Source organism: Lolium perenne, chromosome 1, assembly GCF_019359855.2.
Source record: "Lolium perenne isolate Kyuss_39 chromosome 1, Kyuss_2.0, whole genome shotgun sequence".
NCBI lineage: Eukaryota > Viridiplantae > Streptophyta > Magnoliopsida > Poales > Poaceae > Lolium > Lolium perenne.
In genome coordinates, this window is record NC_067244.2 from 242,274,083 (window position 1) to 242,344,749 (window position 70,667).

At 46.6% G+C, this 70,667-nt stretch overlaps 6 protein-coding genes across 7 annotated transcripts in view; 3 read left to right on the forward strand and 3 right to left on the reverse strand.

Moving 5' to 3' along the window:
• Positions 1 to 20,689: 20,689 nt before the first annotated feature.
• On the reverse strand, positions 20,690 to 26,404 carry LOC127327425 (protein HEAT INTOLERANT 4). The gene is made up of 15 exons (XM_071824886.1): positions 26,005 to 26,404; positions 25,738 to 25,916; positions 25,143 to 25,181; positions 24,986 to 25,039; positions 24,830 to 24,893; positions 24,240 to 24,310; positions 23,323 to 23,447; positions 23,153 to 23,212; positions 22,964 to 23,022; positions 22,046 to 22,116; positions 21,695 to 21,733; positions 21,556 to 21,618; positions 21,383 to 21,430; positions 21,173 to 21,301; positions 20,690 to 21,087 (listed from the first exon to the last, which is right to left on the reverse strand). The coding sequence occupies exons 1-15, from the start codon at positions 26,402 to 26,404 to the stop codon at positions 21,040 to 21,042; spliced, it is 1,449 nt and encodes a 482-aa protein (XP_071680987.1). The 3' UTR covers positions 20,690 to 21,039.
• Positions 26,405 to 27,122: 718 nt separating this feature from the next.
• On the reverse strand, positions 27,123 to 30,438 carry LOC127327424 (uncharacterized). The gene is made up of 2 exons (XM_071824887.1): positions 29,109 to 30,438; positions 27,123 to 29,041 (listed from the first exon to the last, which is right to left on the reverse strand). The coding sequence occupies exons 1-2, from the start codon at positions 30,436 to 30,438 to the stop codon at positions 27,123 to 27,125; spliced, it is 3,249 nt and encodes a 1,082-aa protein (XP_071680988.1).
• Positions 30,439 to 33,734: 3,296 nt separating this feature from the next.
• On the forward strand, positions 33,735 to 34,610 carry LOC127327426 (membrane protein PM19L-like). The gene has a single exon (XM_051354199.2). The coding sequence runs from the start codon at positions 33,875 to 33,877 to the stop codon at positions 34,418 to 34,420; it is 546 nt and encodes a 181-aa protein (XP_051210159.1). The 5' UTR covers positions 33,735 to 33,874; the 3' UTR covers positions 34,421 to 34,610.
• Positions 34,611 to 48,259: 13,649 nt separating this feature from the next.
• Positions 48,260 to 49,226, forward strand: LOC127327428 (membrane protein PM19L-like). The gene has a single exon (XM_051354201.2). It carries the CDS (start codon positions 48,379 to 48,381, stop codon positions 48,916 to 48,918), a length of 540 nt encoding a protein of 179 aa, XP_051210161.1. The 5' UTR covers positions 48,260 to 48,378; the 3' UTR covers positions 48,919 to 49,226.
• Positions 49,227 to 53,615: 4,389 nt separating this feature from the next.
• On the forward strand, positions 53,616 to 54,506 carry LOC127327427 (membrane protein PM19L-like). The gene has a single exon (XM_051354200.1). The coding sequence runs from the start codon at positions 53,741 to 53,743 to the stop codon at positions 54,278 to 54,280; it is 540 nt and encodes a 179-aa protein (XP_051210160.1). The 5' UTR covers positions 53,616 to 53,740; the 3' UTR covers positions 54,281 to 54,506.
• Positions 54,507 to 66,358: 11,852 nt separating this feature from the next.
• Positions 66,359 to 70,667, reverse strand: part of LOC127327430 (phosphoethanolamine N-methyltransferase 1) — a 5,680-nt gene continuing 1,371 nt past the window's right edge. Inside the window, exons 1-11 of one of the 2 annotated variants that reach the window (XM_051354203.2) lie at positions 69,189 to 69,340; positions 68,935 to 69,072; positions 68,697 to 68,837; positions 68,347 to 68,490; positions 68,030 to 68,140; positions 67,810 to 67,951; positions 67,396 to 67,676; positions 67,139 to 67,300; positions 66,989 to 67,042; positions 66,775 to 66,849; positions 66,359 to 66,686 (exon numbers count right to left, since the gene is read on the reverse strand). In XM_051354203.2, coding sequence (XP_051210163.1) covers positions 66,591 to 66,686; positions 66,775 to 66,849; positions 66,989 to 67,042; positions 67,139 to 67,300; positions 67,396 to 67,676; positions 67,810 to 67,951; positions 68,030 to 68,140; positions 68,347 to 68,490; positions 68,697 to 68,837; positions 68,935 to 69,072; positions 69,189 to 69,257 — 1,413 coding nt within the window. In that variant the 5' untranslated portion in view covers positions 69,258 to 69,340 and the 3' untranslated portion in view covers positions 66,359 to 66,590. Of the gene's footprint in view, positions 66,687 to 66,774; positions 66,850 to 66,988; positions 67,043 to 67,138; positions 67,301 to 67,395; positions 67,677 to 67,809; positions 67,952 to 68,029; positions 68,141 to 68,346; positions 68,491 to 68,696; positions 68,838 to 68,934; positions 69,073 to 69,188; positions 69,341 to 70,667 lie in introns of those variants that run through there. The other variant, XM_051354202.2, reaches the window with a different exon arrangement.

The window sequence follows — 70,667 nt, forward strand, 5'->3', positions numbered from 1 at the left end:
ACCAGCTACCAGGAGCTCAAGTCTCGGCTGATTCAGGCGGGGCTTGACCACGCCAAGGCCCTCAAAGCCGCTGAAGTGACCGCAGCGGCCAAGTTGGACGAGGCTCGGAGAATGCTTGCAATGCCACTGTGGTGTTGCGGGCAGAGCTGGAGGAGATGGCCAAGGCCCGGAAGGGTGCCGAGGAGAAGGCTGCGCGGCTGGAGGAGGAGCATAAGGAGTGCGATCAGTTGATCCTGCAGACCGACACACTCGCCCACCGTAAGTTCTTTTCTTTTACACTTTGACTACTGCATACGAGCCTTTTTTCCTTCGACCCCATTCTCTTTCCGTTATCTTTCCATCCGGTCTCTTTTCTTCCGGAGTCTTTTCTCTCCGGTCTCTTTTTCTTCCGGATTCTTTTCTCTCCGGTCTCTTTTTCTTCCGGATTCTTGTCCTTAACCTTTTTCTTTCTTTGCTTAGGCCTCTTTCCGGACTCGCAGAGGTACGCTGTCAAGAAGGTCGATGCGCAACGCAAGGACAAAGGCCAAGCGGATCTTACCGTGCCATGGACGCCCAAGGACCATCTGGTCGCGCTTAACGCGCGGGTGTCCCATATGCGCTGCATAGACCGCAATCTTTCGGACATCCCTGATGTAGCTACCCAGCTATACAGGACTTTATGGCCTGGCGAGGAGGTGCCGGACACCTTCTCCCTCATCAGCGATCGCCTCAAGGGTGCCGGCAAGAGGATCCGCGAATGGCAGTGCTCTGCTGCCCGCGCTGGAGCGGACTCCGCCCTCCGCGTCGCCTGCTCTTGGTACCCGGAGCTCGATTTGGACGCCCTTACCGGCGTGCGTGAAGACGCAGAAACGGATCTGGACCCGATCCTCTCCGCCAAGCGGCAGGATCGCGCGTACCGCATCGCGGAGTACGCCGACATGCGCACCTTCATCCCTCCCCCTCCTGGCGTCAAGGACTATCTCGACGAGGAGGAGGATGAAGCCGAAGAAGAGCTCCTGGATGATGCTGATGCCGGCGCTGCTCCTCCGGAAGCCTGGCTGCGTAATTACTCTCTTTGAAGTGTTTGCTCGCTATATGTGTTGGTCCTGCTTATCTTTGAAACACTGTTCGTTAAATACGGCCCCGGTAGGCCGGGGCTTATGATGTAAAACGTAAGTGTGCCCGTGGTTGTGGTACAACATTTCCTGCCGGTAAGTTATACCGGTAGCTAAGTATTTATGAGTTTGCCTTAGCATATTTTGCTTTTGGTTTTGATTTTATCCTGCACTGCAAAGAGTTCCAAATTGTTCCCGCATCCAATTTGATGCATACTTGGTTCTTTTGCCTTGGCTCGCCTGCCTTCTCTGGGCGTTCTTTGGCGTATGAGCACAAGGTTCTTTCACCAAACAAGCATCTTCTTGAACTTAGAAATAACTTTGAAATTTTGCAAAAAACCGGTTTAACCGGGGTTAGTTAAATTTTCCGGATTGTTCTTTCCTGCTCTCCCTTTTCGCAGTTCATGTGCTTATCCCCTACCGGTTTATCTTGCTTGCCATGAAGCCGGTTTGCGGACAGCAGCAGAGTCGAAGACTCCGGTAGGATTTAGCACACTACTAAACCGGAAAGAAAAAACATTCAATAAGCAACCGGTAAACTGAAAAAATAGACAAGTTACATGCAACTTAGGTTGGGGTAGTCCCCGAGATTCATTCAAGGTTCTGGCATCTTTTATTCATTGCATATAAGGTACAAAAAGGAACTTCTTACATCACCACTTCAAGAGTAGAAAGGACGCAATGAGCTACGTTCCATGGACGCTTGCTCTCCTCTCCGGACCTGTCCGCCTTTCCTTTCTTCCACTCCTGTGCATCGATCAAGTAGTATGCATCATTGTGAAGCACCTTGCTTACAATGAAGGGACCTTCCCATGGTGGCAAGAGCTTATGCCGGCCTTCGGCGCTGCACTGTGCGAAGTCCAAGATCTCCTTCCCGGAAAACGCGTGGGGTAACGTTCCGGTTATGATAGCGTCTTAGGTTTTGCTGGTAAATGGCTGTTCTTGCCAAAGCCAGCTCTCTTGCTTCCTCCAGCAAGTCGACATCATTTTCTCTGGCCTCTTTGACCTCTTGCTCAGTATAGAGCTGTACCCTTGGTGAATCATGAATGATATCGGTTGGTATCACCGCTTCGCTCCATAAACCATGAAGAAAGGAGTGTATCCGGTAGACCGGTTTGGAGTTGTTCTTATACTCCACAGTACTGATGGTAGCTCATCGAGCCAACATCCCGGTGACTTTTCCACCGCATCAATGAGTCTAGGCTTGATACCGGAAAGCACCAAGGCATTCATTCTTTCCACCTGGCCATTGCCTTGTGGGTGTGCCACTGAGCACAAATCCAACCGGATGTTGTTGTCTTCACAGAACCTTTTGAACTCACCTTGAGCAAAGTTGGTTCCATTATCAGTGATGATGCTGTGCGGGTACCCATACCGCAAAATGACATCTTTTAGGAATTTCACCGCTGTATGCCCATCACACTTTGCGATAGGTTTTACTTCTAGCCATTTGGTGAACTTATCCACCATCACCAAGATGTGAGTCATGTCGCTTCTTGCGCTTTTGAATGGGCCAACCATGTCAAGGCACCAAACGGCGAATGGCCATGTTAACGGTATTGTCTTTAAACCGGATCTTTGGGGTATGATTTTGCTTGGCGTACCTACGGCAGCTGTTGCATTTTCTTACCAAATCCTCAGCGTTCTCCAAAGCAGTGGGCCAATAGAACCCATGCCGGAAAACCTTTGCTACTAGCGCCCTTGATGAAGCGTGATGCCCACATTCTCCTTGGTGAATTTCCTCAAGCATTTCTTTCCCTTCCTCCGGTTCCACACATCTTTGAAGGACACCGGTAACGCTTCTCTTGTACACCTCACCGTTGATGAATGTGTAAGCTTTGGACCTTCTTTGTATCCTCCTTGATTCATTTTCGTCAGCCGGCAAGGTGCCGCTGACCAGGAATTCCTTAATAGGTTTAACCCATGACGGTATCTCTTGAACCAAAAACACCGGTGCATCTATCTCCATGCTATCCACCAGCATCATTTCTTCCGGTATGGGTACAGCAGTCCCCGAGCCTACCGGAGCAGTCCCCGAGCTTGCCGGAGCAGTCCCCGGGTTCCCTTCATCGATATCCATGGGTACTACGTGTGACTCCGGTACAAAAATTGATTCTGACTCCGGGCTCGGTTTGATTGATGGCACTCTTAGGTGAGCCAAAGCTATTCGGGAGGAATTTCTTGCCTAGATGAGCCCAGCTTGGACAAAGCATCCGCGGCTTCATTTTCTGCGCGTGGCACATGGTGGAACTCACACCCTTCGAAGAATCCGGCAATCTTTTGCACGTGAAACCGGTACAAGGCCATGTTGGCATCTTTTGCATCCCAATCTCCGGAACACTGCTGTACCACAAGGTCTGAATCTCCATAGCAAATGATCCGGTGTGCACCGATTTCTTTTGCGACCTTAAGCCCATGGATCAAAGCCTCATATTCAGCGACATTGTTTGATGCCCTGAAATGCATTTGCAAAACATACCGGAGGTGATCTCCTTTTGGTGAAGTAAGCACCACACCGGCACCTAGACCCTCCTTGAGCTTGGATCCATCAAAGTGAATCTTCCAGTACTCTATCCTTTGATCTGGCGGTTTGTATTGCATCTCCGCCCAATCAACAAGGAAATCAGCCAAAGCCTGTGATTTTATGGCATCTCTTCTTTCATACACCGGCACGTACGGTGATATCTGGATTGCCCATTTTGCAATCCGGCCGCTGGCGTCTTTGTTGCACATGATGTCGGAGATTGGTGCTTCGCTTACCACTTTCATGGGGTGCTCCTCAAAGTAGTGCTTGAGCATGGTGGCAGCCATGTACACGCCATAAGTCATTTTAAAGTGAGGGTAGTTTTGTTTTGAGAGGGAGAGCACCTCGCTCAGGTAGTATACCGGCCTCTGGACGGTTTTTTCTTCCTCTTCTCTTTCAACTACAACCACTACACTCACAACCCGGTTTGTTGCTGCTATGTATAACAGCATAGGCTCCCTTTCTAGAGGTGAAGCCAGTATAGGTGCTGTGGCTAGCATTGTTTTTAGCTCTCTAAACGCTGCATCTGCCTGAGGGGTCCAGACGAACGCGTCGGATTTTTTCATGAGAGCATAGAGTGGCAGAGCTTTTTCTCCCAACCTGCTTACAAACCGGCTTAGCGATGCCAAGCTTCCGGTAAACTTCTGCACATCTTTTAACTCTCGAGGGATAGACATTCTTTCTATTGCTCGGATCTTTACCGGATTAACCTCTATGCCCCGGCTTGACACCAGGAAACCGAGCAACTTGCCGGCAGGGACACCAAAGGTGCATTTCGTCGGATTGAGTTTCATCCGGAACCGTCTTAGGTTATCGAATGTTTGCCGGATGTCGTCGATTAAGGTGTTCTTTACCTTAGTTTTTATCACAATGTCATCCACATAGACTTGCACATTCTTTCCGATTTGATCAAACAAGCATTTTTGCATACAGCGCTGGTACGTTGCACCAGCGTTGCGCAAACCAAAAGGCATTGTGACATAGCAATAAGCCCCGTGCGGGGTAATGAACGCAGTTTTTATTTGATCTTCCTTTTTCAAGGGAATCTGGTGGAAACCGGAATAGGCATCCAGGAAGGACAACAACTCACACCCTGCAGTTGAATCAATCACTTGATCGATTCGTGGCAAAGGAAAAGGATCTCTTGGGCAAGCCTTGTTCAGGTTGGTGTAGTCGATGCACATGCGCCACACCTTCGGAGCTTTTGCCTCCAGGTTTTCATCTTTCTTCTTTTCAACCATTACCGGATTGGCCAGCCACTCTGTGTGCGTGACTTCCACAATGAATCCGGCAACAAGTAGCTTGGTTACCTCTTCTCCTATGATCTTTCTTCTGTCTTCAGCGAACCGGCGCAGTGGTTGCCGCACCGGCTTGGCATCTTTCCGGACGTTTAGAGAGTGCTCAGCCAGCTCCCTCGGAACACCTACCAAATCATCAGTTGACCAGGCAAAGATATTCCGATTCTCACGGAGGAAGCTGACGAGCGCGCTTTCCTATGCTTGGTCAAGGCCGGCACCGATGTGAACGGTGCGCTGGGGTAAGCCGGATCCAAAGCACGATGTCCTTTGTTTCATTTGTTGGCTTGAATGCCGGCGAACCCACGTTTTCACTCATTGCCGCTAAGCTCATTTGTGAGGACTGAGCCAGCGCAACAGCTGTTTGCATTCTTTTCTTTTCCTCCGCGATCACCAGCGATTCCGCTAGGTTCGATCCGGCAGATGCAGTTTCCAGTGAGATCTTATAGTTTCCCACCACAGTCAGTGGTCCACGAGGTGCCGGCATCTTCATCTTGAGGTAAGCCGTATGAGTTGTGCCCATGAAAGCAGCCAACGCCGGTCTCCCCAGCAGTGCATGGTAGGGACTGTCTAGATCCACCACCTCAAATTCCAGATTTTCCACCCGGCAATTGTCACGTCCTCCAAATGCCACGTCCACCCGAACTTTTCCTATCGGGGCACAGGACAAGCCAGGAACGATCCCGTGGAACGTTGTGCGTGTTGGCTGAAGCATGTTTTCTGTTATGCCCAGCGTATGCATGGTGTGCTTGTACATGATGTTGATGCTATCGCCATTGTCTATCGGCACCTTGCTGAACTTCACTCGAGTTTGCGGCCCTTTCATGATTGGGTCCACAACAAGAGCATATCCACCCGGATTCGGCATGATCTTAGGGTGATCCTTGGATGACCAGGTAATTTCCTGATTGGACCACATCATGTACTTGGGAACCGGCATCACAGCATTGACCTCCATGGAGCGCCGGTGTACACTTTGCCGGTCTGTTGGCTCAGTGACAAAGACAACACAGCACAGATGCGGATCTTCGTAAACATTCCGGCCTAATGGTGCCGGTTGAGGTGGCTGGTTATCATTTTGCTCCACCCGGTTAACTTGCTGGTACTGCTGCCGGTTTGGCTGTACTGGTAAGGCGTTTGCCCCGGTAAGTGGTGGTGGTGGCGGTAGCTGTTGCTGCTGCTGCGGCATGTCTTGTGGTGGCCGCGCATCTTTCACTGTTCCTTTCGCATCAAGTACTTGGTCCAGGTACAATCCTTCGTCGATGGTTTGACGGTGTGCCGGATTCGGTGTGTGCCACCGGCAAGGTTGGTCCATGGCAGCTTCCATGGTGTATTTTGCGGGTTCTTGCCGCTTTCTTTTCCGGACCTGTGGTTTCTTTTCCACCCATCGCTTCTTAGGACCCGCCCATGGCTGCGATCCGGTTTTTGCCTCTGTCGGCTGGCCTCAAAGTTTTCTGCACAGCAGCAACTTGCTGCGGACCGTACCTTCGATCCGGAAAATCTTCTCTTCTTTTGTTATTCCGGTTGTCCCGGTGTTGTTCGTGGCGCAGCTGTTCCGGCTCCGGTTGCACTGCCGGCTGCGTTGGGTCTCCCAACGCATAGCTGTCAGCCACACGTATCATCTCTGCCAACGTTGTCGGCATGTTGCGCTGCAACTTTTGCCACAACGGTGAACCTCTTCTGCATCCTTCGCTAAACCAAGCAATGGCTTGTGCCTCGATTACCCCTTCACAGGAGTTCCTTGTGGTGTTCCACCGGGCCAGATAATCCCGGTCTGTTTCATTCGGGCGCTGTACGCACAGAGCAAGTTGCTGCGGCCTGTTTGGCCTCTGATAAGTGCTGCTGAAATTGCTCACAAAGGCCTCCTCAAAATCCAGCCAGCCATTTATGCTTCCTGCCGGCAAGTTGTTTAGCCAAATTCTTGCCGGTCCAACCAAAAACGATGGTATGATCCTCACGGCCCAACGCCGGTTTCCTCCTCCTGCTACGGTTCCTCCACCGCCTGCAACGTATACCGCGGTCACGTAATCCGCGAGCCAATCTTCCGGCTTTGTGGTGCCGTCGTACGTCTTTGTGTCACGGGGCAACATAAAGTTGCGAACTGGTGGTTTTTCCTTCATGATCCTTGGGCCAAAGCACTTCGGACCTGGAGGACCTTCCTCCTCGATCATTTCTGATAAGTACACTCTATCCAGACGGTGCCTCGCATCCCGTTCCGGTAAGTATCTCTCTCCCAGGCGTTCTCCCAATGGGTTCCGGTATGCTGCCGGTCTTGCAGAATCGGCTTCATCGTAACATTCCGGTACCGCGGCCCTCGCCTGCCGGTACCTTGGGGGATCTATCTCCTCCTCATCGTACGCTGCCCTTGCAGCTTGGTAGTTTTGCCCGGTCTCATATCTACCGGCATGATTGTTTCCGGCATAGCCTCTGGCGTAGCCTCGCTCTGCCCCTTGGCTTTTTCTACCGGCATCATGTTGCCCGGCTTGTTGCTTTCCGGCAAGAACCGGATCGTACACAGTCATCTGCTGCGCATTCACATCTTTTTCTCTCCTTCTATCCGGATGGGGGGACGAAGCCTGCCCATGGGACTTGCTACCGGCATTCTTTGTTGAACGCGCGGATTTTGAGGCCGCGGCCTTGTTCAGCTTAGCCAGCTGCTCAGCATTTTGCTGCTCTATGGTTTCCAGCAGCTCTCTAACACGCTCTTGCTGCTTTACCAGAGCCTCTCCGGAAAGCGACTCGCATAGCTCTACTGCAGCCTTAGCAGCTTTTATAGTTTTATCCGGGCTGCTATACTTAGGCTTTTCCACGATGCTAACAGATGCAGAGGCGCTCTTACCGGTAAGAATCTCTTTGCGCAAATCTTGATCTAGGTTGCGAGCCTTTAGCCGGTTTTCCGGCATCCTGGCAGCATGCGCGTTAACAGAAGCAAAGCCATGGGCAGCGTTATACTCACGTACGGTTAGGTTCAGCTCGCGCTGCGCCCTGACGATGTCCTTGCCGCTCTCCAGCATCTTCTGGCGCTGCGCCTCCAGCTCCGCCTGAGCCGCTGCCGGATCGATGTTCTGCGCGATGGGGGTGGCGAGGACGTTCATCACCGCCTGGAGCGGTGTTTCCGGCGGCGTGGATGATGCTCCCGCTGCGCCTGTGCCGCGCTCCAGCGGTGGCTTAGCCGCACGGGTCGAAACCGCGCGACCGGCACCTTCAGCCGCAACCTCCTTTCCTGCACCAGCCACACCGGTCATCATTACCTCGACGCTGCCGGCGGCGCGGCCAGCACAGAGCCATCTTGGCGGATCCGGTGCCACCAGCACCGGCGAGAGGCGCTGGCGCACGGGGACGGTGCCGAAGTAGATGCGGTGGCTGCCGAACTCGATGATGCGGCCGTTCTTGGGGAAAATGCCGCCGTTGGCGAAGCAGCCCGCGTTGTCGTTGATGAAGTCCATGGCGTAGAAGCGCTGCACCAACGCGGACACCGTACGCTCGCCGGAGATCTCGAGGACGCCCACCCGAATGTGAACTCCATCATGCGCCACTTCATGCCCCACGGTGGGCGCCAACTGTCGTCGTGGTGAACGAGCAGATGCCATAGGATGGCTTAGATTGGGGCCGAATGGACGCAAGAGGATTCGGGGGAGGGTTTGCGATCAGGTGGGAAGAGATTCCGGATGGTTTCCTCAAGAACTTGGCCAAGGCCAGAGGTTGAAGAAGAAAGACACAAGGAAAAACTCCCTCTAGATCACCATGTTCATAGATTTACACAGGTTACAGGCTCTGCCTTCATACATACACGCGTCTCGTAACTTCTCGCAAGGAAGGCTGCCCCCTCTCCCTATATAGGGGAGAGGGTGGCTTACAGTGCAAGAAACCCTAATGGCATCTTTGACTGGACAAACTACTTTACAGAGTTACTGTACAAAGCTACTTTAATCATAGATGACACCGGGGCCTTCTTTTATCATAGAAGCTGACGTACTCTGGCTTCTTTCTCCGTCACCTCTCTCTTTGGCGCCAGGGCTCTGAATAAAGTTACTTTGCTTGGCTCATCCTTGTCTTCTTGCTCTGAAGAGAATCTTTGACCAGTCCTGCCGACGGGCTCTCCTTTCCGGTATCTTACGTACCGGGTTAAGCATACCCCTTTGGGGATACCGGCTTAGCTTTGCTTTCCCGGATCCTACTAGGCTTCCGGTAAAACCGGTATCTTGATGGCTCAAACCACCCGGTTTGGCATGCCTTTGGCATACTGGGGGTTATCCCCCCAACAACTATGCCATTTGTGTCCACCATACCTACCTACTACATGGTATTTTCCGCCATTCCAAAGTAAATTGCTTGAGTGCTACCTTCAAAATTCCATTCTTCACCTTTGCAATATATAGCTCATGGGACAAATAGCTTAAAAACTATTGTGGTATTGAATATGTAATTATGCACTTTATCTCTTATTAAGTTGCTTGTTGTGCGATAACCATGTTCACTGGGGACGCCATCAACTATTCATTGTTGAATTTCATGTGAGTTGCTATGCATGTCCGTCTTGTCTGAAGTAAGAGAGATCTACCACCTTATGGTTAAGCATGCATATGTTAGAGAAGAACATTGGGCCGCTAACTAAAGCCATGATCCATGGTGGAAGTTTCAGTTTTGGACACATATCCTCAATCTCAAATGAGAAAATTATTAATTGTTGTTACATGCTTATGCATAAAAGAGGAGTCCATTATCTGTTGTCTATGTTGTCCCGGTATGGATGTCTAAGTTGAAGAATAATCAATAGTGAGAAATCCAATGCGAGCTTTCTCCTTAGACCTTTGTACAGGCGGCATAGAGGTACCCCTTTGTGACACTTGGTAAAAACAGTGCATTGTGATGATCCGGTAGTCCAAGCTAATTAGGACAAGGTGCGGGCACTATTGGTACACTATGCATGAGGCTTGCAACTTATAAGATATAATTTACATGATGCATATGCTTTATTACTACCGTTGACAAAATTGTTTCATGTTTTCAAAATCAAAGCTCTAGCACAAATATAGCAATCGATGCTTTTCCTCTATGAGGACCATTCTTTTACTTTCAATGTTGAGTCAGTTCACCTATTTCTCTCCATCTCAAGAAGCAAACACTTGTGTGAACTATGCATTGATTCCTACATATTTGCTTATTGCACTTATTATATTACTCTATGTTGACAATATCCATGAGATATACATGTTACAAGTTGAAAGCAACCGCTGAAACTTAATCTTCTTTTGTGTTGCTTCAATGCTTTTACTATGAATTGTTGCTTTATGAGTTAACTCTTATGCAAGACTTATTGATGCTTGTCTTGAAGTGCTATTCATGAAAAGTCTTTGCTTTATGATTCACTTGTTTACTCATGTCATATACATTGTTTTGATCGCTGCATTCACTACATATGCTTTACAAATAGTATGATCAAGATTATGATGGCATGTCACTCCAGAAATTATCTGTGTTATCGTTTTACCTGCTCGGGACGAGCAGAACTAAGCTTGGGGATGCTGATACGTCTCCGACGTATCGATAATTTCTTATGTTCCATGCCACATTATTGATGTTATCTACATGTTTTATGCACACTTTATGTCCTATTCGTGCATTTTCTGGAACTAACCTATTAACAAGATGCCGAAGTGCCGATTCTTTGTTTCTGCTGTTTTTGGTTTCAGAAATCCTAGTAACGAAATATTCTCGGAATTGGACGAAATCAACGCCCAGGGTCCTATTTTTCCACGAAGCTTCCAGAAGTCCGAAGGAGAGACGAAGTGGGGCCACGAGGCGCCCAAACCCTAGGGCGGCGCGGCCTGCCCCTTGGCCGCGCCGACCTGTGGTGTGGGGCCCTCGTGTGGCCCCCTGACCTGCCCTTCCGCCTACTTAAAGCCTCCGTGATGAAACCCCCAGTACCGAGAGCCACGATACGAGAAAACATACTGAGACGCCGCCGCCGCCGATCCCATCTCGGGGGATCCAGGAGATCGCCTCCGGCACCCTGCCGGAGAGGGGAATCATCTCCCGGAGGACTCTACACCGCCATGGTCGCCTCCGGAGTGATGAGTGAGTAGTCTACCCCTGGACTATGGGTCCATAGCAGTAGCTAGATGGTTGTCTTCTCCCCATTGTGCTATCATTGTTGGATCTTGTGAGCTGCCTAACATGATCAAGATCATCTATCTGTAATTCTATATGTTGCGTTTGTTGGGATCCGATGAATAGAGAATACTTGTTATGTTGATTATCAAAGTTATATCTACGTGTTGTTTATGATCTTGCATGCTTTCCGTTACTAGTAGATGCTCTGGCCAAGTAGATGCTTGTAACTCCAAGAGGGAGTACTTATGCTCGATAGTGGGTTCATGCCTGCATTGACACCGGGACGGATGTGAGAAAGTTCTAAGGTTGTGTTGTGCTGTTGCCACTAGGGATAAAACATTGATGCTATGTCTAAGGATGTAGTTGTTGATTACATTACGCACCATACTTAATGCAATTGTCTGTTGCTTTGCAACTTAATACTGGAGGGGGTTCGGATGATAACCTGAAGGTGGACTTTTTAGGCATAGATGCAGTTGGATGGCGGTCTATGTACTTTGTCGTAATGCCCAATTAAATCTCACTATAATCATCATGATATGTATGTGCATGGTCATGCTCTCTTTATTTGTCAATTGCCCAACTGTAATTTGTTCACCCAACATGCTGTTCGTCTTATGGGAGAGACACCTCTAGTGAACTGTGGACCCCGGTCCAATTCTCTTTACTGAAATACAATCTACTGCAATACTTGTTCTACTGTTTTCTGCAAACAATCATCTTCCACACAATACGGTTAACCCTTTGTTACAGCAAGCCGGTGAGATTGACAACCTCACTGTTTCGTTGGGGCAAAGTACTTTGGTTGTGTTGTGCAGGTTCCACGTTGGCGCCGGAATCTCTGGTGTTGCGCCGCACTACATCCCGCCGCCATCAACCTTCAACGTGCTTCTTGGCTCCTACTGGTTCGATAAACCTTGGTTTCTTACTGAGGGAAAACCTGCTGCTATACGACATCATACCTTCCTCTTGGGGTTCCCAACGAACGTGTGAGTTACACGCCATCAGGAAGCTCAATCTTTTGCATAGTTTTCATCTTCCTATTTTATTTCTTGGTGTTTCTCTACATGAGGTTCTTGACATTGTTGTCAGCTTTCCAAAAAATCCAATTTTATCAAAAAAAAATTATATGCATCTTCTACTGCGTTTTTGGTTTTTGAGGTTTTACATGTTCTTCGTATTGGGAAGCTCTCGTGCTAATTCGTGTTGTTTCTATGACGAGCTATATCCTTGTTGTTGGTTTAAAAACAAGCCAAAATTTCATCGAAATGGGAGTCCGAATGCAAAAGATATTTGCAATTTTAGTGTCAGGTGTTTTACGATTTGGAGGCCCGGTTTCCAGTCCGGAATTTTCCTGGTTTATACTAGGATCTATACCAGGTAATTTCTAGGTGGATTCCAGACGAGTCCACTAGCCCTTTTCCTGATCTGGTTTCTAGCCCTGTTTTTTTTTCGGTTTGCCACCGGACTTTGCAAAAACTGCATCACGGCTAGATTTCTCTTGCCCTATAAAAGTGTGGTGACCCGGCATACCACTGCATGGTGTAGTATGCAAGTCTGATATAACACCAATGAAACACCGCTCCACTAGCATTATATCGCTCAGAGTGGTATAACAGAAACATATGCGGGTCCAAGGTATGTCTATAGAATTACAACAATGACTCTGTTACATAAGATCATCACAGCCTCCTACTTTACAATGAGGTAAAACTGCAGATAACTCCAGAAGAACGACTCGTAGTCTAATCCTCTCACGAACTCTATTTGTAGAGTCTTTAACTAGCTATAGAGGCTATGAATAGATTCTAGCTAAATAGGAGCTAGGTTTAGGAAACTAGTTCCTTTCTATTGCTAAGCTAGGTTTTATCCCCGTTGGATGGGGTGTTGACTCTTCTGACAGGTTCCTGTCCCTTGAAGTAGTTGTTGATTCCTCGGTCTTCGAGTTGTACTGTAGATCCTCCTTCGATGCCTCCATATCTAAGCAGGGGATTTAAGAGTGGGATGAGTACGAGCGTACTCAACAAGTTCATTATAGGAAAGAGGTGTTTAATGCACTAGCTACGGCATTAGACCAGAAAGTCTAATACCAATGCAAGTTTTCATAACCATTTCTTCAAAAGGTTGCTTTTATTCAGAAGAACTATGTCCGTCAGCCTTCACCGGTTTACTAGAACTTCATGGAGTTCCTTTCCGGCAGCGTTCGCAGTTCCATATCCCGGAACAGGGAGTGACAGGTCACGGTTCTTTACACTCTGCAGAGGTGTGTTGCTTTACCCATAAGAGATCTTAACCTTGGTGCCAACCGAGCTTAAGTTCTCGTCCACACTTCCTTTGGTGTGAGGCCCGGTATAAGGTCTAGCCAATCATGTTCCTCCGCTACCTCGAACACCCACCCTTTGTTGCATGCCCCGACCCTGGGTCCACGCCGGTCCCATTATTCCCGTAGATTTCAGGGTGGACCCCGACCACGACGACAGTGCTGGGCTCTACCATACACTCCTACGCCGGTAGCTGCAACCCATCATAGACCGCAATACCGTGGGGAACTTATGGCTTCCCCAGCCTACCGCTTGCTCTTCAGGCGACAAGTGTCTACGGACAATGCCGTGGGGAACTTATGGCTTCCCCAGCCTACCGCTTGCCACCGACAGATACAAGTGTCTACGGTAAAGCGCATCCGTTGATGAACGAGAGGTGGAAACACTTTTGACTATTCCGTCCCACTCCGGATCTTATGGTTAACACGGTTATTACGGCACAAGAATCACTGGACGACATTTGTTGTTTAATCCTAGATGGATATAAACCCTTGCAATGGAACCTCCACCATATCAACACATTCCATGGTTCCATTGCCCACCACATAGTCATATTCATAGTTATGAAAGTAGTGGTTTTGGTTTTTATGCAATAGTGATAATCATAGTACTTTGCAAGTAATTTGATAAAGATACTCAAATGACATGAGCAAGTGATGAACTTGCCTTTCTTGACTGCAAGATTATGCAGACAAGGTCTTCGATACGCAATAACTCCAAATTCTGAAATAGCATCATCGTCCGGTAAGGACGGTGTTTAAAAGATTGGCAAGGATGCAATAATGCATAAGTATGAGATGCAATCGTTCTAAGCGTGATCTAACCCCGATGATTTAGGATTAGTGAGTGGTAATGATTAGTGTAGGGTGTGTTACACTTTTAGAGTGATTCACAAACAAGGTTCTTATTCAGGTTTGTGTTGTTTTAGAATCATAAACAAGTGGTAGAATGCATAGTAATAATCATACACACCCAGGAATAATAGTGGTATAATAAGTAAAGAGCAGTTGTCAATTTTAAGTCCTATAATGCATGGTTGATGATTACTTATTATATAATTCAAAAGAATAACCTTTGAAGAACATGTTCTTTAACAAGTATGATAATTAGGTTCGTGGGGTTCTATGGTTTACTATGGTTCCAATTGGTTTCTGGAGTAAGTATTAGATGGATCACAACATAGTTGGATTCATCAGCAACTAGGCTTGATTGGTTTTACTTAAGCATAAGCAACTTAAGAAATTTATTATACATGGTTGCTATCCTGGTGGTTTGATTTTGCTGGTGATAGCTAGCTAGAATTTATAGGTCCTGTTAGGTAGGGTTGATGATGATTCTCTGTTTACTTCAAAAGAATAACTTTTGAAGAACATACTTCTTAAGTAATAAGAAGTATAATAATTAAGGTTGAGGTTGTCTTGTATTAGCTATTAGATCTCTAAATAGAGAATGGTTGGTTCCTAAATAGGATGGTTCATAAGTATCTCACACTAGTAGGGTTTAGTGGAACAGGATTATGTAATGTGAACTAGTAGGTATGGTTGCTATTAGGGTTCATCACAGTGGTGTGATGCTAAATAGGGATAAACAAGGATGATGGTTTTGACAGTAGAAGCTAGGGTTTAAGCTTGGTTGATCCTACTTGATCAACTAGGTTTAGTGATATGCATACATGGAACACTAAATTGCTAGTGATAGGGTTCTACATTTTATGTGGACATAGGTATGTCTTTTAGTTGCTAATTATGGCTCTATGATTTGAAATAAAGTACCAGGATCACATGTGCTAACCTTGGGTTTAGGTTAGAAGCAAATTAGGGTTTTAGGATTACACATGAAATGATGAGTTCCTAGTTTTCTTCTTTATGGAACTAGGGTTGCAAATTTACTATTTAGTTCAGAACTTAATAACTTCATTAATAAATTCGAAGTTATTAATAACTGTGAAATAATAATATTGGAGTTGGTATTTTATTCATTTTCAATACTTAATAATTAGGGTAATTATTAATTAGGGTTTAAATCCTCCTATTAAGGATTTCATAGATTATAAGCAAAGTAAAATTAGTTTTATTATTTTCCTAATTTGCTTACTGGTTTTTATTAATTTGTAAAGTTTTACTATTTATTGAAGTTTAATTGAATTTAGAATTAATAAATAAGGCTTAATTAACAAGTCTTAAATAATTGAATTTTTATTAAAAATAAAAATTCCATTTTATATTTTTATTGGATAGAGTTTATCTTTATAAGAATTTTGATATCTTATTTATATTTTTCAGAGTTATAACGAATTTTCTATAAATCTGCAAAGTTTCAGTTATTAATGAAATTTTGGAATTTAAAACGAATTGGCTAAAGACACCCGGTCTAAGCTATCCCTAGCCACTGACTGGTGGGGCTGTGTCCACGCTGGCTGCCACGTGATGCCGACGTGGCAACCATGTGCCTCACCGGCGGCCAGTCGTGGACGGCGCCGGCGTTGGAAGGCTCCCGCAAGACTGTGCGCATGCTCAATCAAAAGAGAACAGCGAGGTGAATCTAGTGGTGGTCGCGCTGCTCTTTATTGGTCACCGGAGCGTGCTCGCCGGCGAGGTACTGCAGCGGCGGAAACAGTTCAACAGCGAGGCAACACTACAGCAAGTAATCGAGCAAGGCGTGCATGCTAGGAAACTCAGCTGCTCACCAGGATCACGACGCGCGTGTCAGCGAGGCGTGCGGTGGTCAGGTTCGTCGGATTTCATGGCGCCGGTCGTCGGGAAGCTGAGGTTGCTGACGGCGCTAGGAGACACTCGGAGTCGATTCCTCCCGAACAGAGAGCATGTCGACCATGGCGGTGCTGTTGGTGGTCACGGCAAGGTCTGGGAACGCCTCAATCGACGGCGGTGGTCGACGTCTGAGCGGCTAGGGTTTCGGAAATTGGGGAAAATCGAGCAGAGGAGGAAGAAAGTCGAGGCTAGGGTTCGTCCAGGGGCTTTATACGGCTCGGGGGCGAGCCTCGTCACGTCGTCGATCGCGGAGGGGTCGCCAGCGAGAGAGGAAGGCGAGCACGGCGTCGCGCTGTCCTCCATGCGCGAGCAAGGGGATGAGGACGAGCTCCTCCCAGATCTTTTTAGGCGAAGGGGTAAGTGGGCTGGGCCAGGCCGTGGTTTGGGCCGTGCTGATGGACTGCTGGTGGGCTGCTCGGCCAGGTAAGGTCCATTTCTCTTTTCTTTTATTTCATTTTCTGTTTTGTATATTTTCTATTTTCAATTTCTCTTTTCAATTCTGTTTTATAATTCAGATTTGAATGCTTTTCTGTTTTGCAGGTATTTGATAATTTGAATTTCATTAGGACTAAATAAAGGATCATTGTAATACTGAATTGTTTTTGAATGAACACTTAATATATGTGAACCTTTATTGCAAATTTTAATCAAGCATGATTTATGCTCCCATTTTAATTTCCATTTATCTTGCGAATCAACTCTGTTTGGAAATATTGGAGTTGATACTTTCAACTTAAAGTATTTCAGAGGTTGTATTAGGACTTGGCTTCCATTTAGGGAATTGGTTACTTGCACATGATTTTATGTGAGCTCAAATGTATTAGGGTTATATAGTTTCTATCATAACCCCCCTTATTAAGGTTAATACTATCATTATATTTGAAAGCATCTAAGTAGGTATTGTTTCCTTCAAGGTTTATCTTGTTACAAAGATAATTGTTTGATCACTACACATATGGTGTAATTATAGGACTTAGCATTAGGTGGCTCTTATGTTTTATAATTGAAGCATAGGATTTAATTCATGAACCATTAGGATTCAAATGCTATTTACCTAATGCCACATGGGTTGGATCCCAAATATGGTTTAGGTTTTATAATTGTAATTACCCAAATGATGCACCAACTAAGGTTTAGATATAACTCTAGGTGGTAGAAATGAGATGACACATTAGAGTATTTGCTAGGGTTTAATCTCCCCTAACCATGATAAGATGGTTACTTGCTTCATATCTTATGTGCTTCTCTAATTACCAAGGATTTGAGAATTGGTTTTATCTTCTACCAATTAATTTTTATTATTATCCTCAATTATTGTTAAGGTACTAAAGTAGTTATATTTCTTTTTATAGTTAACTTTGGTTATAATGATGAATGGTTTCTCACCATACAAAGTATAGACTTTAACTCTAAGCTTTTCTTATGTGCTTATATCTTCTACTTCAAGTTCTTAGGGTTTATGATCACTACACAATTTATAATGATCAAGGTTTGGCTTCCTAAGTTATCTCTCAAGAATTAGGTTTCTCACTCCTCAAGAACTTGGATTATAATCTAGGGTTCTTACTCAAGGAATGCTGATGTGATTAGCTAAATATATAGTTTTCCTAAGAATTCTACCTTGCTATCTTCTGTAGCTTGTTCTTCAGGAATTCTGATAAACCTGCATCTTGTGGCATGCCTCCACCTCCTAGCTGCTTCATCTTGATCCTAACTATTTTATGGAGTGGCTCAATGTGTTGGTGGCCTTGCATCATGGTGCAAGATGATGGATGAATGAAGTGTGAGGCTCCTTTTATAGGCTTGGGCATGGTCTAGTATCATGACACATAGGTGGATGACTCTTGCTTTGATTTGATGAGTAAGGTGCTTGGGTGTCATGCTCTCATCCATATAAATCCTTTAAGCATGAGGTGTCATAGCTTAGGATGCAAGCTATGTAGATATTTTCATCCTATGTGGCATGGTATTATCCTCTCATGTGAATTGTTTTTGGATGGCCAAGTGGCTTTTGTTACTAAATGTCTTATGAATGATCTTATGCTTATGGTTGATTCACTATCTCATATGTGATTAAATTATAATTGGGATCAAAATGTCAAGAATAAGAATTATACCCCAATTTTGAATGATGATTTTGATTTCACCAAGGCATGATCATATAAGTTTCAGAGTACTTATATTTTATTTTATTCAAATTGATTGAACTATAATTCGTAATGTAAACGAATTTAGTTTTGTGATATTCCACATATTTAATAAGTTATGGTTGCAATAAGAATGTGTGGCTTTTATGCACTTAGGTCCTTGTGTTTTGCTATATCTGGTTTTTAGTTTTAAAGTGAATTTAATTGTACCTCAAGGTAGTTGCTTAACTTTTAAGTGTTAATAATTTAGAGTTTGCTTCTTATCTCTTTGTTGGTTATATACCTCTCCCATCTCTAGGGTTTAATGATGAGCTTTTGTTGGTGTTAAAGTTCAAGAGTTTAGTTCAAGAATTACCATGAGGTTCATGGTAGAAATATTTATTTGTTAAGGACATGGAAAAGATAAGTGAAGAATGGTTTCTCCATTATATTGTTACTTGGTTTGTAATTGAACAGATGTTCTTATGTTATGGCAAGGATTACCATATTATGATCTGTTATAAGATCAAGCAATGGATCATTGATTAATATGTTATTGTGTTGGTTTTAATTCCATTTGATCTAACCCCTTAGATCAAATCATCTTTTCCCAAAACAAGGTTTTAACAAAGTCACATTGAGGTTTATAGAACTTGACTTGATGAGCTATTTCAATTCCACCAAGGTCAAGTGAAACTTGATTCCATCGTGATGCTTTTACTTTAAAGCGCGAAAATTCCCCAGATTTTCTATGCATGAATGCAATGCACACATTTGTTTCCTCTATTTTTGTAACCCCAATACCTGGGATATTACAAAAAGGGGTCTTCTTCCCTAATGGTTTTTAGGTTCTTGAGAACGGATTTTCCATCAATATTGACCTCTAAAAGTATGAGTTCTCTCCATTCCTCTAATATTTCTTGCATCTTTTTTAGGGGTTTGAGAGAGGAGATCCAGATTTATAACCCCTCCAATCAATTCCCCCTCGTAGTTAGGAGAACCCTTTAGATCTAGATCTTGAGTCATTAATTAACTTTGTCATTTGTTCTTTCCCTCCAACTCATCCATGGTATTTGTTGCTTTGGTTGGATTCGAGCATCGTTGGTGTTCTTCCTTTGCATACTTGCATAGTATTTCGCTCTCAATTACGATTAGTTTGCGTGAGAGACAATGAGCTTGTTACTCTTGTATGGACGCATTTATGAAGGTATTAGAACACAAAAACCATATTTTTATGGTCTAACCAGCATGGTCAGGTCTTGGGTTTTCACCCTGGAGAAGGTCCGATCTCTATACAATGCATGCCTTCAAGAAGAAAATGACTATGGAGTCACCATTGGCAGGTACAACCACCAAAGCTTAGACCTAGAGCTTTCATCCCAAAACCTAAGAGATGGAGCTCAAAAAACACCACGAAGAATGAAGTCTTCTAGGGTCACCGCTAGGGTTGCAATGTTAGACGGGATGCGCAACATATTTTCTCATCCCTAGCCAGCCCCTTCGCGTGTGCTCCTCAATATCTGCAACGAGGGAACCTGCACAAAATCTGTTTTGCGGGACTATGTGTGGCCCTCGTCTACAAAATCTGTTTTTGCGAGACTTTTTGATAACACTGTTGCAAAACATGCTAGAGTCTATCTGGTCTTCTTCAAACATGGCTGCCATAATCTCCCCTCACCTACATCTCAGTAATCACGACAATAAATATGCCAAGGCTGACCCAAGGTGGATGGAGACCGCCGCCACGAGCCAAAGGAAAATGAATCTTCACATCAGACCTCACTTCCCCATAGGGGCACAGGCGAAGAGCCCATCAAGCTGCCTACCACATAGGTAGATATGGCACATGAAGATTCAAAAACGCATGCACACCTCATGGGTGATTTGTTGTGTGCTTCCCTGATTGGAGTAGCTCGCGAGGGATCATAGGGTCTTCCAACTAGCTCCAAGAATCCGTGACCACGGCCGGGATCACATGCCTCTCGATCCAATCCAGCACCACTGGAGGAGGGAGCACATGACGGCGGCAGTAGAGCACACTAGGACCATCGAGAGATCAACTTTAATGGGGGTACCACACCGTGGCGGTAGGGTAGAGGGGACTTTTGGGTGGCGGCATGGGGGCCCTCCATAGTCGCCCGAGTCAAGCCGAGAGGTTGGGTCCAGCTGTATCTTCTATAGTCTTTTCTAGCAAAAATTATGCAAGTTTGACATGAGTGTCTGATTCTAACACCTTAAGCAAACATTATATTTATGAAAAAAACTGTGTATCATAACTGAAGAAGAGTGGCAAGATTCTAATATTAGACATGCCAAGGCGTGATTAAGAATCTGTGCACCTTGGGTTAGGCAAAGTTCTCAGTGGAGCATAAAACAAACTCAAAGCTCTGAGTATATCATACCAGGTCATAGATTCACATGTTAGAAACCGGCAACAGAGCGTAGCAGAATCAAATAGATATATTGAGATGATATTGCCAAATTTAGGTATCCAAAAAGCTATACACGATGAAGATATTATTAACTCTCACGAGGTTCGCCTTCTCAAAGTCATATCTATCCCCTGATATTTACGATTTGCACAACAAAAAGAATGCAGTAGAGATACTCTTGAAGACTTTGTAGGAGTCTGATCGAGGTGTAACTATTGGAATAACACACTTTGTATGGATGTTTCTACAACTACAAGGGACCACATTTGAATATGTTGATCAAGATGTCTCCCCTGGCATTCCAAAAGTTTACTGGCTCTTCCAAGTCAGAAAGGAAGCTTAATTCACAATGCTCGCATTGGTCTTCACATCCATTTATGTGCCTTCCCATAATACCTGTTGATGTAACTTTTCTGCAGGAACACAGCAGATACATACATTAAACCAAAGCTAGATTTTATGGTCCATTCTGAAATACCGAGTAGCGTTATTGCAAACCTTTTGTATACTTAAATCAGGAGCGTCCAGGGCATTTACAGGATAAAATTTGTAGAATTGGATGTTTTCAAATGCATTTTTCAGCTTAGGGTCCATATTATCAATAGCTTCCTTTCTGGCTTCTTTAGCCTGCATAAGTTTTTGCAGCAGCATAGTATTAGAACGCACTAAATTCTCTAGGGAAAATACATATTATCTTGGTTGACGAACCTGTCTCAGCTCTGTCTTTCGTTCTTTAACCTTCTCCTTCAGGAATTTCTGTTGATGAAATGAGGCAAAGGTAGGAAGAAAACTCAGAGGTAATGGTCAATTAATTGATCATCGGGTGGTGTGCTAAGTATCCTTTATAATAGACCAAGCAGAAAAATCACTGGAATGTGCACCTTAAAATTTTCTCTCTCATCCTCTGGCAACACCTCACCTTCAACTAGGTCATCAATAAAATCCTGCATTGCAACACGAAGATTGAACACAGATGCTCTTCCAAGGGTAGACTCAGAGAAAAAAAAACTCTATACACACCTTATAATTATCCATTTCCCAGTCAAAGGATTGCACTATCTGCAACAGCCAACAGGCAGCACAAAGATTTATAACAACAATTAACAGCTACTTGAAATCGAAATCCTACAAATTTCATTTCTAAAAGTGGAACTGGGGTGATATTTCATTATCTCTCAATTAAGGTTTGGTAACAATAGGAGGGAATAACGTTTCATCGCCTACAAAAGATTTCATACTCTCTTGTGAGATTTTTTTTCTAATCGTAATTATGCTTTCTCTAATTAATAGTGAACAATTTGCTTTACGTAAAATAAAAAAGTAGCAACCAGGCAATACTTCTACCAAATGGACCTACTAAAAGAAGCTTACCGGGTGTTCTAGAGGATATATGATATCGACAGTTGTATCATGGTCATCTTCAGGAGAAAGTGGCATATAATCTGCAATATTATTACCAGATGCTCATAAGCAAATTCCATCAAACACTTCAGATAGAATATATCTAACTCAAAGCATAAAATCTACTAGTATACTATTGTGAGGATGTGTGCTTTTTAATGGTTTGGGTGAATGTAATGTCTTCATGTTATTTGTGTGATCAATGACCTTGGGCTGTGGCATGTTTTTGACTCTGTAAGACTATTGCAGAACGTTCATGCTTGCATCACAAATGTGGATTTGACTTTTACCAATGCACTATGCAATACACAATTCAAAAAGAAATACCTTACAAAAAAAACACCGTAGGGGGCTCCCCAACGGTTTTACGGTAAAAAAATTATGCCATTTATAATTTTTAAATGAAATGTGGACATCCAACAATAGCAAATCAACCAACTAAAAGTCTGTTGGAGGTCCAAAGGCCATTAGACTTGTCAGTCGCATGTAGATTGAGTGCCACTCAGTATGATCAACAATCAATTAGGAAAGGGCAACTGGTTCCACGGCTTTACAGGCGTTAAGGCGTCTTCGAGTGGTTTGGGGGCGCTTTGACGCCTAAGCGACGACTAGGGGGGCGCTTTAGACGTCTAAAGTGGTCCATTCTCCAGTCGGCGGGGCGGGGGATTGACAATCCCACATCATAACTGCAGCCTACAAGTAGTCACAGTCTACCAGAATATCGTACGCAAATTCAGACAGTGTAGTTTACATATTAGACTGGACCAAGGCACAGATAGGTGACGAAACATATCCTCTGAAAGGGGATCCAAACAGAATGACAACTATTCTCTTAGACACGCAACTATACAGATCGACCCTATGAAAAATAATCACAAGGAAGCTTACATGGCATGCAGTAGTCGAACTTCTTGACTCGCTCAGTTTTCAGGTGCTTCAGAGCAGACCTGTAAAATATACAAAATTGGGATGATATATCCAGTCACAGAAAAGGTACAGGTTCAAGATGATACATAAATGTATGCCTCCAAGCACACATTTTCAGTGAGGAATGAAAATGGCATCAACAAAACTGACCTTCGCTGGGTGCAACAAAGAGTGAATATTTTGGTTTCCAAACTCTCAATCCTGCTGAGCCTATAGAACAAGCAAGACTAAAGTGAACAAAAATGCAATACTGCGACGATGAGAAAATAAATGTAGGAATACAACCAAAACTTAAATAAAGAAATGTAGCATGGAAATACCGGTCCTCTAGTGGAACATAGGGCACCCAGTTCATCTTCATTGCCTTCATTGGTACTATTTCTTCATTTTCCCTTTGGACAGATATTATACCAACTTTATCTGATGGTGGGTAAGGACAATCAACCTGCACCAGAAACATGATTGCAAAAGCTAAATCGGATCCACCATCAGCAAATAACAGAAACTTTCTAGTCTCAGTCGATGAAACAACCATAAGCTACAAATATGACAAGAAAATTTTCCCACAGCAAGCTTACTTTCAGCAGAAGAGGAAAAATCATTTGACGCTGTTGGTTAGAGTCAATAACTCATACCAATGAAACATTGTCGAGTAAAATAATGTGCCACAAACATTGAGAGTTACTCCTTTAGGGATTATAGAAGACAAAAAGGGACCCAGGCCAGATAAACGGTATACCAGGAACGAAAGGTCGGAAGCTTTGAGACTGGCATTATTATAGAGGTACAAACTATTGAATGTTCATAGCAGAATCAAGACTACCAAAGGTTTTACTTCACAGTGCCATTGTCACAACAGTAACATCACTGCCAAGAACAAGGGAGTTCCTCGCAAAAAACGATATGCAATTGCAAAGTTGGTTCTTATAATTCCTAATTGATTTTTTAAAAAAAAATCTACATAAGCATTTCCAATTTTGTACTGCAAGTCAAATTATCTTTACCTACAAATGATGAAACCGGTGTGCATTTTCTGTAATGCGAGGTATAAACAGAATTAGTTCGCTAGTGTAATCGTGAGAAAGTGCAACTGAAGATATAGTGTATGAAGGAACATTCTATGTAATGCATTTTTTTTATCAATGCAGTGGAGAACTTAAGATAAGATAGAAAACATTTCTTTGCGAGGGAGATAAGATGTCAAATGTTTAAACCAAGAGAATGGATGAGAACCAACCGCAACTACAATAGGAACAAATACCATCTTTTCGCTCTGTTGTTCACTTTTAGCAACATTCAATAGCTGAGCTGCAGACCAAAAGAAATGAGATAATCATACAAATTGCATGAAGTAACCATTCAACATGCTGGTACAAATTAAACATACAACAAAGGTACTGCATCATATAACCAGTTTTAGTATTCCATATATCTATGATGTGCATGGTGACAACATACTAGCCTCGGACCTCAAAATTTCTCATCACATTGAAGCAACAAAACTAATTTTAATGTTGAAAATGCGCAAAATGATTATTTACTTGCATGCTGCGTAGAGGGAATATTTCAGCATCAGTAAGCTATGCAAAAGTACATTTACAGCATCATCAGTACTAAAATTTTCTAAATCACAAACTTATTCTTCGTATATCAGTGTTATACTGTAAATTACTTCACAGCAAAATTTACCCCAGATGAATCAAACAAGAAACGGTAATCTAAACAACACCAGTTTACTGTCGGTTAGAAAAATTCCATGAAAGTTAACACGTAGATATGCATCAGATATTGAATAGTAACTTCAGTGTCAAGAGGGAGCATACTTACGTTCAGTGCTTCCAAATAAGTAAACCGTCTTGCCATAAAGCTCTCCCCCTTCTTCTAGAGCTTTCTGCTCAACAACAATAAACCATGTATGATACAGTAGAGAAGCATAGTATTCAAAGAGAAGCCTAGCAGATTATCTGTCAGATATGAGCGCACCTCTATATTTTGGAAGTTCCAGTTGAACTCCTCTATCTTATCAATGTGTTCCCACTGCAGGACCAGATAATGGACAGTTATGACAAGTAAGCAGAAATAAATAGCTGTAGGCATGTTTAAAAAAAAAGTGCATCAGTAGATGGTGATGTGCGCAAACCTCGGTCCCGATGGGGAAGGCTGACAGCCAAAGGTCCTCCTGGACACAGCAATGCACCATTAGTCATAATGCACGCACGGAAGCAATGCAGCGGACGACTGACAATGCATATACTCGTGAATAATCAAACACCTTAAATCATGTGAATTCTGACTCTTTATTAAAAATAAAACCATCAACACATTGACTTGCAAGTGTTATGTGTTGATAATCGTCATGCCCCCAATGCAGTCATAATCCAAATTATTCCACCCAATGCAGGCCTCGAAGAAAGATATCATCATGCGCACAATGCAGATATTACCAATCATCGAGACCAATCAAGCTACAGATCCTAGCAAACGGAACGGAAGCACGCATCCTTGAGAGGAGGTATCTGTCACGACCCGATCGACGAGAGATTGAATCGCAACAGGAAATACAGAATTGGAATTGGATGGAAAGAGCAAGCAGGGGGTGAGATGAACAGAGATAGAGGATGAGAGCTCAGCACCACATATTCATTCATTCGATAGTTGTTTCGTTACAGCAGCTGGTATTTAACTCCTTCGCACACACACTTGTCCTGGCTCATATGGCCCAACACCACACCCACGGCCCTTGGCCCACCTAGCTTGCTCTCGTATGACACAACTGAACTGTCGATGATCTCAGTCAGGTTCAGGTGTGACATTTTCTCCCTCTTGAGTTGAAGCTCCCTCCCAGATGCGAGCAGATGGATAGCGAAGTCGCAGCACCTCCGCGTCCTCCCAGGTAGCTTGTTGTGCCGAGTGTCTAGACCATTGGATCAACAGTTGTACCACTGGCTCAGTGCCCTTCTTCTTGAGACGGCGATCCAAAACTGCAATTGGTTCTAACTCACCTGTAGTCAAGTCTGGAGGACGAGGCAGTTCAGCAAACACTGGAGAGTAACTTGGTGTGAATGGCTTGAGCTGGGAGACATGGAAGACTGGATGTACTCGAGCCTCTGGTGGCAGTGTCAGTTTGTAGGCGAGCGAACCAACCTTTTTTTCCACCGCAAAGGGACCGAAGAACTTGTAAGCCAATTTTCGACACGGTCGATTAGCAACTGTAGACTGAGCATATGGTTGCAATTTGAGTAACACCTTCTCGCCCACCTCAAAGGAACGCTCTGTGCGATTCCTATCAGCCTTTTTCTTGAAGCGATCCTGGGCACGAGTTATCTGAGCGCGAAGCAGGTCAGTGTGAGTTACCCAGTCGAAATCTTCAGGGTTCAGCGCAGTGACGCCCCAGTGCACCATCATTCCCAAATTGGGCTCATGTCCATACAATGCTTTGAAGGGAGAACATGACAAAGAGGAATGGTGACTTGAATTATACCAGAATTCTGCAGCCGGCAGCCAACGACGCCATTGACGAGGACTATCTTGAACAGCAGAGCGCAAGTACATTTCCAAGCACTGATTTACTCGCTCTGTCTGACCATCCGTTTGCGGATGGTAAGCTGTAGAATATAGCAGTTTGGTACCAGCAGTAGACAACAGCTCTCTCCAAATAGCACTGGTGAAAATGGAGTCCCGGTCAGATATAATCGTCATTGGTATTCCATGCAGTTTAATGACATTGTCCCATAAGGCTGTTGCTACTTGCACTGCTGTGTAGGGATGTTTCAGAGGCACAAAGTGTGCTACTTTGGTTAGACGGTCTACCACCACCATAATAGAATTGTATCCATCTGATTTGGGCAGGCCATCCACAAAATCCATTGAAATGTCATGCCAAGGTCCAGTTGGCACAGGCAGAGGCTGCAAGGTACCAGCAGGTCGAATATTCTCGTGTTTAGACTGTTGACCTGGCATTGGCGTACGAAATCTTCCACAGCTGCTTTTAAGCCAGTCCAAGCAAAAAGCTTCTTCACACGCTGGAAGGTATTCATAATGCCTGTGGCCTCCCACGGCACTGTTATGCAAGGCACTGATCAATTTTGTTTGTAGTGCACTGTTAGCACCAATCCAGATTCTACCATTGACTCGAATGACTCCCTGATGCAAGGCATAACCCTCCTCGTCCGGGCTTATCACCCTCCTCGTCCGGGCTTATCACTGCTAAACGAGTTAACAGTTGTTGAGCTTCGGAATCAGTCTCATAAGAATTTGCTACTTCTTGCATCCACTTAGGCTGACAGATGGACATTGTGTTGGCAGTGAGCAAATGGCCCACCCGAGACAGTGCATCAGCTGCACCATTATCGGCACCTCTTTTATATTGGAACTTAAACTGCATACCCACCAGTTTGGACATGGCTCTGCGCTGAAGATCCGTTTCTAGTTGTTGATCCTCCAAATTACAGAGGCTCTTATGATCAGTAACAATAGTGAATGGGCCACGCTGCAAGTAAGCACGCCATTTGTCAACTGCCATCATGACTGCCAAGAATTCCTTTTCATAAGTGGATAGTTGCTGATTCTTGACCCCGAGAGCTTTGCTGAAATAAGCAATGGGATGAGCGTCTTGGACCAAGACTGCTCCAATGCCTGTATCGCAAGCGTCCGTTTCAATAGAAAATGGACGATCAAAATTTGGTAATGCCAAGACTGGTGTATTCACCATAGCATGCTTAAGCTGGTCAAACGCTTGTTGTGCTTGTTCAGACCACTGAAATCCTTTTTTTGTGAGTAGCTGAGTCAGTGGTTTTGCAATAATTCCATACCTTGCAACGAATTTCCGATAATACCCTGTAAGGCCCAAAAACCCCCTAAGCTCAGTAGCACTGATAGGTACTGGCCAGTCTTTCATAGCTTGCGTCTTTGAGCTGTCAGTGGCCACCCCTGCTGCAGAGATGACATGGCCCAAATACTCGATTTGATGCTGAGAAAATGAGCACTTGGAGAGTTTGGCATACAACTGGTTCTTCCTCAATAGTTCAAACACCAGTCGAAGATGTTGTTCATGTTCTTGCAATGAAGAACTGTAAACGAGAATATCATCAAGAAAGACAATGACAAACTTACGAGTGTACTCTCCAAAGATCTGATTCATGAGACACTGAAATGTTGCTGGCGCGTTGGTTAAGCCAAAAGGCATCACACTGAAGTGAAAGTGCCCATGATGCGTTTTAAATGCAGTTTTTTCTTCATCCTCCTCGCGCATTCTGATTTGATGATATCCAGCGCGTAAATCCAACTTCGAAAAGAAAGTTGCCCCTGCCAATTCATCAAGTAGTTCATCGACGATAGGCAGTGGAAATTTATTCTTGATAGTGATCAAGTTCTGTCTGCGGAAGTCAATGCAAAACCGCCAACTTCCATCCTTCTTTTTAACCAAAAGAACTGGGGCTGCATATGGACTCATGCTATGGGTAATAACTCCAGTGCGCAACATCTCCTGCACTTGTCTCTCGATCTCATCTTTTTGCATTGGTGAATAACGGTAGGGTTTAACATTGGGTGGGGAAGCTCCTTCTTCCAATGTTACTGCATGATCATACTGACGGTGGGGAGGCAACCCTTCAGGCTCGGCAAAGACATCATTGAAATCTGTCAAAATAGCTTGAATTTGACTTGGTAAAGTTTCTGAATCTGCAGCAATCTCAGCCCAATTCTCAAGCACTGCCATGGACCAAATTTCATTATCTGCATGTAACTGCTGCAAGGTTTCAAAGTCCAATTGCTCTGCACTGGAAATCTGCACTGGTAACAAGCCTTGTAAGACCACTGTTTTGCCCTCATGGTCAAAAGTAATTTTGTTGTCATTCCAGTGACATGTCATTGGACTAAAGGAGTCGAGCCAGTCTTTTCCTAGTACTCCATCATACGCCCCTAATGCCAACACACGCAAGTCAGTTTTGAATACAGCTCCCTGACATTTCCACTCCAAGGCAGGGACCATTGTATCACTGGCAATGTATTGCCCATTCGCTACCTTAACAGCCACTGGCGCTATTGGTACAGCTTTATAGTCCAAAGATCACAAGAAAGTTCTTGTTTATAAAACTATGAGAACTACCTGAGTCCAAGAGTAGCAGCATCGTTTTGTTTCCAACCCGCACTGGTAAACGAAAAGCAGACACTGGAGTGTCAGAACTAGATAAGGCATGCGTTGAAAGCATACAACACATAGCTGGTGCTGGAGGATCTACTGGTTCATCAAGAAATTCTAGGGCCTCAACAGCTGCATCATCCAAGAGTTCACCAAATTCTCCCACTTGGATTGTTAACAGTTGTGCTCCTTGACGTTTGCACTGATGTCCTCTAGTATAAGGTTCCCCACACTTGAAACATTGATTGTTTGCGCGCCGAAAATCACGAAGCTGCCTTTCTCGGGCATACTCATCAGGTGCAAGGCGTGGGCGAGGTGGAACAGGAGCTGCAGCTGGTGGCGGACGACCTGCTGGAGGTGGTCGATGCCTTGGTCGCACTGCTTCTAACTCCTCTTCCTGAATTCGGGCAAACACTGTGGCTCGAGTAATGCTAGTTGGTGCCTGGATGCGGACTGCAGCTCGTAACTCATCTTTCAGACCCAAGACAAACTGTGTCACAAAAAATTTTGTGCTCAGGGAAGGATCGAGTGCCAACAAGTGGTACATATACACCTCAAACTGCACCCGATATTCTGTGACCGAACCAGTCTGTCGTAACTGCAGCAATTTATGCATCTGATCCTCAAATTCATTTGGTCCGAATTCTTTGACCACAGCCTGAGAGAAACGAGCCCAACTGACTTGAGGATACTGCTGGCGGTAGGCTTGCAACCACAGCGCGGCATGTCCATCAACATACATTGCCGCCGTAGTCACCCAATTCTGAGGACGAACTCGGTACATGTCGAAATATGCCTCACAGCGATCGAGCCACAGATTAGGGAGCATACCATCAAAACGGGGAAAGTCGTGCTTCGGCGGCTTGACGAACCCGTTGTCGCCCTCGTTCTCCCGCTGCGGGCGCTGCTCGACAATCTGTCGAACAGGTTGCGGGCGCATGAGCGGAGCCTCCTGAGTTGGCGGAAGCAGAGGAGCTCCGTCGTTGGCGAGGCGCGGGTACCCCGGCACACCGAGTCCCGACGCCACGAACGCGGCCGCCGCGGCGCGGTGGTCCACCGTAGGTGCTGGAGGTGCCGCAGATGCGACCACCGTGGACACCACTTGGCGCGCTTCGTCTACATCAGCCTGTGTAAGGTCGAGCTGCTTGCGCATGACTTGTAGATCATGCGCGACGGTGGCGTTGAAGGCAACCTGCTCGTCGTAGCGCTTGCTGGTGAGCGCGGCGCCATCATCAAGTCGCTTGAGGATTTGATCCAGCAACGCCTTCGTCTCCACTCCGCTCGCCTCCAAAGCCATCAGCACTTGCTGCGTCTGCACGGAATTCTTCGCGGGCGCCGTTGCTGCTCTCGCCAAACGGATCGAACCGAGCTTGGGATTTTGCGGGATTCACCGAAGTGATTCCCACCCTTCGCTTGGATTTACGGATCAACGCCGAGCGGAAACGAGCGCAAACAGCGGAGAAGAAAAATTCGTGGTGGATTTGCTGGCTCTGGATACCAAATTGTCACGACCCGATCGACGAGCGATTGAATCGCAACAGGAAATACAGAATTGGAATTGGATGGGAAGAGCAAGCAGGGGGTGAGATGAACAGAGATAGAGGATGAGAGCTCAGCACCACATATTCATTCATTCGATAGTTGTTTCGTTACAGCAGCTGGTATTTAACTCCTTCGCACACACACTTGTCCTGGCTTATATGGCCCAACACCACACCCACGGCCCTTGGCCCACCTAGCTTGCTCTCGTATGACACAACTGAACTGTCGATGATCTCAGTCAGGTTCAGGTGTGACAGTATCGGGGGCTCCTCACCAGATTCCGCTTCTCGCGGGAATACTCCGCCTCGGGCCTGGGCGTCGCCCTGGCGCGCTTCCCCGGCCTCAATGTCGCCGCCGCCGCCGCCGCCGTGTTGGTCGAGCCGTCGGCCACCGCAGCCGTGCGTTTCTTGCTCCTGGGACGCGCCATTGATCGCGAATGCTACAGGGGGCTCGGATTTTGTTTTTTACTTTGGCCTTTGGGTCTGGACTGGAGTCGGGCGCTCTTAAATTTGCGCGCGTGGCGTAGAATTCACGCGGTCCGCGGCGATGTGGGCAAAACCGACGCGAATCTGTATCGGATCCTGAAACCCTGAACTTCCCATTTTTCTGTTCTTCCTTTTGCCCAAACCTGGCCAACGGCCCGGCTCTGGCCCAGCCCCCGCAGGGACGAAAAACAGCCCGTTTTGTCTGTTTTTCTTTCGTTTTCCGTTTCTAACTTGAAACTGTCGGGAAAAATTGGAGAAAACTCGAAAAAATTCAGAAAAATGTAATATGAGGCAATATTTGATATAGAATAAAAAAATATATTTATTAGATGCTACCTCGTTAAAAAATCTTACATCCCGAGATAAGGAAAAAGAATACAACCGCTCTAAAAATCTAAACTACATTGGCACTCGTTCATGCATCTTGTGGTGCCTCACCAAGTGGCCAAACCCACCCACGGGAACCAAATTGAACTGGTGCCGGCATCTATACACACAACTCTAGACATGTTGACACCATCCTCCACATAATAATGGCTGGTGAAGTGCTCCCATATGGGGAGTAGGGGGCTCTTCTTCTAGCTTCAACTTCAAATAATGTTTCAGCATCTTCTTCATCCACCTGGATATGTCGTAGGGATATTACCTCACCACGAGAGTGCTGAAACTTGGTAACATATTGTCACCTCTCTGTAGTGTCACCACTGCTTTGCTCCGTCGTCGCCATGGCCGTGACTAGCCCGTAGCAGTGCTGCTAGCCCCCAGCGTTTCGATAACCACAAGGGTCTTGCCGAGTTACCTGTGTTCCTTTGCGATACCAAAACCCCCGACATTGTTTGACATGGATAATATGGACAGGAAGCAAAGCATTCCCACCTTTTTTGAAACTTACAAATATGATTTTCAAATATTTAAAAACAAACAAATTACTATAGCTTCAGAGCAAGAAAAACATGTTGTCTGTCTCGGTAGAACTTGTACCTATGTCGAACAGGAATAGGCCTCGAAAGGACAAATCATCGTAACAGGACCATAAAGATAATATAATTACAATAAAATTCTGGAAATAAGCATAGAGGAGTAGATGACTCTAAAAGGCTGAGAGAAAACATAATCAAGTCCTTGGTCACCACCGCCGAATATAGTCCACCAATAGTCGCCTTCTTGAACACCGAAAAGAGCATGCCCCTTGGGAAGAGGAAGAGGTGGAATGCTACTATGAAGTTGATAAAGGGCATCAGTTCCCCATTCGGGGGTTACACATACGCCTCCATGGCGTCACGGTAAGGCTCTAAAAGAGGTTGAAGATGGGTCGTCATTCGACCATAAGGAGCATGAGAGGGATGGATGTCACTACTCTGTGAGATAGTTCACATCTGCAACATGAGGATTTCCCCAACATTGACTAGATCTAGCTCACACCGAGTCGTCCATGCCTCCAAGGGTAGCCAAAAGTATAATACTAGCATCGACACAAGATGGACATGAACACAACTTATTGAGAAAGATCGTGCTGATGGCCTCCTCATATGTAGTTATGTACACTACTAATGTTGGTGCCTCGCCCTCGGCCTTCCAGACAACATCGCCGTCGGACAAGCCTCAGTTTGGCCCGCGAGAAGAGGGGCCCTTTTTTTCATCGGTTCAAAATATTGGTTGAGTTGGCTAGTGCATACAATTAAATCCCGTCCAATGCGTTATTAATATAAAATAGTTGAAGGATCGAATCCGGCCAACCATATATATTAATATAAAATAGTTGTGATCTAACCTCGATCCTACATCTTAGCCTAGACGTGAGGGGGTATTAGAGCAAGTACAATAAGATCTACTCAGCTGGCTATAAGGATTAAAATAGTATATTATTACTTAGTTGGAGGAGAGAGATGAAGAGAGAGAAGGAGAGTGAGCTCTTATGCAAGAGCCAACTCTAACACGTGCTCCTAGGCACTTTATGAGAGTGAAAGGTGAGTCATAAATTGTTAAAGTACTACATTTTTATAGCTCACTATTGTATGTGTTGGTTCTAAATTGGCTATAGATGACATGGCACTTGGCTTATAGCTAGCAGCTGGCTACACTATTGGAATTGCTCTTACTAATACCTTGCATATCTCTTTTCATCAATTGAGACTTTTAAAATAGTTGGTTAGCGCATACTTTAGTACTTTTAATAATTAATGATTTAAGGTAAGAGGAAATACAATTTATACATGGCATCTTGATATTATAAAAAAATTGCAACCAACACTAGAATCAAGGAGTGAGGACAAATGTAGGATGGAGTACAAGTAGAGTGAACTTGAGAGTGAAGCAAAAGCTTGGGCTGATTCGAGCGTGTCATGGCCAAGGAGGGACGCACGTATACCGGGGCGAGCACGCCACGTACGGCGTGGGAGCTGAGCACGGGAAGCCGCTGGAACCATCGTGGCGGTCTAGCACCACTCGAAACAGCTCACCGAGTAAAGCCCTCTCCCGCTGTGGGGCACGTGTCCCACTCACATCACACCTGTCCTCTTCCTCACTCCCTATACATATCGCACTACCAGCCACTCCAGTAGCTCATCAAACCATCATCCAAATTCTATTCGATCATCATCTTGTAGCTTTCAGTTCGATTTTCTTGCATCCGAACCTCGTACTCCTCCTCTCAAGTAGCTAGCTAATCAAGCAAAGGCAGCTCGATCAAGAAGAAAGAAGGAAGCAATGGCGGGCGTGGGGCGGAACATGGTGGCGCCACTGCTGGTCCTGAACCTGATCATGTACCTCATCGTCATCGGATTCGCGAGCTGGAACCTGAACCACTTCATCAACGGCACCACCAATTACCCGGGGGTCGCCGGCAACGGCGCCACCTTCTACTTCCTCGTCTTCGCCATCCTGGCCGGTGTAGTGGGCGCCGCCTCCAAGCTCGCCGGCGTGCACCACGTGCGCGCCTGGCACGGGGGCAGCCTCGCCAACACCGCCGCGTCGGCGCTGGTGGCCTGGGCCATCACGGCGCTGGCCTTCGGCCTGGCGTGCAAGGAGATCCACATCGGCGGGTACCGCGGGTGGCGGCTGCGCGTGCTGGAGGCGTTCGTGATTATCTTGATGTTTACCCAGCTGCTGTACGTGATGATGCTGCATATGGGCTTGTTCGGGAACCAGTTCGGCGGTGGTTCCGGCGGGTATGGCGCCGGAGACCACGGGTATGGCGCCGGCGACCACCATAACAAGGGCATGGGCACCGGCGCCGCCGCCACGAGGGTCTGATAAGCTTGCTTTGCTTGGACGGATCACGGATAAGATGTAGTACGACGTATGTAAGCGTGTGTGGAGCAGAGCGTGAGTTGTAGATGTATGTATGCATACATGGTTATGTTTGTGCGTGCATGGTCTGTTTTTTTCAGGGAGTAGTGCATGTACAAGATCTACTTGGCTGTGTTTAATTTTATCAATCTTATTATGTTGCAATGAAATCGGATGGATAGGTCGATCGAGGCTGATTTGCAGACGTGTACCGGCAATGTTTTGAGTTAAATGTATGGATGTGCTAGTTATAAAAAAGATGGGGCGATTACATATGTCAGTGCAAGTTAGTTTCATTTCAATGTATGGGATTTCGGCTCTCGGGTGCATATTCTTTATTTGTTTTGAATTACATACTCGATATATTTGTGAAAGTTAAAAGATTCTAAATGAGAAATCATGTAGTACATCTTCACATGCAACGTGTCTTTCCATGAAGAATCAACTTACCCTGCATATTCGGGATATTTCTAAATGTTAAAAATATTAAACGAAAAATCAAGTGTACATTTTCACATGCAATGTGGATAGAGCTGGAGTCTTCTCATGAAATTTGATGCTAAAAGAGGCTTGTGTGACATGTTTTGTCTTTTACATTGATCATACAAGATATGATTTTTGCGAAGTACATATAAAATGTTTTAGTTAGAATTTTTTACAATTGCAAATATGTTTTCTTAGGTAGAGCGAGTCTATGCACCGGAAGCCGGATTAAAATTTTGCAAGGTAGAGGGAGTCTGTGCATTAGGAAGCCAAATTGATTTTTTTTTAATAAATAAGACTTACATTACTCCGTTTAAATGGACAAATCTTACATTACTTTGGGACAAATTCTAGCATATTATTTGTAAAAACATCAACATGCAAACACAAAATCACTATCATTTTAAATATATTCTCATATGATATCCATAAAATATTATATTTTGTTCGTAGATCTTTTCAAAAAATTGGTCAAATTGGATTTGGCTTAGATTTTTTCGGAGTAACATGCAAGCGAGAAAGAGTAATACTGTGCACAGGAGGTGTGATTTAAATTATTTTGTACTTTTTTTTTATAAAGAGTATATATTAATGTCGTGAAGATACCAATTACACTCGGCCTCTGCAACAACGCATTGCCCTAGCGGCACTACGGATGCACACAACCGAAAAGAAAGAATAATTACAAAAAAGAAAAGTCCCACTGCAGCAATCTATTCCTTGAAACAACGGCACTAACACCACCAAGACAACACCAGAAGTTCAGCTTCTCCAAAAGCAACGTCTCCAAGAAGGAAATAGTCCACCAGCCGCTGTCATCGTCCGATCTAGATCTTAGATTTTCACCCTGAAGAAAATCCTCACTCTCAAAACAATACCTTCAACAAGAACATTGTCAGGCACAACCAAATAAGGTCAGACCTTAGATTTTCACCCTGAGAGGTAAGACTTTGAACTTTTCTTGTGTAATCGCCCCCACTTGCATACCGCTGCTTCAAGTCACGAATCACCAAGCCAATTCCTCATTGCCACCCAGACTCGAAGCTAGTCCCCAGATCTCGACTTTTATGTCATTCTCTGCCAGCATCATAGAACAAAAACATGCTCCATGATATTAACGGCCAGCAGAGCTTCGAAACGCTCCATCTGAAACCAAGCGGCCAGAGAAAAGCACTGGTGCACACGTCTGAATTCCACCCGATCCAGCAATCTCCAGGCATGTCGTCCATTTGGAGTTCGCCAGCGGAGCTTTCTAGAACCCGACAGTCCAGCCAGATCGTTGAAGACACACAACCAGCGGATGAACATCTTCACGCGAATTTGAATCATAGGACAGCCACCTTTATGCAGTCGGACCAGCAGCCCCCTCACCGTCGGTCGTCTTCCAGCGAACGGAAGGAGCGGTCCAACCCCTACAGGCCCAGATCGAGCCCTAAGGATGGACCCAGATCGACCCACCACGGATGGATCGGGGCAGATCGCGCCGCCGCTGGCCCACCATCACGAACGCCGCCTCTGCCTCCTCCGGTTTTGTACTTTATGTGTGATTTAAATTGTTTTGTACTTTATGAATGCGCGAGGATCATCTAGTTTCACTGTGTTTTAAAAATTCGAGAAGAATTAGTTTGCAGGTAAACATACTGAATTAGTGCACATCGGAAGCGTCCCTTGCGCCCGGTACTTTCGCTACTTACTACCAATTGTCACTCATATATATGATGGACTAATTTCTTTTTAGTACTGCAAATTTTAGTACAATGCAGTATAGACCTGGGCGTGACGATACAAAACCCTGTTTGATCCAAGTAATTAAGTCTTAACGTTGGTCACTGAATTCTATGAGAATCTGTTGCGGTCAAAACCCACCGGCGGGCAGCGACGGGCAATACAGTAGAGCCGGGAACAACTTAGGGCTGCGGCTGGCCCTGGTCCCTCCGAGCGACGGCCCGCAAAGCCTCTGGTACACACGTCCGATGCTGATGCAAGGGCGTGCCACCTGACCTATACCTGGTCAGGAAGGTGATGGAGATGCCTCGCTTAGTTTCCTGCATGGCATACACGTAAACATTAAATACGAGCCTCGATCGGCTCTCAGGTTATCCTGTGAATCGGCTCAAGGAGCCGATCCACCCATGATTCGTACGAGGTGCACGAATATATGGTGGTCCTGCTTGATCAAGATAAAGCTAAAACGATCTACGACGATTTAGGGTTTTCACCGCATAATCGGATCATCCTACTCATGATTGGGCCTCGCGGCCACGCACGGTGATCATAAGCCGATCCTAGACAAGGCATAAAAACCAACACGAGGTTGATCCCCGGAACATCCTGTCTAGGACTAGCAAACGACACCCTACGTGCCACTGGATCCTCCAACCCTTTGTAAGGCCTAACTATTACAGATATTAAACTAATCCTTGAAGAACAAGGAGCAACCGTAACGGATCGGATCTACTAAATAATGATCAAGCGGGGTGCCGCCCCCACACCTAAGATAGATGTGAGGGCGGCTAGATATGCAAGGGTTGCACTACGATAGCATGTAATACGAAGAACAATGCTAACCCTAACATATCTAAGATAACTACGTTGCTCGCCATCAAAAAGGCTTCAGTACGAGCAACGCATGAACAACATAAAGCTTCTGCTGCCTAGATCGCAAGATGCGATCTAGGCAGCATGATGCTTACCGGTAGAAACCCTCGAGACGAAGGAGTTGGCGATGCGCCGAGATTGATTTGTTGGTTGAACGTTGGTTGTTGTTTATTCCATAAACCCTAGATACATATTTATAGTCCAGGGGACTTCCTAACGTGGGAATAATCCCCACCGTGCACGAGACAAACTCTACCTAAACGACACGTATCCTACTATGTTACAGATACACGGGCCAACTAACCCAATCTTTGCATGTAAGGCCGATTCACGTAATTCTTCTATGTATATTCTTCAAATCCATCTTGATCGCGGCCCACCTCTGACTCGGTCAAATTCTGGTGATAACACATGCCCCCCTGGTTTTGGAATTGGTAATTCCAAAATCACTCTGCTTTTCTTCGTCGGGTCATGTCGTGGCAGAACCGCCGCAGTATCTTTCATCATGATGCCTTGCCTTCTCAACTTCTCCGCGTGACCTGGCAGTTTTTTTTTAGGCACCACTTCCTCGGAAACTGTTGTGGCATTGAATTTCCACTATATCCCCTTTTATTTAACCGCTACGAACAGTTTACTCCTGCATCCCCTTCGCGTTAGCACTCCAAAAGCCCTCCTGCGACACGATGTCTTCTTCCTCCTCTGCCCCATCGGATCTTTCTACCCAATCCTCCTCTTCCCGCGAGCCGACGCCGGAGCCGAACCCGGCGGAGGTCCACGCAGCCAACACTCGCCGCGCCATCGAGGCCGGGGAGGAGTCAAGCCATGACTTCTCCGTCTGGTCTGAGGACGATAAATCCTTGACCGACGGGGAAAGCGACCTCCGCTTCCTCGCCGACGGGGAAACGGAGGAGGAGAGCGATGACGATCGCTTCTCCTACGACTTCACCTCTTCCGAGGAGGAGGAGGAGGAGCAGGAAGAGGAGGAGGAGGAGGAGGACGACCCCTCCTCCGACGAGCCGCCGGCCAAATGGTTCTGCCCCTGGCCGGGGAACCTCAGCGACTTCGACAGCGACGACGACGACGCTGACGAGGAGGACGAGGACAATGAGGGCCCGGTTGGCGGCCATTGGAGCAGCGACGACGAGCCCGCCGGGAGTAGCGCCGACAGCGGCGACGACGGCGACGACGAGGGCAGCGACGGCCCGTAGATAGGACCTTTAGTATAGGACCAGTAGTAGTAGATGGGGCAATGTATCCCCTAGTACTTCCTTTTGAGAGCAATCAGCTCTTTATGTAAGAAATCTTGTTTATCAATGAAGAACTTCTCCCAATTCGATTTTGCCGATTTCCTTTGAGCTTAATTTAGCCGATTTCCTCTCATACTGATCCTGCCGATTTGTCCCCTTAGCCAATACGTAATGAGCCGATAACCATGCATCGGTCCTTTAAAATTCACCCTTCAATTCTTCAACTGATGTTTTTTGAGATCTGGTAGACCATGTAGAGTCTTCAGGAAAGCCTTTGAATTCTTCCAACCAAACCTAATGGTCTTCTCAAAACACTCATTATTTTGTGAAGAAGGTTGCGACGAAAGATCAGCCGATGGTCCCCCAATCGGCTTCTGAACAGAGCATCTACCAAGCCTGCTGCCCCCCGAGCCTCATTCGAGGCGAGAATGTCAGTGAGGATGCACCAAAACCGATCACCTTTCTTCCTTCGAAAGCCGATATACCTCTTCTGTCAATACTGCTAACAAGAAAGTTCAGGAACCCGAATCGGCTCAAGGCAGCTGAAGAAACTCTCATTGTTTTTTCTTCCTCGAAGAAGCAGAAGGTCCCACAGCTGAACTGGATTTGGCGGAAAAACTTGGTGAAGATCCGGTAGACCTTGCATAATTGCACTAGAGTCGATGGCTGCGCATCGGCTTCGTTTCTCAATTCTAAAGTCGATGCCCTTGCATCTGCTGTAAAAAATTTTTTTTTTACTGGCCGATTTTTCCTATCGGCCCCCAATGTTTCACTGCACATAGGTTCATCTGCACCTGTTCATCTGATTAGATGCCCCCCGAGCCGAATCTGCCAGGTGACTGCAGATATCGGCTTTGTGGTTAGCCAAGGCACTGTATTTGCACGTCGGCTCCGCTAGGATTCATGTTGATTCTCATCCGCCGACGTGACCGCCGCCCAATAGATCAATGTTGAACGTAAGCAGAACCTGTGGTGAAGATAATTTTGGCCGATTGCTGAAAATCGGCCTCCATATTGATCGAAACGCTCAATGAAGGTCTTGTAATTTCCCTTCATAAAATTTTTGGGGCCGATCACAAGGATCAGCCTCGCCACGTTTGCTCATTGGTCTGCTCCAGTTACATGGTCAGGCCAGTGGACAAGACCATCCCAACCTCGTCCTTTGTCATGTCGATGCACTCGCTGTCGTCCACCTTGAGTGCATCGTTTAAACCTGGAGCGCTAACCTCCGAAGGAAGGATGAATACCATATTTGTGCCAGCCGATGTATCATCATCGGCCCTCCTTTGCTTGGGGCGCCACTCCATTTTCCGTGGACGACCCTCTTCATCCAGGGTTCGCTGAACTTTCGCAGCCAGATCAGGTCGCGCCTTCCTTAGCGTATGCAGGTATAACCTTTCGGCTTCCTCCAAGCCGCGCAATCGCTGAACCCTACGCTTTTGGGAACGGCTGAGCCCGTCAGGGCACCACCTTGGACGGTGGTACCTGTCTTCTTCTTCTTCTCCCTCGTCTTCTGAATCTTCGAGATCTTCCAACCGAGGGGACTCAGCGCGTTTGCTTTGTGTTGGGAGAGGCCCTAGACATTTGAATACGGACACGTTGGCTGCCTCCTTCTTCTTCTGGTTGCATTCTGGGCAATTGCCGATTGTGGGCAATCGGCTCATTCCTGAATCCCAGCAGTGTCTGAAGAAGGGGCAGTCCCAGTGCCTATTGTTGTCGTCTTGCTCCCTTGATTTTCCTTTGGCACGGCGCTCGTGCTCCTCCTCATCGCGATCATGCCGACGATGTCTTCTGGCTTCTCTAGCCAGACGATCTCTTTCATCATCATCGCTGGATCGTCGGCGTTGGTCATACTGACTCACATACTTGTTGAGGAGGTGATCAGAGAGGGGTCGCTGATATCTCATGTTCTTCACTTCTCCCTCTGTGACGTAGCGCTTGCCATCATGACGGAGCCGATCGCGTGGAGCGGCCTCCTCTGTGTCCTTGCTACGAGAGCAGCTGCCCTCGTCTCCATCCTTGCCAGCGTGGTGTCCAAGTCCTACCATGTTGATGCTGAACGAGGATCCTGGCTGGCAACCTTCAGGGTAAGTGCATTCCACCATGTTAACGGCGGGGAAGGGGTGAGTGTCGACCTTCATGGCGTACTGGTTGAAAATCAGACGTCCTTGTTCTATCGCCATTTGGATCTGCTGACGCCACACCCTGCAGTCGTTGGTGGCATGGGAGAGCGAGTTATGCCATTTGCAGTATGGCTTTCCATTCAGCTCCTGTACCGTGGGGAATTTGAGACCTTCGGGTATCTTCACTGCTTCTCCTTGAGTAGGAGGTCGAAGATTTGCTCAGTTTTGGTCACGTCAAAATCAAACCCCCTGGGCGGACCTGGTGGCTTAACCCATTTGCAAGACACGGGGGTTGCCCCCCGAGTCCATTCAGCCACCGCTACCTCTTGATCTCCCGCAGAAACTTCGTCTTCCTTCCGCCTCGACCAGGACTATCGCACGCTTGAATTTGTCCTGGTACAAGTCCGGTGGCGCCGTTCATATGCCGACAGCTTCGAACCATGTGCGCTGCTGAGGGGTAGTCTCGCTTGGGAGGCCATGTCCTTGAGCGGTGCTGCAAGGCCCGCCATCGCCAACTCGATCGCTTCCTTTTCACCACACGAACCGAATAACATCGGTTCCTAAGATTCTGAAGCGCTGGATGTATTCTGTCACGCTTTCTCCACGCTTCGACGTATTTGTGCTAGATCGGCAAGGCCAGACTCGGAAGCCTCCGAATGGTACTGCGTATGGAACTGTTCTTCCAATCGCTTCCAAGTCCGGATCGAGTCCGGTGGCAACGAGGTGTACCACCCGAAAGCCGATCCCGTGAGGGACCGTGAGAAGAACCTCACGCGTAGTGGATCCGACATCGAGGCCGTTCCTAGCTGTGCCAAATATCGGCTCACATGCTCGATGGAGCTGGAACCATCCGATCCATCGAATTTGGAGAAATCGGGAGCTGATATTTAGGTGGCAGCGGGATCAACTCGTACTGCTGGGTACGGCTTGGAATAGCCGATTGCCCTCCTTTCGGCACCATGCCGAACTTGTCTCTCGCATGGTATCGATCTGATCCGCCTTTCTGGCTGCAGGAGTTGAACTCTGAAGATTCGCCGGGGTGGCGTACTTAGCCAGCCATGCTTGCTTTTCCAGCTCGAGCCAACTGCAGGAGCTGAGCTCGAAGGTTCGTCGGGGTGGCATATTTAGTTAGCCACGTCTCGCTTCTCAAGATCTGTCGCCGACGTTCCTCCCGTTTTCCCAAGTCCCCGATGTTGTGGCCTGGTTTGTGAGCGCCCGCCATCGCAATCGCACATACGTGCACATGTACCCGTGAGGGATCTCCTTAGGCGCCTCATGCAAGAACTGGCAGTCACTAGGGTCACCACCGATCTTGTAGACGATGAATGCCGGTGAATTCGGCACTTCTGGTGCTGCCAACGCAAATGGCAGCGGTGGACGGGACTGGAGTGGCAACTCTCCTTGATGCGTCCCGAGAGCTGGTCCTGACGGCGAGTACTGGTGCCTCATGATCTCCCGGATCACGCGAAGAGCGACACGCTCCAACGTGTTTACCAGGTTCTCGAGTGGCGGTGTAGCGAGTGAGCCACCAAGTAGTTGATCTCCGCCGCAGGGACTGGTGCGTTCTTCTGACGGGGCAGAGAGGTCTATCCCATCGAGTGCACCATCAGGCGTGAACCCCTTCCACCTGATGCCATGTGAACGGGTTCTGTGAAAAGAGCCGATGAGGTCGGCCTCGAGGATTGCTTTGACTTCGTCATACTTCTTCTTGAGCTCGTCGGTCAGATCCTCGTACGTGACTGGAGTGCCGTCCGCCATCTCAGATGTAGATGGCGATGTGGTTGATGAAGAAACTTGTCCCACCGGGCGTGCCAGAATGTGTTGCGGTCAAAACCCACCGGCGGGCAGCGACGGGCAACACAGTAGAGCCGGGAACAACTTAGGGCTGCGGCTGGCCCTGGTCCCTCCGAGCGACGGCCCGCAAAGCCTCTGGTACACACGTCCGATGCTGATGCAAGGGCGTGCCACCTGACCTATACCTGGTCAGGAAGGTGATGGAGATGCCTCGCTTAGTTTCCTGCATGGCATACACGTAAACATTAAATACGAGCCTCGATCGGCTCTCAGGTTATCCTGTGAATCGGCTCAAGGAGCCGATCCACCCATGATTCGTACGAGGTGCACGAATATATGGTGGTCCTGCTTGATCAAGATAAAGCTAAAACGATCTACGACGATTTAGGGTTTTCATCGCATAATCGGATCATCCTACTCACGATTGGGCCTCGCGGCCACGCACGGTGATCGTAAGCCGATCCTAGACAAGGCCTAAAAACCAACACGAGGTTGATCCCCGGAACATCCTGTCTAGGACTAGCAAACGACACCCTACGTGCCGCTGGATCCTCCAACCCTTTGTAAGGCCTAACTATTGCAGATATTAAACTAATCCTTGAAGAACAAGGAGCAACCGTAACGGATCGGATCTACTAAATAATGATCAAGCGGGGTGCCGCCCCCACACCTAAGATAGATGTGAGGGCGGCTAGATATGCAAGGGTTGCACTACGATAGCATGTAATACGAAGAACAATGCTAACCATAACATATCTAAGATAACTACGTTGCTCGCCATCAAAAAGGCTTCAGTACGAGCAACGCATGAACAACATAAAGCTTCTGCTGCCTAGATCGCAAGATGCGATCTAGGCAGCATGATGCTTACCGGTAGAAACCCTCGAGACGAAGGAGTTGGCGATGCGCCGAGATTGATTTGTTGGTTGAACGTTGGTTGTTGTTTATTCCATAAACCCTAGATACATATTTATAGTCCAGGGGACTTCCTAACGTGGGAATAATCCCCACCATGCACGAGACAAACTCTACCTAAACGACACGTATCCTACTATGTTACAGATACACGGGCCAACTAGCCCAATCTTTGCATGTAAGGCCTATTCACGTAATTCTTCTATGTATATTCTTCAAATCCATCTTGATCGCGGCCCACCTCTGACTCGGTCAAATTCTGGTGATAACAGAATCTTCGGCTTCCAGGAAAAAAATTAGATCGGAGTAACTCTACCGGAATCTCCACTCCTATATACGGGATTGTTTAAGAGCATTGACAATTTTTGCCTCAATTTTTAATAACTTTCATTTTAATAAGTTAAGCTAAAATAGTAGCTCCAAGAGCATGGCTAAAAGTGGCCCTCACATAACATTTTTGCAAACTTGCTAGTTAGAGCATCTCCAGCAGGCGCGCTATATCGCGGCGCGCTAAACCTCCGATTATGCGCGCTGTAAACCGATGCCGCGCGCCGGAGCGATTTCTCCCCCGCCGGGTGCGCCATTTTGCAGCGCGCGTTGGCGCGGTAAAATGTCACCTCCGCCGGACGCGCCATTTTGCAGCACGCGGGCGCGGCGCAAACAACAAACACCCACAAGTATGCATCCAACAAGATCAAACAATATATAAAAATTCACAAATAAATTGTACCATCCAAATACAATACATTGTTGACAACAATACTTCACACCAAATACAACACGTCCAACATACAACACTACAACATGGTTTTCAGACAATACAACACATAGTTTACAAACAAATACAACAAATATGCAACTATTGTTGTCCATTCCAATTCCACCATTCTTCCATGAGATCTTTTTGAAGCTCATCATGTGTGTCGTTGCACCGAATGGCATGGTATGAGGCAATGAATCGGGCAATCCTATGTGCGGATCTCCTCACTTGCACGGGAACCCCCATCAAGTCGTAGTGGGTATGATCCACATCTTTTCCGCGATCATCCTTATAATCATGTTGTGCATGATTACACACGCGGTCATGATATACCAAAGGCATTCTTGATCCCAAAATCTAGCCGGTCCTCTAACAATGGCAAATTGGGCTTGCAAAATCCCAAATGATCTCTCTACATCTTTCCTAGCCGCCGCTTGTGCATTGTGAAATTGGGTTTGCTTCTTACCTCTTTGTTGAATAATTGGCTTCACAAATGTTTGCCACCTTGGATATATGCCGTCGGCGAGGAAGTAGCCATAGTTGTACTTGTGGCCATTTGCTTCAAACTCCACCAATGGACCTTCCCGCATTGCAAGTCTTGTCATTAGTGGTGACCGTTGAAGAACATTGATGTCATTGCAAGATCCGGGCATTCCAAAGAAAGCATGCCATATCCAAGTCTCTTGGTCGGCCACCGCTTCAAGTACTATAGTGGCATCCTTCTTGTAGCCTTTGAATTGTCCATGCCATGCCGCTGGACAATTCTTCCAACTCCAATGCATGCAATCAATAGAACCAAGTGATGTCTACGGGTGCTTCTATTCTTGTAGACAGTGTTGGGCCTCCAAGAGCAGAGGTTTGTAGAACAGCAACAAGTTTCCCTTAAGTGGATCACCCAAGGTTTATCGAACTCAGGGAGGAAGAGGTCAAAGATATCCCTCTCAAGCAACCCTGCAACCACAAAGCAAGAAGTCTCTTGTGTCCCCAACACACCTAATAGGTGCACTAGTTCGGCGAAGAGATAGTGAAATACAGGTGGTATGAATAAGTATGAGCAGTAGTAACAACACCAGAAAAGTGCTTTGCTGTCCAGGACTGGCGTGTAGTTGATGGTGGTAATATTGCAGACAGTACAAATGCAGTAAAACAGTAAACAAGCAGCGATAGCAGTATTCGAAACAAGGCCTAGGGATCATACTTTCACTAGTGTACACTCTCAACATTGATCACATAACAGAATAAATAGATAGATGCTAGACTCTACACCCTCTTGTTGGATGATGAACACCACTAACTGTGTAGGATTACACGAACCCTCAATGCCGGAGTTAACAAGCTCCACAATATTCGATGTTCATATTTAAATAACCTTAGAGTGCATGACAGATCAACATAACCAAACCAAGTACTAACATAGCATGCACACTGTCACCTTCACGCTACGAAAGGAGGAATAGATCACATCAATACTATCATAGCAATAGTTAACTTCATAATCTACAAGAGATCACAATCATAGCCTACGCCAAGTACTACACGATGCACACACTGTCACCATTACACCGTGCAGGAGGAATAGAGTACTTTAATAACATCACTAGAGTAGCACATAGACGAATAGTGATACAAAACTCATATGAATCTCAATCATGTAAAGCAGCTCATGAGATCATTGTATTGAAGTACATAGGAGAGAGATTAACCACATAGCTACCGGTACAGCCCCGAGCCTCGATGGAGAACTACTCCCTCCTCATGGGAGACAGCAGCGGTGATGAAGATGGCGGTGGTGTCGATGGAGGAGCCTTCCGGGGGCACTTCCCCGTCCCGGCGGCGTGCCGGAACAGAGACTCCTGTCCCCCAGATCTTGGCTTCGCGATGGCGGCGGCTCTGGAAGGTTTTTTCTACCGTGGCTTTTCCGTATCGAGGTTTTAGGTCGAGGGGGCTTAAATAGGCGAAGAGGCGGCGTCAGAGGGTCGAAGAGGCGGTGTCACCATAAGGCGGCGCGGCCAGGGCCTGGGCCGCGCCGGCCTACCTCCTGGGCCCCCTGTGGGTCCACTCTGGCGACTCTCGAGTGTTCTGGATGCTTCCGGGGATTCTAAGATGCTGGGCGTTGATTTCGTCCGATTCCGAGAATATTTCCTTACTAGGATTTCTGAAACCAAAAACAGCAGAAAACAACAACTGGCCCTTCGGCATCTCGTCAATAGGTTAGTTCCGGAAAACGCATAAAAACGATATAAAGTGTGCATAAAACATGTAGATATCATCAATAATGTGGCATGGAACATAAGAAATTATCGATACGTCGGAGACGTATCACCAAGCATACCGGGAAACCCTCGGTTGGCGTTGATCTCCAAAAGTCTTGCCGTGTCTTGAGTATTGGGGGCTCTCAAGTATGTGGAGCCAAAGACATTGACAATTGCAACGACAAAGCGCTTCACACACAAGATAGAAGTGCTCTCTCCCATGGCCAAATGATCATCAATAAGATCCGCCGCTATACCATATGCCAACATACGCAAGGCGGCGGTCACCTTTTGATATGTGCTATGACCAAGTTCTCCGGCGGCATTCCTCCTTTGCTCAAAGAAGCGATCATATTTGGTGACCTCCGTTGCAATGTGCTTGAACAAGTTGAGACTCATCCGGAAACGCCGCCGAAAATAGCTTTCGGGGAAAATCGGATTCTCATTGAAATACGACCGCATCAACTTCTCATGCCCTTCAATCCTTTCTCTCCACAACTTCTGTCTACCGAACACCGATCCACCAAATTTTGGCCTCTTAACGGCGCGGTATGCTAATAGTATAGATATGTTCTCCTCTTTTTCTTGGTCGAACTCGTCATCCGATGAATCATATGACGAACTCTACAAACATATGTATAAAATTACTTCACTATGAACTATTGTGAGCAAATGGAGGCCGGCCGGCCGGCGGAGGTTCATACCTTCTGAGCAAATGGACGAGCACCATGGCCGCGCCATGTTGCTAGCAAGCTCGAGGACGACGAGGACGACATGGCGACGCCTGCGCGAAGGAGAACGCGACGGCGGCGCGCCGCGGAGAAGGAGCGCCGAGCACAACTTGTCGCTGGCGGCGGCGCGAGCGGCACAGGGTGGCGGAGCGCCCGCTGCTGGCAGGAGGAGGTGCGGGCGACGCGGATCTACGGCGCGGCGCGCGTGGCGGCGGCGGGCGCGGAATCGACCGGCGGCGGCTGGATTTCGCGCCGGCGGTAGGTGGGGAAATGAGGGCGCGGGCGCAGGGGGGGAGGAATTTTCCAGCCGTTGGCTTTTCGCGCTTGGGCGAGCGTTTCCGCGCGCTGTAGCCGACGCGCCAGATATGCCGCTCCCTTTTGTGCAAAACGCCGCGCGCCCTAATTTTTTTACAGCGCCACGCCATTTACCGCGCCTGCTGGAGCGCCGCGTTCCCTCCCGCGCGCACTATATCGAACGTTTTTATACCGCGCGGCCTATATAGCGCGTCTGTTGGAGATGCTCTTAGCTTTTACTAGTTGCCAGATATACCAATCCAAAGCCAAACATACAACAATTTTTTCTTTTGACAATTGAGGGTGTGTGTATTCCTTTTTAATCTTTCTGGTTTATTAGCCAATGAGAAAGTACAAATGAAATTGTTTTAGTAGATTCGAAAGGAGATTCTTTGAAGTGGCTTCATTCTGAGCTGAGCACGAGATGCTGCTGGAACCATCGCGTCAGTCTAGCACGGCTACTCGAAACAGCTGCACAGCTGCCAAGTAAAGCCCACTCCGACTGTAGGGCACGTGTCCCACCACCTGTAGGCCTCACGTCACACGTGTCATTCCTCACCCCCTATATACATATCGCACTACCAGCCACTTCAGTAGCTCATCAGAACCACTACCAAATTCCAATCGATCATCCTCTAGCAGTTTTCAATTCCATTTTCTCGTACCCAAACCTAGTACTCTAACCAATCAAGGCCAGCTCGATCAAAAGAAGAAAGAAGGAAGCAATGGCGGGCGTGGGGCGGAACATGGTGGCGCCACTGCTGGTCCTGAACCTGATCATGTACCTCATTGTCATCGGCTTCGCGAGCTGGAACCTGAACCACTTCATCAGCGGCACCACCAACTACCCGGGGGTCGCCGGCAACGGCGCCACCTTCTACTTCCTCCTCTTCGCCATCCTGGCCGGCGTGGTGGGCGCCGCCTCCAAGCTTGCCGGCGTACACCACGTGCGCGCCTGGCACGGGGGCAGCCTCGCGAACACCGCCGCGTCGGCGCTGGTGGCGTGGGCCATCACGGCGCTGGCCTTCGGGCTGGCGTGCAAGGAGATCCACATCGGCGGCTACCGTGGGTGGCGGCTGCGCGTGCTGGAGGCGTTCGTGATTATCTTGATGTTCACCCAGCTGCTGTACGTGATGATGCTGCATATGGGTTTGTTCGGGAACCAGTTCGGTGCTGGTTCTGGCGGCTATGGCGCCGGAGACCACGGGTATGGCGACCACCATAACAAGGGCATGGGCACCGGCGCCGCCGCCACGAGGGTCTGATAAGCTTGCTTTGCTTGGACGGATCACGGATAAGATGTAGTACGACGTATGTAAGCGTGTGTGTGGAGCAGAGCGTGAGTTGTAGATGTATGTATGCATACATGGTTGTGTTTGTGCGTGCATGGTCTGTTTTTTTCTTTAGGGAGTAGTGCATGTACAAGATCTACTTGGCTGTGTTTAATTTTATTAATCTTATTATGTTGCAATGAAATCGGATGGATAGGTCGAGTCTGATTTGCAGACGTGTACCGGCAATGTTTTGAGTTAAATGTATGGATGTGCTAGTAATAAAAAAGATGGGGCGATTACATATGTCCGTGGAAGTTAGTTTCATTCAATGTATGGGATTTTGGCTCTTGGGTGCATATTTTTTATTTGTTTTGAATTACGTATTCGATATATTTGTGAAAACTAAAAGATTCTAAATGAGAAATCATGTACATCTTCACATGCAACGTGTATTTCCATGAAGAATCAACTTACCCGCAAATTCAGAAAAAATGTTGGACGAAAAATCAAGTGTACATTTTCACATGCAATGTGGACAGAGTCTTCTCATGAAATTTGATGCTAAAAGAGGCTTGTGTGAAATGTTTTGTCTTCTACATTGATCATACAAGATATGATTTTTGCGAAACTGTATAATTGTCGAGATGTACATATAAATGTTTAGTTAGAATTTTTAGCAATTGCAAATATGTTTTTTTAGGTGGAGGGGTCTATGGACCCGGAAGCCGGATTAATTTTTTGCAAGGCAGGAAGCCGGACTGAATTTTCTTTTTTTTTTTTGAAATAACCACCATATATTAAGACCAACAGGCCGCCTCATTAAAAACCTTCCAGCCCCCTTCGGTACCCTGGAAGGAAAAGAGTGCGTCAGAAACCTGTTGGCCTGAAGCCAAGTCAATTACAATCCTGGGCGATGAGCTCCGACACGCAGGAAGGGGCTTCACCACGCAGGAAACCATCAAAGCCGGACTTGCCTAACTGTGCCAGCACATGCGCTGCACCATTACTAACCCGGTCTATCTTACAAATGGATATGCTACCAAAGACTCTAATAAGATCCCGAGCTTCATTACATAGTGCCCAGCCACTCGACAACTCCTGTCCTGAACTAGATATAGATTGCACAGCTCGGAGACAGTCAGATTCAACAATGGCCTGATCGCATCCAATAGATATAAGGTGTTTGATCCCAGCAATGCATGCTTGCAGCTCGGCCTCCTCGGCGCTGGCGCACGACTGAATATGTTTCCACTCCGTAAGAATGACTTGGCCCTTGTGATCACGAAGGATGACCCCCAATCCAGCTCTTTTGGATACCTCATCCCACCCAGCATCCACATTGGCCTTCAGCGACCCCTCTGTTGGAGCTATCCACTTGGTATGAGCCAGCGGATCTTCAGAGCTATGTTGGTTCATAGAATATCGGGCCGCAAGGAAAGAACGGTGATAGTTGACAATGAACAACGCCGAAGCTGTGATCGAAGCCTTCCCATCCCCATGCACGACATTATTCCTGTGATGCCACACCCGCCACAGAAGGAAAATAACCTTAGGCCGGTCACTCTTAGAGATGCTGCAAAGGAGCTGCAGTATCCACTCCTTGCCATTATACTCAAAGGTCTCCTCCGGAGGCAATCGCCAAAGCTTCCTCGTTTCATCCCGGAGAGCACGAGCCAAAGTACACCTGATTAGCGCATGATGACTGTCTTCGGCAGCCTGTCCGCAAATGGAACATGTGGGGTTCACGGTGTTTATGCGCTTATGTAGCCCTGCCAGGACTGCGAGGCTGTCCGTGGCTACCCTCCAAGCAAAAATTCGAAGTTTCTGAGGGACGGGCGCTTCCCAGACCATCTTCCATATAGAACGGTCCCCAGAAGGTTCAGAGCTCGATTGGCCTTGGGAGAGGCGTAGTAACATGGGGTTCACACCAATCCGATAGGCTGATCTCACACTAAAAATGCCATTACTCTCCGCGCTCCATGCAATAAAATCTTCGGAAGCTCTAGCCGGTATCTTGATCGACAGGATGACCCTAGCATCCGCCGGCGCACAGCAGGAACGGATCGCCTCCTCATCCCATGTTCTAGTGATAGGATTGATGAGCTCGGAAACCCATCTCCTTCGAGAGTTATTCCTCCTTCCTTCGACTTTCATGGCGCCTGGTCGAGGAAGCCAATTATCTCTAAAAATCCTCACTTTAGAACCAGAGCCAATACGCCATATGATGCCTTGTTTCAGAAGTTCAAGTCCATAAACAATCCCCTGCCAAGTCTGTGATTGGTTTTGAATAAAAGCAGTATCTAGTAAGTTGCCAGATGGATAATATCTTGCCTTAAGTAGACGCGCACATAAGCTGTCGGGAGATTGGAGAAGGCGCCAGGCTTGCCTAGCAAGTAGCGCCTGATTGAAGACTTTCAAATCTCTGAAACCAACTCCACCTTGAGCTTTAGGTCGCGTTATTTTGTCCCAAGCGAGCCAGTGCATTTTGCGACGATCATCCTCATCTCCCCACCAGAAGTCGCGGATAATTTTGTGAAGATCCTCCACAAGCCGGACTGAATTTTCTCAATGAGTAAGGCTTATATTACTCCTTTCAAATGGATAAATCTTATATTTACTTCGGGACAAAGTCTAGCATAGTATATGTAAAAACATCAACATTCAAATACAAAATCACTATCATTTTAAATATATTCTCATATAATATTCATAAAATATTATATTTTGTTCGTAGGTCTTTCCAAAAAAATTGGTCAAACTAGATTTGATTTAGATTTTTTGGAGTAACATACAAGCAAGAAAGAGAAACACTGTGCACAGGAGGTGGGATTTAAATTGTTTTGGCGCGGGGATCATCTAGTTTCATTGTGTTTCAAAAATCCGAGAAGAAATAGTTTGCAGGTAAACATACTGAATTAGTGCACATGAAACATACTGAATTAGTGCACATGAAAGGGGACGTCCCTTGCAGGGTACTTTCGCTACTTACTACCAATCGTCAGTTCGTCACTCATATATACGATGGACTAATTTATTTTTAGTACTGCAAATTTTAGTACAATGCAGTACAGACCCATACGTGACGATACAAAACCTGTTTGATCCAAGTAATTAAGTCATAAATCTGATTGATCAGAGTTAACTTAACGTTGGTCACTGAATTCTACGAGAATCTTCGGCTTCCAGGAAAAAATTAAGATCGGAGTAACTCTACCGGAATCTCCACCCCTATATACGGGATTGTTTAAGAGCATTGACAAATTTTGCCTCAATTTTCAATAACTTTAATTTTAATAAGTTGAGCTAAAATAGTAGCTCCAAGAGCATGGCTAAAAGTGGCCCTCACATAACATTTTTGCAAACTTCTAGTTAGCTTGTACTAGTTGCCAGATATACCAATCCAAAGCCAAATATACAACAATTTTTTTCTTTTGATAATTGAGGGTGTGTGTATTCCTTTTTAAGCTTTCTTGTTCATTAGCCAATGAGAAAGTACAAATGAAATTGTTTTAGGCGTAGTAGATTCGAAAGGAGATTCTTTGAAGTGGTTTCATTCTTTCTTTTTTTTTTTTTTGATACTAATATCTGGAATATATTACGAAAGGAAAACAAGATAATACAAGAACTGTCCAGATAAAAGACAGCTGTCCCCAAACTTCAGAAAGAACCCTAGACAAACTGAAAATACAAAAAGGCCCTTGGGATCTTCTGGAACATCCAAGATCTGCCACCGCCTGAGCCAACGCGTCGACCTCGCCGGAGCGGAAGAAGAGGCGTCGCCGGCCGCAGCTGTGTTGCCGGAAAGATGCTGAAGAGGAATAAACCTCGTTGAAGTCACCGCAGTTTCCACCCGACGCAAACGCCGGGATCTGAAGAAGGTTGACCGTAGATCGGCGGGGGACACGCCCCGCATCTCGCCGGCAGTCAGGCCAGACCAACTGGCCGGAGCCAGCAGCAAAGCCTGCAGAAGCTTGTGCCGAAGAAGAGGAAGCAGCTGAAGAAACGCCTCGACATCACGAGGTGCCTGGACTCCTGTACACGGACGCCGAGGATCTGGGAGACCAGAACCACCGCCCCCGTCCTCCACAAGCTTGCCAGCGCCGACGGAGCAACCGACGCAAGCACGAGGAAGCAGCCGGGAGGACCAAAACTCGCAAGATGGTGAAGCCCACCTCGCCAGGACCACACCCACGAGACCAACGCCGAAAGCTCGCCAGCAGAGCCCCGAAGGGCGCCGCCGAGGTGAGGATCGAGCACCAGCACCATAACTCCAGAGCACCGCCGCCGCCACCACCTCGCCAGCGCCGCCCGGGGAACCTAACCTACTATGTACACGCACGGTCAGATCCGGAGCTCCCCTCCACCTCACAGTACCCACATGGCCACCGGAGGCGAAGGGGAGCGGCGAATCCGCCGGCGAGACCAAGAACTTTGGAGTCTCTCCCTCGATCTACTGTAGCGAGGCGAGAGCTCTGGAGGGGAAAGTGTTCATTGTTTGATGTGCTGAGCACGAGATGCTGCTGGAACCATCGTGTCAGTCTAGCACGGCTACTCGAAACAGCTGCCAAGTAAAGCCCACTCCGACTGTAGGGCACGTGTCCCACCACCTGTAGGCCTCACGTCACACGTGTCATTCCTCACCCCCTATATACATATCGCACTACCAGCCACTTCAGTAGCTCATCAGAACCACTACCAAATTCCAATCGATCATCCTCTAGCAGTTTTCAATTCCATTTTCTCGTACCCGAACCTAGTACTCTAACCAATCAAGGCCAGCTCGATCAAGAAGGGAGAAGGAAGCAAATAAGCAATGGCGGGCGTGGGGCGGAACATGGTGGCGCCACTGCTGGTCCTGAACCTGATCATGTACATCATCGTCATCGGCTTCGCGAGCTGGAACCTGAACCACTTCATCAACGGCACCACCAACTACCCGGGGGTCGCCGGAAACGGCGCCACCTTCTACTTCCTCGTCTTCGCCATCCTGGCCGGCGTGGTGGGCGCCGCCTCCAAGCTCGCCGGCGTACACCACGTGCGCGCCTGGCACGGGGGCAGCCTCGCCAACACCGCCGCGTCGGCGCTGGTGGCCTGGGCCATCACGGCGCTGGCCTTCGGGCTGGCGTGCAAGGAGATCCACATCGGCGGGTACCGCGGGTGGCGGCTCCGCGTGCTGGAGGCCTTCGTGATTATCTTGATGTTCACCCAGCTGCTGTACGTGATGATGCTGCATATGGGCTTGTTCGGGAACCAGTTCGGCGCTGGTTCCGGCGGGTATGGCGCCGGAGACCACGGGTATGGCGACCACCATAACAAGGGCATGGGCACCGCCGCCGCCGCCACGAGGGTCTGATCAGCTTTGGTTTGCTTAGACGGATCGATGATAAGATATGTATGTGTTTGTGTCGTGTGGAGTGTGAGTTGAGTGTAGATGTATGTATGCATACATGGTGTGTTCTATTGTGTTCATCGACTGTTCCCTTATTTAAGGAGGGAGAAGTGCATGCACGAGATCTACTTGGGTGTGTGTAATTTTATCAAGCTTCTCATGTTAAAGTTAAAATCAGATTGCATCGGTCCATGTGCTGATTTGCATACTTTTTCTGCTTTGTCATCGTCAATATCTGAAATGTGAGGGAAATGAGTCAACTCTTCTAAAAGAAGGGAAAAAGGTGTTGCAGTTCTGAACAGGCCGCCCCACGTGTACACGAGCTTGGTCTAATTTAGATCATCTTAGGCCGAAATCCGGCGCTAGTTAACGTTGGATTGGACGAAAATTTACTCTAGGGAGGTCCATTTTCGAGGTCCATTTTTCCAGCTGCGAGCTCAGGATGGATGAAAGTTTTTGACAAAATACGAACTAGTCGGAACTCATGCAAACATAAATAAAATTTATATAGGCGAGTTCGTAAATATATAGACAAAATTTGTACATAGCCAAACGGAAACATGAACTTAAACTAATAGCAGCCTTCTACATGCCAAAATGGCGGTAGAAGGGCGTGTAGTCGCCGCCGTCATTGTCGTCGCTCGAGTTGGCGGCGTCCTGGGGCGGCGCCGCCGCCTCGTACCAGCGGCTCGAACCCTGGCCGGGGTCACCGGCGCGTGGTGGCGTCGATCGGTACATGTCGTCGTCGCTGCTCTCGTTGAGTTTGATCAGCTCAAAGGGCCTGGATGCGGCGTTCGTTGCCGTGGACGGCGCGTTGCCGCACAGCAGCATGTCCAGCATCCGACGCTGCTGCTCGGCCTCCTGCAGCTCCCAGTCACGCCTGGACCATTCGAGCGCGGCGTCCGTGGGGAGCGTGTTGTCACCGGGACAAGGTCGCTCAGCGACCTGGCGATCGCCTCCGCCACCGCGGCGTCCTCGGGCGCGCTTGGCCTCCTCCTTGGCGAGCTGGTTGGCGGCGGCCTCCTTCTTTGACGTCTTCCTCTTCCGCCCGCGCGATGGAGAGGAGGGTTGGTCGCGGATGACGATGACGCCGCTGCTGCGCCCTCTGGTCGGCGGTGGAGACACTGGCTCCTTCTTGACGAAGAACGGTGTCGCCGGAGACGCCGGCTCTTTCTTGATGCTGACCGGCGGAGGCGCCGATCCGTCGGACCTGGACGCGGACCTCGACCCAGACGAGGAGGAGGACGGCGCCATCCTCCTCGGCGTCCAGGAACTACTGTGTTGGCGCGACACGGTAGCCACCTCCGGCGGCGGCATCCCCAGAGGGGGGTAGTTCCCACCCTCGATGTGCGCGAGCACATTCGCGAGGGTGCGGTTAGGCGCGCTCCACCACCGGCGGTGGCCGGCGGCGTTGTTCCTAGCCAGAGGAGGAGGGGGCCGTCGTAAGCGGCGAGTTCGCGCTCGTACCTGCGCCGGAAAAAGTCGGACCACGCCTCGTAGTTGTTGGGGAAGAAGCGCGGCTCCGCGCGCTGCTCGTCACTGAGAGTGACGAGCACCGCGTCGATATCCGCCTCTAGGGCGGGGCGACCCATTGGTGGGCGTCGAGATCGGGACGCCGCCCACGCTGAGTCGCCATTGTGTGGTCGCCGCTTGCTCGCTCGAGATTGGGAAAGATTGGGGAAGGTGAGAACAGGAAGCGTGGTGAATGCGGCCAGACGCGGTAGTTCGGCGATAAATAGAGGTCGACGCGCGTAAAACCGAGGCGACAGCATTAACTCGCCGCGTGGAACCTACGTGTGTCCGGCGAAGACTAGCCGGCGGCAGGCTTTTACAGCGCGTGGAAGACGATGCGATGAGGACGACGATCGGTTCTCGCCGACAAGTTGGGGCCACCAGCCGCGCGGGAAGTTTTCTCGGCGTTTCCCGCGCTTTCGTTTTATCCGGAGCGCTCCCCAGGCGCCCGGGGATGGCCTGGGCTCCCCGGACGGATGAAAGGTCGCACGAAAACGAGAAACCAGGAGCGCGACTAGACCGTTTTCGTTCATCCGAATGATAAAAAAGCTTTCTGGGAGTATCTTTGGGGAGACGGCTGAAGATGCTCTTAAATCAAATTAGCAGCCGGGCGAGCATTACCGACTTATGGCCAGTTTCCACAGCATGCTCTCGCCATTTGAGCTGGGCGATTTGCTATGCAGCAGCTTGGTAATTAAACAGCTCAGGGTGTATACGAACTGAACACGTGCATATCTATAGAGCTACCAATTTCATCGATCGATCCAACGAGACCAACATAGTATCATTTACATAAGCCAGTGCACTAACAACAGTGCATATATATACGACTTGGCGGTATCAGGGCATCTTTAGCTGCGGCTCAATTTAATTTTTGACATCGGTATAAGGGCATCTTCAGCTGCGGCTCAATTTAATTTTTGACATCGATTCATTTTTGTCAGACCGCCTTGCCATTTTATCTTACTTTTTCTATTTTAATCTAAAACAGCTTGTCAAAGATTCGTGGAAAAAATCAAAATGATTGAAGTTCTTCTATTTGAAATTGTCTTAAACTTAACACCTACTGCATATTTGTAATATAGGGGTGGAGATCAGTTGGATCTCTGATTGAGTAGTTTATATTTTTGTTGACCTTCTCTAGACGGAGGAGGTCAAATTAAATTGTTTTACTATGGATATAAGATAGATGGAATCACGCTCCGTACGATTTGGAAACATGACATCGGGTTTTGGAGACCGCGTGATCACATGACATCGGGTTTTGGAGACCCGCGTGATCACTTTCGCAGATAGAATCACGCTAACCATGTCGAGTTTTGGAGACCAGTGTCTTTACCGAACTGAACTAAGAGCATTTTTGTTTATTTGTAACGAAGTAATTTTTCTATTTCTAACATATCTTGCATACGTATAGCCTCTAACCATATTATAACCAAATTAATTAAATTGATGTATTGTCACATTAACAATATAGTTTATATTCATTATAGACCAATAATTAAATAACATAGTTCACAAGAAACGGAGTCTAGATGCTCAAGCGCGATCAAGGATCTTACGATGCACATGAAGAAACTCCTCAAATTTTGCTGGCTAAGTTCAACTAATTCACCTTGAAATTGACACCCTTGGTCAAGAAGGCTATCATCATGATCACCATCAACAATTATGTTGAAATAATCACACAAGCGGTCACCACCTTTCAGATGGATTCAACGCTTCACGTTGTAGCAAGGTGTTGAATAATAGCCCATCGAGATTGGAGCATGTAAAATACCTGCTCGACATCCTTCATGTAAGCCTCTTATTGCTTGGAAAACCTCCTCTTCTATTCTTCAAGAGCGTGCGCATTGTCTTCATAAGTGTGGACTGGTCAAGATAGATATCATCTGCTAAGTAATAGGTCTTATCGTATGCATGGTCATTGATCTTATAGTTTACTGCTGATGTGTTGCCTTCAGCAAGCCTAGAAAATATATAGGAGCGCTGGAGGACGTTGATGTCATTGCGGGAACCTTCCATGCTGAACAAAGAGTGCCAAATTTATAGATCACGTGAAGCAACAGCCATAAAAATGATAGTGCATCCCTTGGCATGCCCAATATATTGCCCATGCCAAGCAAAGTGACACTTATTTCACTCCTAGTCAATGTTCAAGAAATCGTTAATCTTAACTTATCGGCCAATCTTAAAATGAAGATTAATCGCTTATCGGCTGATTAATCAATTTTATCGGTCAGCCATTTATCGGTTTATTTTTTTTGTAAATCCTAATTTTTTACACTAAATTTTCTATAATATACGATGCAAAAAATAATATTTAAGCATTGCACATAAGTATTACCTTGATTCCTTGCATTTGAATCAATAATAATGGAAAATTTGAGCTAATGCACAATTCTACAAAACCATAGGATGAAAATATCGACCGCCATACCAAATGTCACTGAAATTTCTCTGACAATCAGCCGAAATATCAGCCGTGAGAGTGAAAATCGGGCGAAATATCGGCTCTCATACATAAAATCGCCGAAATATCGGAGGAGCGATAAACTGGTCGATATGCCAAAATCTTTGAATCACGATAAATCGGCTGATAAACCGGAATCTCGGATGATTTTTAGAACAGTGCTCCTAGTGCATGCAATATATTCTTTGAATCATCAACAGAAATCATCTTGCCTCGTTGATAGAAAACAACCGGGCAGTGTCAGTAACATTTGGCTCTCTCAAGTAAACATCGCAGAACACCGCAATCACGTCTTTGCAAAACATGTACATCGAGTCCAGACATGTGGTCACCTGAGGTCCAGGTGACATGGGTATACCCTTCGGGTATCCATTATTGGTATACCTGGATCGGCTCGGCCCAATATGGAGAAGGCCCAACAAGTCAACCCGAAGAAGTAGTCGACTAGGACTCTTCTAAAACCCTAGGCTGGTTGCATATATAAAGCTAGCCAGGGCACCCGAAATAAAGAGGCCAACAGATAGACAGAATATAGACAACATAGCTCCGCCTACGGTGGCACCCTGTAAATATATCTATGATCATATAGTGGATTGCTAGCAGCACGTAGGGATCCTCCACCGAGGGGACCCGAAGCTGGGTACGTCATGTGCCTAATCTCGTCTCCGGAATCTCCATCGTCGCTCTTCCCAAAAACCCTAGTCTACAATACGTAGGCATTGTCGAGGTATTCCCTCGTCAATTGGCGCCATCTGTGGGAATCGTGGCGATGGATTTTATGATCCGGGCGGGATCTTTCTTCATCGGCAACGGCGGACAGATCACATCTGATCGCATCTGTATGAAGCGTCACCACTTGAAATTTTCGCGGGAGTGCGCTGTACCTGCAAGCTTCGATTTTTTCTGGGCCAAGGTCAGCCACGAGCGGCAGCGTTGATTGGCGCTTGGATCAAGTCGCAAGAGCGAAAGAATAAAAAAATCGATCAGAGAACCTGTGGTATGCAGCGCCTATGGCACTTGCAGCTGTCTCCACAACCACCCGAAGAATTTTAATCCTACCCGACAGGAGCGTCATCCATCATTGAAAGCGCTACCACGTGACTTGATCCTTGGCAGATTCCTTTCTTATTTAATTTTACAGTCTCTCTCGTTGATTCTTTAGGCAGTAACTGCCATCTAATCTTCTGAGCATGGTTATCTTGTATTGCATGTTCCATTGAGGCAATGGAGTAATATTGGAGTTGAAGAGAATCCACGGCCACGAAGCGCGAACTACAGGGAATTGTTTCACCGATTTCTCCCGGCCGAATAAGCTTCAACGACTTTGCTATGTTGACACTGTTTACCATCATCGACTACTACTTCTATACATGGACCAAGAACGCCGCTGTCGCGCCTACGTCCGTGTTTTTTGCGTCACGCGACCTCGTCCATCGAATCGGTCATCATCAACTCGTCATCCGACATAAAAGATATCAGGTGCTATATTTTTTTTTGAGAATTCGGGTGCTATATCAGGTGCTATATCAGGTGCTATATTTTCAATTGCGCAAAATTTGTTTCGCCAAATTTTTTTCGGCTCAAGCTATTATTTGCGCCCGAGCTTGTGCACTACAATATAATTGCAGATCGCAAAAAAAAAATCGACTTCCGCTGCTGCGTCGACCCGTTCGCCATGGCGCTCAACACACTTGGGGGCTCATCCATCGCGGATCCGCCACATCCACTACGTCATCTTCATCAACTACTTTCGGCTATACTTGCGACTACATCGACAGTGTCTACCGAACGACCTGCTTAATTTCATGTTGGCTCCGCCATAGCCGATAAATAAGCTAAGTGTTCCTCTTCCGAAAGTTAATCATAATTTACTTCCGCTACACAGGAATACTCGGGGGCGGTGCCATTACATTATTACAGTAAATTCACCCAAACACTAGGGCTGCGCCATTACTTCGTTACCACAAATATACTTGGTTACTTGGTGAATTTCTTTTCTTCGGCTCTGGATATATCTTCTCCGGCTGAGTGAAATTATTTTCTTCGGCTCAGTGGAATTATTTTCTTCGACTTAGTGGATTTATCTTCTTCGGCTCAGTGGATTTATTCTCTCTGGATTACTGGATTGGTTTTATTTGGGTTATTATTGGTTCACTTCTACAATATTACCCGACGCGTTTCCAGGTCAATGGATTCATCTTCTATGGTTATTACTGGAACTATTTTCTCCGGCTCAATGGATTCATCCTCTATGATATCAACGGATTCATCTTTTATGGTTATTACTGGATTCTTCGGGTGAATGGATTCATCCTCTATGATATCGGCGGATTCATCTTCAATATATGCTTCATGGTTAATGGCGTAATCTTCAACGTGGATTTATCTCAAATACTTCATCTTGGATTCATCTTCAGTGCTTCATTTTTTATGGCGTAATCTTTAATGGTTTATTCTTCAAACGATTTCATCTCCAATGGCGTAAATTTTCAGTGGATCCATATTATATTATTGTCAATGGTTTCATCTTAAATGGTTTCACCTTATATGCCGTTGTGACTCCGTCAACTTCTTTCGGCGACACGGATAATACTCGGGGGCTCGACAACGACTTCGCCCCGAGTAACAACTGTGACACGGCGTCTAAGAAACAATCATGACATTACGCCAACAAGTGCTCGGGGGCTCGGCTATTTCTTCATCAAACAATTTGGCGGCGTTTATTTTCGCTATTTGTTGGTTTCTACTTCGGCTCGACTTCTTCTCCGCACTCGAAGACTTCATCGCGCCGACTCCATCGTGCCAATAAGCTAAGTGTTCCTTTGATTTGCATAAAGTTGATTATCATTTACTTTCGCCGTACCCGACACTCGGGGGCTGCGCCATACTTCTTCACTATACATCTCAGGTTGACAAAAAGAAGAACTGTGCGTACAAAAATTTCTTCAAGAGAGAACCCAAAGAAATCATCTTCAGGGAGGACCTGACGAAATTGTCTTCAAGAGAGAACCCGATGAAATTGTCTTCAAGAGAGAACCCGAGGAAATTGTCTCCAAGGATGAACCCGAAGAATTATCTTCAATGAGGTCCCAGAGAATTATCTTCAAGGAGGTCCCGAAAAATTATCTTCAAGGAGGTCCCGAAGAATTATCTTCAAGGAGGTCCCGAAAAATTATCTTCAAGAAGGTCCCGAAGAATTGTCCTCAAGGAGGACCCGAAGAAATTTTCTTCAAGAAAGAACTCAACGAAATTTTCATCAAGGAGGAAAAAAAAGAGAGAGAGATGGACAAATCTTCGGGTCCATTGACTCGTCATATTCTTCCGAGCAAGAGCATCGGTGATGAACCCGACAATATAGAAGAATCCAATATATTCGGCTGTCTCATCACGCCCGAGAAAAATATAGAAGAGCCCGTAAAATGGGTCATTGCATCAGCCGAACAAGGCACTCGACAATATATTCTCAGAGCGCTAAAAGTCGCGAATAATCTCTGAATGCCGCAAAACTCTGCGAAGGTAAGACCCCGGATCCGTTCTGAGCGGCGTGGCACCGTCTCTAACGTCGGTTTGCTACTTTTTTCCGTATCAACAGATACGAAGAAAAATCCTAACGGACGCGTTAGGTACCCGATAAAACATGACTGGGACTCGACAGAATGGTAAGACCTTAAGCGGCACCTGTCGAGTTAACACCAGTATCCCGGGATCATGTCCAGGGATGTGATCTTGAAGTAGGTTTTTGCGGATTGCCACTAGAGCAGTTAACTAGTACCTGATCCGTCAGATGAACTAGCCCCAATTACCATTATCCCTGTACAATATAGATATGGATGTCAAATAAAAATAGCAACGGCCTGGAGTCGATAAAAAGAGGGGCTACGCCCAGAAATATAGTCAAGTTCTTTATCGAGTAGTACAACTTGAGCCTATGCCTAGGTGCAAGCACCTGCCCATAGGCTCGGGGGCTACTCTTATCGAGAGTATTGTTCACCCTCCCGATAAGATACAAGAAAGAGGAAAATTGTGGTGTCGATTAAAAGCAAGTTGAGCCTACACCCAAGTGCAAACACTTGGCTGTAGCCTCGGGGGCTACTCCCATCGGGAGCGCTGGCCGCGCACCCGATAGAAAAATAATTTCGACAGCATCTATGACAATCAAGGTTTGTAGACTCAACTCGATTCTACGACTCGAGTGGAGCCTACTCCCATCGGGAGCACATGGATTTCATCAAGTCCTCCAGAAATATAGTTAAGTTCTTCATCGAGTAGTACAACTTGAGTCTATGCCTAAGTGCAAACACTTACCCATAGACTCGGGGGCTACTCCCATCGGGAGCGCTGTCGCGCACCCGATAGAAAAATAACTTCGAGAATCGTCGACATCATTTATGCTACACATGATCTACGACATGGACCTCGCCTTTGGAGATGATTATGCTTGGAGTCTCTACGCAAGTCTTCGACTTCCCTAGACACTCGGGGGCTACTGACATGGGTATACCCTTCGGGTACCCATTATTGGTATACCTGGATCGGCTCGGCCCAATATGGAGAAGGCCCAACAAGGCAACCCGAAGAAGTAGTCGACTAGGACTCTTGTAAAACCCTAGGCTGGTTGCATATATAAAGCTAGCCAGGGCACCCGAAATAAAGAGGCCAACAGATAGACAGAATATAGACAACATAGCTCCGCCTACGGTGGCACCCTGTAAATATATCTATGATCATATAGTGGATTGCTAGCAGCACGTAGGGATCCTCCACCGAGGGGACCCGAAGCTGGGTACGTCGTGTGCCTAATCTCGTCCCCGGAATCTCCATCGTCGCACTTCCCAAAAACCCTAGTCTACAATACGTAGGCATTACCGAGGTATTCCCTCGTCACCAGGCATGTGGTCTCTCTCATCGTAAGTACTCATCAAAAAGATCACCTGCAACTCCATATGCAAACGTGCGAATAGCTACGAAATATTTTTGGTATGTAGTGAAGCCAAGCTTACCGACAACATCTGGATTGCATCTGAAGTACGAGTCATAGTCCCTCATACTGTCTATAATAGGTAAGAAGAACTTTCTTGACATACGAAAGCGGTGACCGAATTTGTGCTCTAGGTAGGTGGGATTGGTAGAATGGAAGTATTCCTTGTTCACCCTAGGCATAAAACCCGAAACCGAAGGCCGAACCCGAAATAATCAAGACCAAACATGAAGTAACCTCAAATTCAGTCTTGGATTAGCAACTCAGTCCTGGACATCAGATGGCCGGAAATAATCTTGTGTGTCATTCAGCCCCATGCGGCCCACTGATACGTGTCAAACGTATCTATAATTTTTGATGCTTCATGCTTGTTTTACACCAGTTTATACTATATGTTTTGCTCATACTTCGTTGCACTTTTATACATTTTCCGGTACTAACCTATTAACAAGATGCCACAGTGCCAGTTCCCAGTTTTCAGATGTTTTGTATTTCAGAAAAGTTGTAGAGGAAATATTCTCGGAATTGGACGAAACAAAAGCCGAAGTCAATATTTTTCCGTAACGAAGACTGAGTCCAGAGGGGTGTCGAAGGGGCAGCAGGGCGGCCACACCCGCCCTAGGCGCGGCCTAGCCCTAGCCCGCGCCTAGGGGTGATGTGGGCCACCCTGGCCTCCACCGACATCGCCCTCCGCCTATTTATTCACGATCTCGGGAAAACCCTGAATACCCGAGCCTCCATCCACGAAAAGTTCCGTCGCGGCCGCCATTGCAGACCCTAGCTCGGGAGGTTTCGGAAGCTCTTCCCGGCACCCTGCCGGAGGGGGAAATCATCACCAGAGGCATCTACATCGTCATGCCCGCCTCCGAAGTGATGCGTGAGTAGTTCAGCCCTGGACTATTGGTCCATAGCAGTAGCTAGATGGTTGTCTTCTCCAATTTGTGCCTCATGTATAGATCTTGTGAGCTGCCCTACATGATCAAAATCATCCTTATGTAATCCTACATGTTGTCTTTGGTGGGATCCGATGAATATTGTATAATATGTTGAGATCGATTATATATTCATGTCATATGTTATTTCTGATCTTCCATGCTCTTCGTTGGTAGTGGATACTCTGACAAAGTAGATGCTTGTGACTCCAAGAGGGAGTATTTATACTCGATAGTAGGTTCATGTCTCTAGTTTCTGGAAGAGTGACAATAACTTATAAGATTGTAGATGTGTCATTGCTACTAGGAAGAAAACAACAATGTTTTATCCTAGGGTAATTCTATTTTTTAATTTACACACATTGCTTAATGTGATAATTTGTTGCTTGCAACTTAATACTGGAAGGGGTTCGGACGATAACCGGAAGGTGGATTATTAGTCATAGACGCAGTTGGATTACACTCTATGTATTATGTTGTAATGCCCAAACGAATCTCATAGTAATCATCTTGTCATGTATGGTCGGTATTCTGTCAATTTACCAGCTGTAATTTGTTCACCTAGCATGCTATTTATCTTTATGGAGAGACACCTCTAGTGAACTGTGCACCCCGGTCCTTTCCTTTACACTGATAAATTCAACCACTGGAATCCTATTCTGTTTACTTACTGTAAGCTTTGTTCTCTTTAATTACTGCAAACACCTCTTCCACTCGATACGTTTAATTCTTTGTGTTCAGCAAAATCGGTGAGATTGACAACCTCACTGTAAGTTGGGGCAAAGTATTTTGGTTGTGTTGTGTGCAGGTTCCATGTTGTTGCTGACGCCGGTAGTGCGTCCTGCCACTAGTCAGCTAGCAACACCTTCAGAAGTCACGTCTTTCTCCTACTGGTCAATGAAACTTTGATTTCTTACTGGAGAAAAACTTGTTGTTGTGCTCATCACGCCTTTCTCTTGGGGTTCTCCAACGTGATTGCCAACTTCTATGGCAGCACCATAACCCACCTAGGTGCCCCCGTCCCCAGCCAGCCCATGCAGATCTACTCACTTCACTTGTCTATTCCCCTCCTCAGTTCTCTCCTTCTTGACCTAACCAATAGTGGAGGGGAGGGCCGTGTCAGCGCGTGAGTGCGGCCAGACGGGATGGAGGCACCGGCGATGTCCTCTAGCCTGGTGACGCGAGATCCAGGGCAGCGTCTAGCTCTGTGTTGCTGCGTCTAGCCCTGGTGGCAGCAGCCTGGGCCTCTGCGCCCGATCCGGGCCCAAGTTCTGGTTCGTGTGCCTCTGTCTAGCGGCCACGCGTTGGCCCTTTTGGCATCCCGACAACTCACCCATCCTCGACTCTCGGTTGATGGCATGGGGGCTACTAGCGTGGCTTTTGAATAAAGTTGATTGTCCTGGGATTCCAAATCGCGCCAAGGTGATGAACTGCCGAATGCATGTGTCCATCGACCTGGTTAGAGTGTCGTGTTCCGCAAGGCTCCACCAGCGAACTTCATTGGGCGATTCATGCCTGGAGATTGTTGGATCGGAGGGGATTCGATCGTGCGCACCCGTGTTTTTCTTTGGCCGTTTTGTTTTAGAGGGAGTGCTACGAAGCTCTACTGGTTGTTACCATCATGGAGCACGCTTTCTCGTTCCACGGTGAAGTCCGCCGACGAAGATGTCATTGAAGCGGGGATCTGTGGACTAGCAATGGTGGTTCTATTCTGTGTGGCGATGAGGAATTGGCTTAGTGTTTCGTGACTTGGCGCAGCGGCATCGTTAGTGGGGGCATCAACACATGAGAAGTTCAAAGTCTTACCTTGGAGGGTGAAAATCCAGGTTCTGGCCTTAATTGGTTGTGCCTGGCAATGACCTTATGAAACGCATTGTTCTACAAGCGAGGACTTTCTCCAGGGTGAAAACCTAAGATCTTTGATCGGACGACCACAACGCGTGTGCACTGTTTTCTTCTTGAAGCCGCCATTTTTAGTACGAATGGATCACTGTAGTAGGGTTTTCTTTTTTGTAATTCTTCTTTCTTTATTTGCCGGTAGGGCAATATGTTGTTGCAGAAGGTAGGTATAATTGGTATCTCCGCGATATTAATATATGTTTTTTTTGTCGAAAAAGGGCCGAAACACCTAAATCTTACCCACATAGTTCATGCAAAACCTCCCACACATCACATCACATTGCAAATTCACAAATACTAGTACAATACACATCTATTACATATCGGGTGCCTAATCAGGCCACTGCAACAACAATCACGCAACACTAGCATGGCCTCAGAAGGATCGGGCGAGCACCGATTCTCTTATTTATTACGATGAACTGAAGCCGCTCTGCTTCCGGATCATCAGGTGACATGGTGTCCCTGTGGGCGGCCAGATCACTTGGTCGCGATGAACAGCCCCCACTTCTGCTCGCCGGCAGAGCTCCGCTTCAGCTTCGCGCTCCAACCGTTCACAATGTCGTCGTAGTCCTCCTGGTGACAGAACATACACGGATGGAGTGAGAAACCAGAGATGATGAAGAAGAAAAGGCACAGAAGAAACAGGGGTTCAGAAAGTCACCTGGGTGAAGTCTGCCAAGAAGGCCTCTTTGTTCTTCTCAGTTTCAGCCAGCTCCCTCTCTAGGACCCTCAGGAACTGAAACAACACATGAAAGAACAGTAATGTTAGCTTCTGAAGAAATTCTTACATTTGACCAGTGATTGTAGATGAAAATGATCAGGAAACAGGAATAGCTTGACATCGGCAGTGGATTCAGAGAAGGGGAGGTGATAACCTGGTCGGTGCGGTCTTCAGCGATAACATCGTGGAAACCGGCATCCTCAAGCATCTGGGGTCATGTGTAAGTAGAGGTCAGAATGGTTAACCCTTTGGAACAAATCTGCCGAAGTTTCATGCAAATTTTACTGTAGAAGCAGAAGCAAACCTTTCCATAGGTCTTCACATCATGGAGGTCATAACCTCTCTGCTGGATGTATGCAGCAAAATCGTCTGATGGCTTCCCAGCGTTCCTGCAGTAGTCACTGATCAGGACTTTGCCCCCAGGTTTCAGCCACTTGAAGAAGTTTCTGAACAAAGCAGGCTTGTCCTGTGGAATCAAGTGCACCACTTGTCAGAATTATTACCAGTTACCTATAGATACAAAATGAGTTACAATAGTACATTCTATGGAGTGAAACATACTTGAATGTGGAGGATGGTGTCACGGCTGTAGATGACATCGAACGTGTTCTCTGCATATTCCTTCGTGGTGCAGTCAGCAACCTCGAACTCAACCGAGCATGAGCGCCCGATGGCGCGCTCGATCGCAAACGAAACCATGTTGATGGAAAGATCGATGCCGAGGACATGGACGTCATAGGTTTCAGCCATGTAGAAGTCGCCTCCTCCGATGCCACATCCGACATCAAGCACCTTCTGGCCTGGTTTCAGATCCAGCTTGTCCACAAATTCCTTAGTGGTCTCTGTTGTTTATGTTGCAAGTATTGTTATTAACAGTGTACGGTATTAGTAAATCACTAGATTTCAGTGTTTTCTTGAAGATAAAAGACAACCACTGATCTTTAATGCTCAGGCAAAGGAAATTAGGAAACTCACCGAATCCGCCGGTGCTAACATAACCTTCTCCAAACACACGCTCGTAACGCAAGATCCCAGTGGATTTGTACTGTACATTGTCCAGGAACCTCTGAAAGCCTTTGTCATCTGTTGACTTGACCTTCTCCCATAGCCAACATATCTATGATACGGAGACTTTGTCATTAATTTTCGCTGAACCGCACGGATGCGATAGTCGCATAAAAGCAAAAGAAAGTACCTGGTTTTGGTTTTTTTTGCTTTTCACATAAGCTCCGATGCACTTGGAAGTTACCAGAGAAAGCTCAAAAGAGTTCCCTTCTTGGTCATAGGAGTGGCATTCCTTAAATATCTATTTATCATAAATGGAAAACAGTTAGCAACTAATGAGATAGCGAAAGCAGTATCTATCGGTCACCACTATGGATATGACAATTAGAAGTTTGCACCCATTGATTATCTAGCAAAATGATAAGTGGGTTCAGAAAGTTGCAGCACAATAGACTTCAGGTGGAAGTACATCGAAAAAAAAAAAAGATTCAGAGTTAGACTGCCAACCTTGGTGTAAAACCTTGGCTCACGGTAGTGCGTTGGGTTCACTTTCCTCTTGGAATCTCCGGACTGGTGAAAGCACGATTCCCTGATGAAAATATGCCCACCAACCTTCAGCCATTTCACTATTCTGCCAATCAGCTTCTCAACCTACAGCACAAGGTAATAGCGGTTATAAGTTGCGACCGTTGTAATAGTAACAAAAAAGTTACTACCTCCATTAGTAAGCTAAACTAGCTTTCTAAATAGGCTTATATTTTGGAGCGGAGGTAATATATCTGTTTTTTTACTGAAGTAATTAATCTCTTTCTTTCTTTTATCAACGCATGATTGAAGTACGGCCTGATCCTGCGTACCTCCTCGTCGTTGAGGTACATGAGCAGCCAGTTGGAGAAGACGAGGTCGATGGAGTTGTCCTCGATCTTGAGCTCCGGCGACGTGACGTCGGCACACTTGAAGGTGATGTTCTTGTAGATTTGCCCATTGATCTCCTCGTTCTGCAGAAAATCACAGATCAGAGAAGTGGAGAAACTTACTGACCCGGACTCATCTCTGAATTCCAGCTACCAAGCATGGACAAGAAAGGTAGCTCACCTTCTTGATCACACTGTCGATGAAGTCCAGCGCCAGGACATGGCCGGCCTCCTTGGCCAGCTCCCCCGTGAAGCGACCAATGCCGGCGCCGAGCTCCAGCACCGATTTGCCCTCGTAGGACGGGAGTATGGACAGCACCTGCAGGTCAGATCAACACTGTAAGTCTGTAAGTCACACCTTGGTACTGTTGAATATAATGGTGGAACAGTGTCAGTGTTCGTGTCCGATCTTGGGGGCTAGTCCCACCCACCCACCGCTTCATGATCCGTTTCGAGCTCGAGCTCTGCCAGTGTCTCCTCTCGCGTCGGCTCTGCCTCGGCCATGCTCACTCTACGTCTATCTCCTGGAGACGATTGGTCCGCGTGTGAGTGTGTGCAATGGAGACTGCAAGGTCCTCCCTTTTATCGGGGGTCCGATCGCGATGATGAGCAATAGCAACGTGCTCAATGATGATGATGACGCTATGCGACAAGCGAATCAAATAGCTAAAAGAATGCTCTGACGAGTGGCCATTAGGGGGCTGAAAGAGCAGAGAATCGTGGTGGGCAGACGGAGAGAGACTGCAGGGGAGGGGGAAAGAAAGAGCCATAGGCCCATAGCCCATGGTTGTCCAAGATTAGGTACAAAAAATGGCATAGTTTATAGGGGAATCCGTCGTGTGCTTGTCTTTTTTATAAAGTCATGATTATAATATATAAGCTATACTGTCTAATACAATGGCATATGTTGTTACTGTATAATACAATGTTGCATCCATCCCAATGCAATTTTTCCTGCAAGATTCCCAGTGTAATGAATCATATGTCACTGGACCGTCCTTTTTTTTTCAGGACGCGTGAGTTGCTCTTGGTCTTGAATTGACCATTTTTTTACCTCCAATCCTCTTTTCAACTGATGAGTAGTGGAAACCACCTACGATTCCCTCTTATCCTTCTTCTTCAGCTCCGGTGAGACGCAGGGGAGTCCAATCCGCACCCAGCCATAATAGATGAGCCCAACAAACCTGGTTCTGTGGTGGTTTCAAGTTGTAAGCCAAGTGGCTTAGTGGTAGTGAGCAAGTCCCCACACCCAATTTTGTTTTTTCCCATGCATATATTTCCATTTTAACCATTATCTTGGAAATTTTGATCTTCAGGGTTGAAATTACAACATTTTTTGCAATTCTTTTTTCTCTTTTTTTTGTATGATTAGGATTCTCAGCACAATTTTAAAGCAAGAACCGGACGATTCTTTTTCTCCTGAATTTTTTTCATCCATTGATTTTTTGTTTTGTTTTTTCTATGTAGTTTGAAATTTCAGACAAAATTGAAAGCAACAAACTTTGGAGCTATTTTATCGTGAAATATTTCCCAGTTTGAGCAAGAATTAAAACAGTAGTGGCAGGATATTATTTTTTGGGGAAAAATGATTTTTCTAGGCAATTTGAACTTTTAACCAAAATTTGAAGCAATAACTTCAGAACTTCGAACCAACATGGAGCGGTGATGGAAATATTTCAATTCAGCAAAGCAGCGAATGCCTCCATGGCATTCCATGTCGTCAGCAAAATAATCTTCCATAATAGCCTAAATTGGAGTCAAATGGTTTTGGTGGGGCTAGGGATTGAATGCCTAGTTCAGTAGGTCAGGGTTGAATTACTCTAATCGGGATAGGATTGGGGGTTGTGTGGACTTCTTCCTTGGTTACGACGGACAAGGTTCATGCGCTAGGCAACGCAACTAGAATTTTGAACT

Excerpts from the sequence above, each read along its gene's own strand:
- LOC127327425 (XM_071824886.1), bottom strand. The coding sequence starts at position 26,404 with ATGGTGCACTGGGGCGTCACTGCGCTGAACCCTGAAGATTTCGACTGG. Across the intron at positions 23,448-24,239 it reads TTGTTCCTATTGTAGTTGCG|GTTGATTGTCCTTACCCACC; the intron begins GTTGGTTCTCAT and ends TTTCTGGTGCAG. Across the intron at positions 21,734-22,045 it reads TATATCCTCTAGAACACCCG|ATAGTGCAATCCTTTGACTG; the intron begins GTAAGCTTCTTT and ends TGGCTGTTGCAG.
- LOC127327426 (XM_051354199.2), top strand. The coding sequence starts at position 33,875 with ATGGCGGGCGTGGGGCGGAACATGGTGGCGCCACTGCTGGTCCTGAAC.
- LOC127327424 (XM_071824887.1), bottom strand. The coding sequence starts at position 30,438 with ATGGCTTTGGAGGCGAGCGGAGTGGAGACGAAGGCGTTGCTGGATCAA. Across the intron at positions 29,042-29,108 it reads GCTGCTACTCTTGGACTCAG|CGCCAGTGGCTGTTAAGGTA; the intron begins GTAGTTCTCATA and ends CTGTACCAATAG.
- LOC127327427 (XM_051354200.1), top strand. The coding sequence starts at position 53,741 with ATGGCGGGCGTGGGGCGGAACATGGTGGCGCCACTGCTGGTCCTGAAC.
- LOC127327428 (XM_051354201.2), top strand. The coding sequence starts at position 48,379 with ATGGCGGGCGTGGGGCGGAACATGGTGGCGCCACTGCTGGTCCTGAAC.